Here is a 63,975-nt window from a genome sequence, read left to right as displayed (position 1 = left end):
CATTTAAGCACTTCCCAAATGGCACTGGAACAGATAATCCACAATAAAAACTAAGCAAAATAAGATAAGATGGGATCTTTGCTGGGTGAAGTGCCAAATTACAATAAAATATACATTGACTAATTATTTAAATGTCTGTAGTTAAATAAACTTAGAAATAAATACACAAAGCTTATTTGCTTCAGTTTGTTATGTAGGATCTGTGTGACATTAACTGCAGAGAAATTATTGATGTTTACATGATAATTCAGAATAGCAGATGTTATATCAAAATACGGTAAATACTGTCTGCTCGAACACTTTGTCATGACTGGTTGAAATGACTGCAAGAACATCATACATTTTGTCTAATTCTTGGATTTAAATAATCCAGTGGATGATCTCTGTCATAATTCTCCAATAAGGTGCAAAACTTCTCTCTAAAAATTAGAATACGTAAACAGTTCCTCTTCATCAGGCCTCACCATGTCTGTGTGCGAACGTCCGCCCTAACCCTTAAGCCCTCAATCGCTATTTAGTGCGGGGACTACGGTACATAGTGGACTCGGTTAACTGATACTTTTTGCTCCCCGTTGGTCACGTGACTCCGCCTCCCTGATTGGTGCCTGCACCATCTTTGTAATTTAAGTAGTGATCATCCATGGTCACTAGAAGAGCAGATATATCCCAGAATGCTTTGCAAGGAAGCTCTCCTCGCAAAGCATCATGGGATTTGTTGTCATAGCAACAAATAATAATAGTAACAAAAAATATTTGTTAATTTGTTACTATTATTTGTTGCTATGACAACAAATCCCATATGTAAATATTGTAATTGGGCACTTTTCACTCTCCATAGAATGTTAATGTTTTATTCCATGAAGAATAAGTTTTTGCACTCTGTATTTAAATGTGTAACTATGTTTTTGTGACAATAAACAGTAAAATTTTTTTGAAATTGTGTAAATTATTTTAGAGAAAACAGATTCAAAGTCAGCTTTGCTTACTTACAACTAAGTCCCCAGTAGCTTGTCTAAATACTCAGGATAAAGCTTGATCCACCTTTTCCAACTTTTCTGTCCTAACTAAAGTTAGAGAGGACCACAGCATGATGCTGCAACCTCCTTGCTACATGATAAAAGCCATGTGTTTGGGGTGATGTTAATTTTACAACACACATGTTGCGTGGGTGCCAAAAAAATATTTTGCTTCTAGTTTCTTATGATGAAAACATCAACCTTCTTCCCTCCTTCCCCATTTGTCAAAATCTTTATAATGGTGCATAGTTTGCATGAAAGTAGACTAATGATATTCTGCTTCTGGTCTCATACAAACTTGGACCGGCCTCTTTAAAAACTGCAGAAAGACGCTTTTTGTCATTTCATTTCCTTTTCCATGGACCTTCCCTGGCTTATTATAATCACATATCTGACTGACCTTAGGTGACATTGACCATGTGGGCCCCGAAAGGGTGAACTAGACTACAATAAAGCTGAGTGATTTGGTATTATAATACCCAGAGATTGACTCAATCTAATAAAACTGTCATCACCAATACTTGATTAAGAACTTTATCAAACTGACACAAATACTTGACCTAGTACAGGCATCCCCAAACTCGGTCCTCAAGGCCCACTGTCCTGCAGGTTTTAGAGGTTTCTCTGCTTCAGCACAGCTGGTTATAATGATTGCAGTAGACCAAAAGCCTGTTAATCAGCTTTCAATTAAAATCAGCTGTGCTGGAGCAAGGAAACCTCTAAAACCTGCAGGACAGGGGGCCTTGAGGACTGAGTTTGGGGATGCCTGTAGATTATTTTGTTACTTCTACATGCCTGTGAGATGTGACTTGACACTCCAGGATATGATTTGGGAACTTGGTTTTTTTTTTTTTTCCAACCTTTGTTTTATACACCTTGGGCTGGCAATCACGTTACATGGGAACCCCTGGTAAGGTGATGTTTAAAAACAAAAAAATTGAATAACTGAAAAACATTACAAAAACCCAACCTTTTTATGTCAATAATTTGAACTAACTTTCTATTCTTTCTTCTTTATTTTCTTTGTTGACAGACAAATCTCAGATTTATTTAGTTTCAATAAAATATTCCCTTAGCCACTCCTAAAATGGAAAAGTAAAAAAGGCTGCAACTTACTGCTGCACTCGGGGCAACAATCGGGAGTTTTTAACATGCAAATTGTTTTTTTTTTTGTTAATTTAAGGAAAGGTCTTATCTACCTACATATCTGGAAAGCTGATCATACCCTATGTTTAGCCTGTGAAGCTGTGGGCCTGTTTCTCTATCAAAAAACACAGGAATCTTCTTACAGGGCATGAAATACCAAGACATTTGCGATGAAAGTCTTCCCCAGTAAACTAAAAATAGATTTTCAATGGCTCCTTTAGTTTCTTCATGATCAAAATATATGACCCTGTCAACGAATATTTGATTTACTGAGCACCAAGATCAACCTCCTTCAGTGACTTTCTCTGTCCCCAGACCTAAATCCAATAGAAAGTGGATTGAGTGAGCTGAAAATAGAGTGCAATAGAAAAAAAAAACAAGATACAGTTTGAGCAAGATGGAGCCGTTATATTAGCAAAGACCAGCTGAACATAATGGACTATAGACATGCTAAAACTGCAATTAAAAAATATATATTTTTTAATGAAATGTCCCTCATGAAAAAAAAAAAAACTTTAGGATAATTGAAATGATAATTTTCTCCTTTTCCAGCAGAGGGCAGCGTTGTTTCATCAACAGTGTTTGAACTTTTTTCTCTTGCAGAAAAAAAAAATGTTTTTAACATGTTTGTTTTAAAGCCATCAAGTTTGATAAAATACTATTTTTTTTCCTGGATGACAGTTTTCCAATTTCACCCATTTTGAGAAATGCTATCACAACAAGAACTACGAATTAAGCACTCTTGTCTTGGCTGACGAAGGATAACGCTAAGTAGAAGCCAAATCCCTTTATCAGTAGCGTACATGTTTTTTATTCCTATTCTGTAAAAATTGAACCAATTTCTTGTTTCACACGAAACGCTTCATCTTGTCATAACTTTTAATGGGAAAGGCATTATGGGATTTGTCAGGGAAAAAAATGTCCCTCCTTTTCTTTCCCTTGAACAGTCAGATATAATTTACTTTGAATAAGAAGTCAGAAGACTATTTATAGACCTCTGCAGAAATAACATGTGTCCAAAACACCAGAATAGTCAGTGGTAGCAGGTGTGGTGAAACATGAGTGTAGATTTGTGTTTTTACTGGTGTGGGGGTCTTAATTAAAGTGGAACATGCTGGTGCTGTCATATAATCTGGCAAGACATGTTTCAGACATACAGAAAGGATTCATTCAGGTCTGCATCTGTGTGTAACTGAGGAACAGACGGATGGTTTTTACTTGACAGTGAGGCCATTGTCGGGGATGTCGAATTGCTCTCCGCTGACATGATCCCGTAAGATAATGTGAAATGTAAGCTGACATTTTTAAAGCGAGGAGAAAAAGTATCTAAATGTCGTACTTTTCTTGGAATGTCTGGAATGAAGTTCCACCCTTATTGTTACGAATCATGATGAAGAGTGAGGCCTAAGGAGGGGTGTTGCTTATATCCTGCTAACCTGATGTAGATCTGATTCCTTTCTGATTTTTACAAGCTCTGATTTGACATTAAAGTTACAGAATAGCATAAATTGTACAAAAGAGCACACATTTAAACCATACTTAAAGTTATACCAAATGGGGATAAGTCAAGTTTAAAAGTAGACAGGGTGTCTATCTCAGGGACAAATCACTGGGGGATTGTTTCCCTGCAGATCTGCTTCCCATTCTACTTTTAGAAACTCTAGGAACTGCCAGTAAACCTGCAGTCTATAAGCAAAGGGTTTAGCTTAATATGACATGAAATATAACTTAAATTCCTGTTTGAATAAGAAGCAATGCAAATATGTAAATTGGGGGAATAATCAAATTGTCCTCAGTCTTTCATAGAAATTCCTACGATTCTATATTCAAATGTTAACATTTAATATTTTTAATCATGGAAAATCAGGACATCAGCAGTATTAAAACTGTTTTATCAATGCTCATCTTCAATCTGAGCAAAGTAAAGTAAGCTTTGTTTTAGTTGTTATAGTCATTTCAATGGTCAACGTTTAACTGATTAAATAACATGTAGTTTGTTTCAGCTTCAGTTAATGATTAGGAAGAATGACCTCCAACTGTGGGGAATCTTTACACATCCTGAACCTGCAGTCAGATCTATTAACACCAGCTCTTAATTCTGGCTGCTGTTGCTACTGGAACGGCAAACTTGTGCTGTTTTTAAAGTTTTAAGAGATTTTAAATGATGAAACAAATCAAGAAGATGAGAAAAAAAAAAAAAGTCAAAATTCACCAAATTACCTCGACTTTAAGATGATCGTTTTACTGTTAAATTAAGAATTATTATAGACTTTTAAGCATTGCTTTGCAAATAATGAAATATTCCAGTAGGGCTCCATAGGTTTAATATATTACTTTAGAAATATATGTTCTATATTCAGACATTAACTGGTGCAGTCAAATGTAGCTTGAGAAAACCTAAAAGTAATCATTTTGACAAATGGCGATATCTTAATGTTGATGAGGTAATGTGTTTTTTGCTTTACATACGATGACATCTTTAGTGATGTAAAATGAAAACATAAGGACAACTTTCCAGAACCTCAAAATATCTCATCTTAGGACAATACAGCAAAAACTACTGCTGCAAAATTCAACAATTTACCATTGCATATAGTTATAATAGTTACTAAAGAGCAATTTGGAGGAGAGAAAGGGATAATTTATGGTTTCATTTTGTGTAGATTATCTATTACTTTCTGGATCTAACTCATGTCTTACTATAGCTGCCCATATTACTTGTCAGTTCAACTTAACTAAAACCAGCTCCATGTTTACAGTACAGATTCAGCTGGTTTACTATAAGTGACGTGGAAACAGTGGATGATCTGTTTTCAGTCTCAATCACTGTGACAACAGCTTTTTTGGGGGGCACCTATGTAGAGGACAAAACTTAAATACTTTATGCACATTTCTCCTGAAAGTTGCCACCGATCTGTGCTCTATCCATTTATTGATAAGATGCAGGCTGTTTAACCTTCTCTTCTGTTTCACTCGTCTGACAGGAAAATCCATTTTCTAAGCTTATTGGAGTCTAGACGCTGGACAACAATCCATTTTTTCAAAGGCTTAGGAAATTTCATACTGGGATTTAATGGATGCAGCAATTAGATGGTCGGCTCCTTTAATCTTGTGCTATCCTCTGCAGTAAAGAAACCATTCACCCCTAGACAGACTGAATACCAGAAATGGCACCAACAGCAGGGCTGTCCAGCCTTTATTATAAATGTTTTAGCCAAAAAATTATTTAGCAAACCTCAGGCTGTTCATAAATGAGTGTAATAGCCTCTGCCCAAGATGGTAAGGTGATCAAAAAGTATGAAAAATGGGAAAAAAATTATATTCCATTAAATGCAGTTTATCACTTTATTTTTGAACGTAGGAAATGTTTTCTTTTTTTAGATATCCTAACATACATATGGAAGAAACCCTGTGAGAGACGCTTGAAGTTCCATCTTATTTCCTCTGTTGATTTGACATGCCTTACACATCCTTTATGCCTTAATGGTTTCAGTTTTAGCACTAAAACTTTTTTTCCCCCATATCTCTGAAAAGCAAAGGTTTAGTTCAGCGTAGCAGGAACAGAAGCTGGACACTAAGGGCTGGAATTATCCTAATATGTTATACATTTCTCTGCAAAAGTGTATCCTCCTTAATTTGGATTATAAGACTAAAGCAGATTACAGCATTCAGTTATTTTTCACTAAAAGGGAACATATGTATAGGAGCTGAATGGGGAGAATTTAGACTAGTGATTTTCAGGCACTGAGTTACAAAAATCTAAAGCCAAATAAATAAATGAGAGCCATCTTCACAAATGTGCACAGTTTGGTCACTTTTGGTTTGATCGTCACTTTAGCGGAGCTATATGGTGACAGAAAAAGGAATTTCATGACACCAGTAAAGGTAACGGCGTCCTTTAGAAACCGTTATTGAACGGAATCAAAAACGTCAAAACTGAAACTACAGCAGACGACTAATAAAGCTGTTGGGAAAAACAAGTGAAGTGAAATTACTGTGGACCTTAAAAGCTGAAGGTCGTCTCTGATTCTGCAGTGTCAGCAGAATGGGCAGCTGTCATGATTAATGCTGTGAGACATGCACACTGGAGAGGTGACTGGAATTTCAAGTGAGCACAAAGGGGAGATCTTGGAGCTAAAAGCGACAGTTTAATGATAAAAAGATTATTAGAAAACCCCAGGATGGTTAGCACTGAATTAATTGAGATGGTTTGCTTACACTGAACAGGCTCCATGTCTAATTAGATCAGCTCATTCCCTATGGTAGAACATATTACTTCTCACAAGCAAGTGTTTTTTTTAGCCGTGTCTGTTTGTAGACTGCATTAAAGTAATGGATTCAATTCAGTTTATTAATTTAGAGCAGATACATAACAAATGTCTCCTCAGGATTTTTGACAGGAAACAAATCCTGTATCTATACGGTCAGTGCATTCCATATAAACTGATTCAGAGTCCATTATAACATTACAGTTTGATCCTATTTATAAAACAGCGGTCAGGTTTATTTTATGCGCCTACATTTCCTGTCTAAGAAACCCAGCCCTTTGCATCCAGTGACTGACTTTGCACACTGACACGGGTGCCTATCTATAGAGCTTGATGTTTAGTCACAAATAAATAATGAGAATACAAGAGATCATGTTCCATCTTGCCCTTTAGACTGATGTAGACTTTCTCCAGTGGTAGAAACATCAAAATTTGTTTTGTTTTCCTTTCATTTACGGTAGTAATCATGTAAAATAGTTCTTCAACTCCTGCCTCGTCACAGCTTCAATCTGCAGGTATTAAGCATCTCTGATTAACCCTTGTCAGATCCTTCTGTCAGAAACTGGAACCATGGACCCAGAATTTAGGCAGACAGACTGACATGATTTATAATACCATCTGTTAATTAACTGCTTGACGAATCCGCGACTAAGCAGCTAGAACAAAAAGGCCGGAAACTCTATAGAGCTAGAAACAGGTTTGTCACGGTCTTGGTTCTATTAGGTTTTACTTTGCTCCATGTTTTCTAGTTTTATTGGTTTAATTCCTATTTTGTTGTATTTTTTGATATATTTGAGTTCTAAGGTTTTTATTTGTTGCCCTCTGGTGTTGGTCTCCTTTTCCCTAGCTCCTTCCCAGACTGCTCTGTTCACACCTGCTCCAAATCTGCTCGTTAGTCCTCTCTTTGTTCTGTCTCCCATAAATACACTCCTTGTGCAGTTCCTCAGTGCTGGTTCCTCGTCTAACATCGTCTTACTCTGTCATACTTCATCTTACTCTGGCTCCTTGTGATTGTTTTCCCCTCATGTCTCCATGGTTCTGGTCTGTGTTATATATTAAGTTGGATTTTGGATTCCTGCCTCCGTTAACTGTTACCACATTTGGGTCCTCTCAACCTCAACCAAATCATGATAAGGTTAGTGACCTGGAAACTCTGACAGAGGGCGATTAAGAGCATGTGAGTCACTAACCTGGTTATTAAGTTCACTCAGAGTCCAGAGAAAGGAGAGGAATCCAGCCGGTTGATTTTTCCACAGCAGGCAGTGGATTCCGCACAGAGTTCCAGAAGTCAAAGCCGTAAGACTACTGACGGGAGCTACGGGGATACTAGACGGGGCTACTGACGAGCAGAAGCCTCCAGATGACGGAGAGCAGGTGATTCCAGAAGGAGAAGCCAAAGCTGGTGTCGATGAGGTAGCAGAAGTCCAGACCAGAAGATCTGGGATCGGAAGAGGTAACATAGCGAAATCCAATCCAGGGTAAGAAGACAGAATCCAGCAGGAGTCCGAAAACGGATCAAAACAGGCAGGCAAGCTCAAAGGTCCGGGAACAGAAACAATTCAGGATCAGGTTATCAGAACAAACAAGATGGGTAGCCTAGAGAATTCTCACCTACGGCTCAAATAATCTGGCACTGATGACTGGGACCAAACAGTTTAGTAGAAGCTGGAACAGGTGGATCTAATGAGAGGTAATGAAAACTGGGCACCTTCGTTTCTCAACCAACTTTCATCCTCTTCTCAGATTTAGATTTTAAAATCTCTCACAAAATTTTATTCAGTTGCATTTAGTGAATAGTTTAATTTTTAATAGGAATGTTTAATTTTGTCTCATTTTTGGTTTGGACCATAAGTGCTCATGGTGTGACACAAAACTAACATAAGTTGGTCTTAACTAACTAGTTGATCTTAAACTCTGAGTCACACTTGATTAAAATTGATCTCATTAGCTGAGTTCTGTAGAGCTTGACTGATGCCAGTGAGGCACTCAGCCATTTTACTCGGCTGTGCAGGGAAAGCAACACATCAGGAATAAGTTATAGACCACTGGGATTGGTCCTATCTGCTGAAATAAATGAAGGGGAACCAATTCTATTTCCTTGAGCACGATGGTATCTGAAGGCATCACATGAGGTTACTTTTTATCTTTAGTATATCCATAATATCTTTGTTTCCCCATCTGTATGCCTATGTTTTCAATCAAAGTTCTAAACTATTTATTCGTACTCTGAACAGCTGTGGTGAGATGCTGGGCTGTATTTTTTACCATTATCTTTTACAGTTTTTATTGTTTATTGGCTAACTTCTTGCAAGTTGAGGTGGTACAAAAAAAAAAAAAAACACTATTTATCAAGCTTTTTGATTTGGGTTTAAAAAAAACATTTTTGTCGCCGCTCTCGCAGTGGAAGTTTTTGATGTGTTCTTTGGGGGGCAATTGCTTGTTCTGTGTCTGAAATTCCAATTCTCATCCCCTGTTTACTGCTAGGAATAGGAAAGATACTTGTTTTGATTAAGGACTGCAATGTATTTTATTCTGGCCAAGAGACTTTATTTTATTATTTTAATTTTTTTCATTTTAACTGATTTGGCAATGTCAGAAATAGCAATGACAATTCATGTAAGAAACATTACCACAATAGCTAAAATATGCTGTTAAATGTAAATAAGATCATAGTTTTACAAAAAAAAATCCCTTGATTTATAAGTGATCAAGTCTCAAACACATACTATTACATTACTTACTTTTAACAAATGAGAAACTGAGCTGGAAGAAAAATAAAATAAAATGTAAAGCTTCCCCTTTCTTAGAAATTACAGAACTAAATTTAATACATATACATCGAATTTACAGTGTAAGTTCGAAACAATATCACCCTAGTTATTATTCAGAAGTATAAGAATTTAGATTTTTTATAAGGCGTTTTATTATGATAAATGGTTTATATTTTAGCTAATATAATGTATTCAACAGTTTCATTTCATGTATCAAGATACACCTGTATGGGGGACAGATTCTGACGTTAAAAAATAAATGCTCAAATAAATAAGTGCACAATTAAATGCACAACAAACACTAAATCAATCCATTTAAGCAGTAATTTATTTACGTGAGACAAATGTATATCTCTTTTAATTTGCTTTTTTATTCAGCTTAGTAATAATTATTTAGTTACAATCATTATGGTTTCAAATGTTATTTTATTATATTTTCTGCAAAATCAATCATCCCAGAGTCCCCCACAGGAATTGCAGCCCTTTCATCAGAAGGCAACATTCGACAGGAGGAGCAAATCCAGTTTTTATCTCTTTTCCTAGTGACATGGATCCAGAGATATTTAACTTTTGTTATGAAATGAAAGAAGGGGGCTCTTAGATCATCCCTTATTTGGTGTGCTACAAATAAAAAAAATGATACTTATTGTACTCCTGTGTTATGGTATGTGATAATTTCATCATACCCAGAACATCTGTTGAAATTTGGATTATCGTTGAATCTTCCATTGTCCCAACAAGTAAGCAGCCTTGTGGTTATTTCCAGATGTCTGAAATACGGTGTGTTGAGATTGTTGCACATAAAACAATAAAGCTGCAAACAGCTGTCTGCAGACTTGCATGGATGGAACAGATAAAAAACAGTAAAATAAGAATGGAATAAAGTTGCACCCAAAATTCTTATTGACTTTGGTAGATATTGATTTTAAAGAGATTTTGATTCAATCAAGAATAAGAAACAAGGCAGATATCTTTCAAAATATACCAATGCTTTGTCTTCCAAACCGAGACAAGGGAAGCTGCCAATCCTTATTACTACAGGCACATCCAAAACCAAACTAATTTAGTTGATTTTCTTTCGTTTTGAAAATGTTATAAGCCACAACCTGCAGAGTTAGCTCAGGTTAGGATGTAATAAAACCTGGAAAGCTCAGTGTGATGGAGTCTGTTTCCCTGGTTAAACAGTTGGAAGCCGTGGACTGAGTCTTAAAAGAATTAAAGATCAGGAGTGGAGGAAATGGAGAAAACTGGTTCTGGGAATGTAATTCGAAACAACAAAGTTGTAGTATAACTGATTCTGATGTGAAACAATTATCTAGTTTTTCTAAACTGTTGACATCTGTGTCTGTGTCTGCCACTTAACTGTACCACATGTTCTGTAGGAGCACTCAGCATGACAATTACGACCATCCCCTCCTCAATAGAGATGGAAATATTGTAACATACGCAGAAATTGAATATATAAAATAAACAAATATATGAAGTTATTATTTACCACGGTAATTAAAAAAATAATTATTACTAAAGGGAATTAATTAAAAGCTACTGAAAAGAGATTTGCACATTTATCAGGTACTGTACTTATGCTCTGAGAAGGGTGCAAGTACCTGGTTCGATCCCCATAGCCTTCACTCTGGGTCCCTGAGCAGGCCCCTAACCCCACACTGGTCCCTAGGCACCGCACAGCGACAGCCCACTGCTCCCCAAGGGGATGGGTTAAATACAGATTTCTCCAGTGTGATATCCAGTGGTGGTTCTAGACCAAATGTACCAGGGGGCCAGCACAGAAAAGCATGAATAAAAAACAGGACCCACTTTTCCACCACAGCTTTGCTGCTCCAGCTGCGTGTCAGAACTAAACTGTTACAGGCATCAAAAATGATGAAGCATGCGCATTTTTGCTGCTCTCGCTGCTTGCGGTGTGAACGTAGCATAACAGGGGCCAGGACATGATCTAGAGGGGCACTGGCCTCCGTTGACACCTGCCTAGAACCGCCCATGTTGAAATCAAACTTCAATTATCATTATTATTATTACTAATAATAATACCGCTTATTATTATTACTTTTGTATAAATTTAAATATATATGCTCAATTTATTTTATTTTTTTATGTGTCTAAGTTTGTCTTCCCTACATCTATCTTTTTTTTTTCAGGTGTGCATATATTAACAGAACAACAACCCTAAATAAAATCTATATAATAATAATTTTAAAAAGCGTTTTGCCATATGACCCAATGTTTTTTAAAGCAGCTTGAGTGGACCCGGGTCCATGTAGACTCAACCATTGCGCCACAGCCTTTAATGGCTCCATCATGCCTTGCGCTGCGATCTAATTCACCAGTCAGGTCCCCGTCACTGATGGGCAGAGCAGCAGATGCGTCCAACCCTCCTGTCGGATGTCCGAAGCGGGACGCGCTGGTGCGTTCATCCACATGGCTTCATAGAGGAAGAGGAGGCTGCGGGAGCGCAACGCACGGATTGATCCTAAACTATTAACCTGCTCTTTCCTGCTATAGGAAGCTTTGGATTTCTTTCAGAAGAGGTTGATGCTTCGATCTGAGGGTTTTAAATCCGCCGACAGACGGCGAGCTGCGACTAAATGAGGTATGTGCTTCAGAAAACATAATAACCTCATTGGCTTTTGCGACTAATTATTATAAAACTGATCAGCTGGTGCGCAACTTTAATAGGCTTTTACATCTGTGAGAAATGTTAAATATGTTCTGTTTTCACAAGAAGGAAAGAAAAACCTTGAGTTTGCATTTAGGTCCGAGCATAGCAGATCAATGAGGCTGCAGGAAGTGAGTGTACAGTGGTCAGTGTGTGGGTCTGCAGAGGAATCACAGCTCTAAATCTAAACTTTTTTCTATTGAGTCACTGGGAAAAAGCAGAGTATAAAGGTCCTGGAAGCTCATGTGTGATGAAAGTTAATGCAGTTTTATGTTATTGGTAGAAACACCTTGATCCAAAGCTAGTCTCAAGCAGAAGCCAAGTAAGATTAGAGCAACTGAACCAGCAAAGGGGGGTTTGGTTGGTTAAATGCATTTAACTAGATTAAACCAAACATTGGAGAAGTAACCAAGCTTTTTTTTTTTTTACATTATATACACAGACTAACCAATTACCCAAAGCTTATTGAGCAGGTTGAATGATTATTGCTTGTTCTCAAAGCTTGCAGGGTTTTTTCTTTTTTTCTTTTAAAGTACTGAAAAAAATATCTTGTGCATGTAATTACCATCCTCCTCTCTGGCACCACATACTTCCAAACTGCAGAACACACAACAAAAGTTATCCATAAGCAAAAAATAAAAATAATAGTTAAAATTGACCAGTTTCTACACTAAATCATGTTAGTTGATAGGTTATTTTAAATCAGCCTTAATCTACCAGTATTATTTTTGGTTGATACGTTTAATTAAAAAGCTAGATTATGAACTAATTTAATTTTTTTGTCTTTTTTGTAAATGGTCCTATCAGCTGTTTAATGACCAAATGTTTGGGTGATAAAGGAGGATCTTTAGAGAGTTGTATTAATGGATGCTAGCTTGATCCATGACTCAAAGGGTCAGGGGTGTTTTGGCGGAAAAAGGGGGTACAGCACACTTTTGGACTTGTGGTCACAATGCTATGCCAGATTGGGGTGTATTAAGATAATCTTGCTAGCCATTAAAACTGAAACATTCTGCTTTCCCTGATATAAAATAACCTCCAGACGAATGCCTAGTGTCATGATATGCTGATGATATGATGATGTCCTTTCAAAGTATTGCTTGATTATGTTTGTGCTTTTAGTAGATTTAGAAATTGATATATTAATGAAACAGGGAGTAAAATCTAAAATAGTCAAAGATGTCTAGATTAAGGTAGTGCATAAAATTTTCTTCTAACATCTTCAGTGACAGACTGCTGCACCTTAAATGCACCAGGGAGCGTTATCACAGATCCTTCCTCCCAGCAGCTGTAAGACTTAATAACCACTGCTGTTCCCAACAAACTCGATAAGTTGTTGTCATTTTGCACATCTCTGATTTTGCAACTATTTTCAGATATTCATTCCATAGCTGTATATTTGTTATTTTATTCTTCAGCTTCACAATTTTTAGATTGTACAGTATTTCATCTGTGTATTTTTAACTCTTCTATTATGTTATGTTATTATATTATGTTATTTTTAAACACTTTTTCAAAGGCTCTACAAACTTCTTGCTGCTGTAAACCCAAGAATTTCCCCATTGTGTGACAATGAGGGATATTCTATTCTATTCCAACACTCCAAATTCAATAGGGTCAAGACACACTGAAGGTTATGTATGACTTAAATCTTTAGATAATCTCCAGAAAATAGATGAATCCTAATGCTATGGTCTAATTGCATTATGTTGCACTAATCAATTTAATAGATTAATATCAATATGGATACGCTTAGAAAAAAACAGTCTGATGCTTTTTGTGGTGTTTTTGTGGTATTGATTGTTTACTAGCAGAGTTTGTATAGTAAAATCAGTAGTGTGCGTACTTGCATGCCATTGTTGAGTATTTTGAATGCTTAATAAATGAAATCATTTGTACATTCCTAAAGGAAATGTAGCATATTATGGCAAACTGGATGAACAAACCCGCTGAATGAGTCTATTTATATGTTGGTTTTAGGTTTGAGGAGATTAAGAATAATCTCTTGCCTGCTTAAATACTACAAACCAGCCTCATAAATGATTTTTAGTTGGAAGTCATTTGTCCTGTCCTTGTAGTCATTGCTGCTAAGATTTTAGCTACTGCAACGGAAAAGTCTTAACAGACTTACTGGAGTAAATCTCCGTCTTTCAGCAGACTCCCTCTGTTTTCATCACATGATCAGCTAAGCTGCCAGATTTACGAGCTTATTGTCTCCATCAATCTGATTAGTTTTAACTTTTGAGTTTGCAAGGTGGTGGTGTTTCTGTTTCAGTGTAGCAATCATGACATCTTTCTAGAAACATAACACATAGATATTGCAAAACGCTGCATGTGCCAGCTTGTTTTTCACCATGTTAAAATCATACACATTCTGTCTCAGAATAGCTGACTGACAGTAGCTGAATGCAAAACTTTTCAGGCTTATAAAGTGCTGAAGCTTTTCATTCCTCGCAGGTTTTTGTCCAAACCTGCAGCTATGGTACAGTCTTCATTTGAAGATGAGTTTAGACAAAATCTGAACCAGAGGGAGAAACAGACTGGGTGGAGGTAATTTAACGAGTGCCGTAGACATTACGCTGAGGGGCAGAAGCAGGATACTACAGTAGAGGAAGGCAGCTTGCCAATTCTAAAGCAAAATCATCAGTGTGTTACTGTATTAGAAGTCCACAGGACACTCCATCAAGGAAAGTGACATCTAGTCTTGGGACAAGGGTCGAAATCTAATTTAATTTCCTTGTGAAAGAAACAGTTGCTGACATTAGCGTTTCTGCTTGCCGTTTTCCCATGCGACACCAGCATGCCTTCGAACATGACAACGTCTGTCACTTTGCTGTGTCTTAGCAGCAGGACGCAGCAACCTCAGCTACTTTCTATGTTAGGATTCTTCCCTTCATGTTACTGCAAGGTTAAATGAGGTGTACACAGGATTAGTTTGCTGTCAGATTTAGTTTTAAACGTTTCTGACAGGCTTATTCTCTTTCAAATTGGACAGATTGAGAGTGTAAAGTTGAGTATTCAGACATCAGACTGCAAATTAGGCCTTCTTGACCTTTTGTATATATATTATTTCCAGCTTTTTATTGTCACTGCACTGTCACAACTACAGAGCAACAAAGTCTTTGGGAGTGGGACTCAAACTCAGAACCTCAGGATTCCAAGCTCTATGCCCTAACCACTAGGCTGCCACTCCCTCTATCACCATACCTTATAGTGCAATTTATTGATTGCATTGTGGGTGATTAATATCTTCTTTGGGGAGATTATATAATTACTTCAGGAGTTGCAGAAGGAGACGGAACCTCAGCTATTCCTAAAATGAAGAAACCCAGCTACTGTGCACACCTCCATGCTTTTCCGTACCCACATTGAAGGGAGACAAAAAGGAAGCAACAGGAAAGCGCTGCTTGCTTCTTAATTGTTTCAGATTGTTTGGCCTCTTTTTCCCAGACCGTGCCCTCCAATCAGTCCGGTCGTCTGTGTACAAAGCTTGGACAAAGCCGGAGCCAGGTTGCTATGGTGAGGGATTGTTTGCGTCCAGTCATGCCACTGGCCATGTGGGCTCACGCACACATTGCAGAACACTCTTTTGTTTGAGCGCCACTCGGTTCAGCACACCCACTACCCCCCACCCTCTGGGCTCCCGCAGCCTTCTTAAAAAATGTCTACTGATTGCATCACGCTCATGAACTGCTTACTGAGTTTCAGGTCGCTTTTTGCTATATCAATTGCAGTTATTCTCTTTGTTGCCTTAGTTGGAATGAAAAACCTTAATGATTTAAGTCAGGAATTCAATCACTATCACAGAGTTTGCTTAACTTTAAATAAGCTAAAGCCCAAGAGAGCTATGAGCTGAAAGCAACAGGAAATGGAAGTCTTAGGATTGCATTAAAGCCAGACTTTCACTCTAATTAGCCTTCTTTGTAGGTTCTACATTACCCATCTCATTGCTTGCTGTGTTTGAGGAAAACCTATTAGGAAGCTCAGCCTTGGTGTGCTTCGTCTCCTCCTTGGCTCTGCCTTCCTGTGGCATCCTGAGAATGAAACTTCAGGGGAGTCAGACTGAAGTCACAGCTAAGATTAGCTCTGTGGTTTACAGCCCAGACAGCACAATATTCCTGATGATGGAAACCAAATGGCTGCTCCAAACGCTGCCTGACTGCAGGGGTTTGAATTGATAGCAGCAACCTTTCCTTTTCTCAGCAATTTTTTCTGACATTCAGGGAATAACGGAAAGCTATTACTTAGACTGAACACACCTCATTGTTTTTCTGTCCTCTCTTAATTGCTGAGTTCTGATCTATGGCACATTGTGGTAGTAACAGTGCTTCAATCACCGGCCGCTTCCTTAGGTACGATCTTTCAGTTGATTGAAAGCACAAATGAATGAAAACACCCATAATCAGTTTGTCCTGAACCTTCTAGCTACACGGTCCTCAAAAATTAACTCCCTATATAAGTTCTTCTTATATCCTATGTTTATTCATTGGCCAACTAATGCATTTTTCTAAAGATCCTGTACTACTGTTACGCTATATAAATGCTGGAAGCTCATATTTTACAGCAATAGAGAAAAACTTATTAAAATATGAGACTGGCCTTTTGATTTTAGCATAGGATGAATATTTTTCTAAGTAGATGGTGGTTCACCTTAATTATGGGTGCTGGATATGAATATGAAGGCCTTCAGGGGCGATGCATGGGGTAGCATTAGAGCTGGCACTACATGTTGTCCAAGGTGGTACTGCTGACATCAGGTCCTTCATTTTCACCTCCTAACCTATTTATTTCCCTTTGTCCTGTTTAACTGATGCCAGTAAAGGGAAATAGTGTCAATAATAATCCTGACAAAAATATTTTCTTTTAAATCCTGTATGTTTGATACTCTTACTTTGTTGAATTCTTAAGAGCTACTGCTCAAGTTTTAACAGTCGGCTAACAGAGGTTGAGGGCCTATGAGAAAATCCACTTTTTTTAATTATTTTTTTAAATTCTATTTTATTAAGCAGCATTTGTAGAAGAGAACGAAATGGCGACAGATTGAGAGACAGGGATTTGTTGGAATGACTTAGCTGTTGAAGTTTGAATCTGCTTCAAACCTGTGCTAAGTGAAAGATCTAGTTTTTAATGAGTTTATGCAGCAATTTATCATTTGCAGTTCAAAAATGCAATTTTGCAAATTTAACTTCAATTAGATTATTCAACACTCACATAAATAATAAATAAACAGCATTTTCACTTCATCTATTCGTCTATTCTGCTTTTGCTGGAGGCTAGAAATAGTCTGGAGTTGATCTACACAGCGACAGAGAATTTTACAAGCACATCATCCTTTTTTCCAAACAATACACTAAAGAGAGACTGGTTTGCTTTATAAAAAAATTACATATTATGTAAATATACATACCTTTATGCTGTCAGAATGAATCACTAAAGGCTATGCATAATATACAAACCATTTATATTATGTATTTCGTTATTCAGTAATTGCACAACAAATGCACCAAGATAAGCCAAAAATATAGACTATCTGTACTTTAAGAAAGTTTTTGAATGCAAAAACAAACCAAAAATATTAGGAAGTTTTATACTGATGTTTTATCCCTCTTCCAAATATTTTTGTCTCACTTGTAGAGGTAAGACCAAACCAGCCACCTCTGGAGTTTGCTATGCTTTAGAGTTCACACCATTAGGATTAGGGCTGAAATGATGCCAAAGGTGAAGAAAAGAAACCTTTATTTCTGGTTAATCTTTTTATTTATTATTTTTTAAGACAGAAATAATAAAATAAATCCCCCTTATTTATATCTGTGCATTAATGGAGGAGGTTTAAAGTTTTTTTATGCTCACTCTTTGTATAAATCATGTGAAGTCATACTGAGAGGAATCAAAGCCACGAAGTGAACCAAAGTATATTTTTCTAATATTTAAAGTTGGATTAGAGTTAAATTCCCTGTGCATGGATTGCTCAGTGGGGCTGCCGTGTGCAGAGCAGAGTCTTATACTTTATTAAATGGTCACAGCACCTCTCTCACATCCTATGACAGAACTGTTGAGACTCGGCTCAGTGAGCGGATCTAAATATGACAGTGGGCATTTACAACGACACGATCCAAAAATAGAAACCAATGTCCCCTAATGTTAATTTATGTACACACTCCCCAGTGTGACTTACTCATTTATGTGAAAGGAGAAGGAGCATCAAAGTAAGTGCTGCTAGGGTTGTAAAACAGGAAAAAAATGTAAATGTTATCGTGAAAATTCAGAGCAGCATTGCCAGCAGCTGCAGGGAGCAAGTGGTTTAGGTGGCTGAAGCGTAGCAATAGTCTCCATGGTGACTGGGGTGCTCCAAGTTACCGGCAGGAGAAAGAAAACCGTTTCTCGTGGAAACAGACTTCCTCTGCAATGGAGTTGGAGAAGTTCGGGACCGATTTCAGCGTGACACTGTGACCTTTAGGATTTCCAGGTCAAAGCCTCATTAGCCTGTGGACTTCAATCGTTATGAACTGGTTGGTTTTGGCCTCACCCATTGTAAGTCTCTAAACTGCTCAGACAGCTCAGTCAACCATACACCCAGGAACTAAGCTTATGGAGCTTGTAGCTTTGCTAATTTAGACCATTTTACATTTGAACATCTGCTGCTGCACAGCCACACATAAAGAAAGGCATTTATTTTTTGAAGTGAGGCTGTGGCCCCATTAAATGGGAGTTTGCACCACTAATTTTCTAACATCCTATAGTTGGTAATTATCCTTAACCATCAACTATAACTTATTCAAACAAATAAAAACAAACATTTTCTTTCAGCTGATGGTGATCGTCTGTAATTTAACATTGATGCTGTGTGGTCCTTTGATAAAATAAAACATGTCTTTGCCTTATTTAGCCTTTTATTCATATACAGCACTGGAAGGAATATTAATATAAAGAAGAATTTAAAGGGGCTATAGAACTAAAAATATTTCCAAGTGAGAGAGTCTTTTTATTGTTTTGTTTTTTTAAATTTCATTTCTTTAAGCAGGATGCTGACAGCGCACAGCAACAGGTGTAGATCGGACGGCGTTTTACTCTGTTGAAGAAAAACCTATGTTGCTTTAGCTTTTTCTCTGACATCTATACGCACGTTATGATAGTACAAAGACATTTTCTTTATCCTGATATTGGAAAGGTATTTATGTTTACTTTGTATGCAAGGTTTTATACCTTTACTGTTTCACAGCCTTGCCTCCTACAAACACCAGCAGTCCAAGACCTGCTGCTTGATGAAATATAATTATAGGAGGTGATCGCCAGAAGTGGGTAGATTAATCAAAAGCTGGGCTCAACTAAGAGTACTAGTCCTTTAACATGCTTTTACTCAAATAAAAGTAAATATTGGATTCAAAAAGGATTTAAGGAGAATTGAAAAAAAAAATCTTGTGAAAAGGCAACTCAAGTACTGAAAACATCTGATTTAATATCTTCTACTGCATTTATCTAAAGTTGGGTCATTTTTAAAGAAGGAAATTAGGCTAAAGATACAACTTTCCAAATCCTTTTTTTAAAAACATACTGTAAACCTTAGATAATAAACACAGCAACAATGTCTACTCTTTACTGTCATTTTCACTTTACTGCAATGTTAGGAGCTCAGGAGATGGAAGATAACAGCAAAGCTTGTGTATAAACAAGAATAAAACAAACAGATGCATTTTTGGTTATAAATGTTCATGTTCTTCATTCAGTGAAGCTATTTCCTGTGTGTAAAGCTACCATAAATTGCACTGAAGTAAGCATAGTGTTACTTAATGATAACATTACTCAAGTGAAAATAAGTATAGAGGAAATCTAGAGTTTTCAAAAAACTGAACTAAATCAATGAAACTAAGAAAATGTAAACTAACTACTCCTCACCTCTTAGTCATTAGTCACATTAGTCACCTATAAATAGCATTTCTGTATAATTATCACTCATATTACAAGTAAACAGAACTCACACCAACATTAAGATGATTAAACAGTTACGTAATATCAAAAGTAAAAATAAATCCCTACACTTTAAGACACTTTTTTAGCAGGTTTTTAAAAAAGCCTTTTTTTTTCCCCCCCTTACTGTGCTACAAAGAATATCTACAAACATAATCAGTAAGGGAACAAGAGGAAGCTTATTTTCAGTTTCATTTATCCTCCTCTCTAACGACAGTCTGGATGTAGGTAAACATATCTAAACTACTAATACCAAAATTATAAATATACATATTTGCTAACACCTGTTTTGGTTTAATAACTCTGTATGACAATAGAAAACATTAATATTTAAATGTATCTCTTTCTATTAAAAGGGATTATTTTTCTCTCCAGTGATACACTGCAAAGGAATGTCTACTGTTGCTGCATACTCCTCCTTTAAGGAGCAAAGCCAATGACTCAGTGCAATCAGCTGATTTTCCTAACATAGAAACCTTTAACTAATCTGACTGGATGACGTGATTGAACCTTCTCTGTAAAGTGCCTTGAGATAAGGTGTGAATCAGTGCCATTTAAATAAACTGAAAGGAATTAAATTAATATATATTTATACAAATATATTTTCAATTCAGTTTATCAATTCAGTTTAGTTCTATAGCGCAAATTCACAACACACATCATCTCAAGACACTTTACAGTTCACCAGATCATACAGTCAAATTGATTTATAGTTTTCTATCTAAGGAAAACCAGTTGATTGCATCGACTCATTCAGTCGAATGCAATCCCTCACACTAAGCATGCTTGTAGTGACAGTGGGGAGGAAAAACTCCCTTTTAACAGGCAGAAACCTCCATCAGAACCAGGCTCAGTGTGAGCGGCCATCTGTCGAGGCTGACTGGGGTTCAATTTAATGATTCAATTATTATTTCCATAATAAGCAAAATGTTGTTATAATTGCTAAAACTGAGCACTGCTGACTATATGAATAAAACAAACCGATGCATTTTTGGTTAAAAATGTTAATGTTCTTCATTCAGTGAAGTTGTTTCCTGCATCAATTGTACTGAAATAAGCATAGTGTTACTTAATAATAACATTACTCAAGAGAAAATAAGTATAGAGGAAGTCTATTGTTTTCAAAAAACTGAACTAAATCAATGGATCTGAGAAAATGTAAAGTAACTACTACTCACCTCTTAGTCATTAGTCACATTTGACACCTATAAAAAGCATATGGGTGCACCTGATCATAAAGCTGTGTGCTTTATTGATATATTCTATCTTTTCACATTGTGTTAATAATATTAACTGGGTGCGTCTGTTTATCATTCAACTGTTGATGCAACATAAACAGCATTTCTATGAAAAAAAGAACAAACCATCCACCATTCTTCATGCTGTTAGCACCCGATAAAGTCTGAATTGAACTCTGGATCTTCTATTATTGATACTGTGTTTATTTGGAATTGCCTTTTCTGTTTTGTTTGACCCTTTTTTAATGCAGTTTGTAAACAGAGCAGAGAATCTCTTCACTTTGATTTCTCGCCTTGATGCTCTTGCTAAAACGTCTGCATCCAAATATATAGTTGATCACCCTAACAAGTTGGTGGCAGATGTCTTTTTTTGTTGTTGCTGATTGCGATTTGAAGCTCTGCGATCAGAATTATCAGAATGTTTCAGCGTGTGGGCAGGATCCGTGCAAACTACAAAGTATTCAATTCATAGTATTATATGAATTGTAAGTATTGAATTCATATTGAAAACACCCTGTTAAACAGAGCCATGTCAGAGCTTTGAAAGCCATAACATGTTTAATGTCTCAAACTGAAGCAATCACAGCTTGTTTCCTGGCCTAATTTTTATATGTCAGCCATCTGCTTCGTTTTGTTTATCCGGCTGCCGGTCTAAGCTTTCACCTTGGACAGGTGCCGCTCAGATGGTTGAGCAGGTTGCGCTCTAATTGAAGAGCAGGCGCTTCGATCTCTCAGCTCCTCGACATGCCATTGTCCTTTGAAAAGCCACCCAGTTGAAAGATGCTTCACATCCGGAGCCACAGAGGATAGTTGTTTAGTAAATCAAAATCTGCACCGTTAAATAGCCTTATTTAAAGTTTCTTTCAATTGCATCCAAACAGAGGAAGTTTTTGTCCTAATAAAAATCACAAATTTCTTGTTGTTTTATCTGATTTTATGATTTACCAAAACAAAGTAAAGCACAATCGACATGGAAGGAACATAAAATCCTCTTAACAAAATATATTTTTTGAACTTATGAAAATCTGAAAAGTGCGTATTACATTTGTATTTAGCCCCCCTTTACTTATATACCCCTTATTACATTCCTGCTGTACCAAATTCACTTGTTATTAATTTGCTCTCCATATAAATGCACTTGTTCTACATTCTATGAAGGACTTATGGATTTGTTAGTAAACATTGGGGCGGAAAAAAAACAAGATAAGAGAGGAGTTGAGAGGTTTTGAGCAAAGAGAGTATAAATCAATACCCTCAGCTTCAAATCTGTGAAGACATGACCATTGTTAACATGTCACACATCACTCTGTTCACCAACACATCCCTCTTAATAGCTGTAAAAGCATCCTGCTGCAGTGACGTCTTTAAGTAGGATTAGTGAGTGGAACTAACACCATGAAGTACTCTAAACAAACTATTTTCTTATTCTGATACGGCGGTTGCAGCATCATGCTGTGTGAACTATTTATTTACATGCAAAAAGCTTTGGATAAAGCCTCCCAGTCTGTTTTTCTTAATTGCCAAGTCTCTGCAGATGCATGTAGCCCAGATTTGAGGCTTTTTAGACGAGATATATATATATATATATATATATATATATATATATATATATATCTATGTATATATATATCTATGTATGTATATATGTATATATCTATGTATGTATATGTATGTATATATGTATATATATGTGTATGTATGTGTATATATATATATATATGTGTATGTATATGTGTATGTATATATATATGTGTATATATATATATGTATGTATGTATATATATATATGTGTATATATATGTATGTATATGTATATATATATATATATATATATATATATATATATATATATACCTCTAAGATAAATGTGTGTGCAGCATTAATGTGACCTCCCTGAGTGAAAACATTAAAGGGTTTGAATTGTTTAATTACAGAAAGGGAAGGAGGTTCCATTCCAGCTGTTATGAAGATGGAAGCTGCCTTCAATTCCATGTCAATAATGTGAGCGTCGAACAATCAGAGCTGAACTGATTGGTCGTTGCTGTTGCAAAACTAAACATTAGACTCATGCACTTTAACTGCTCTGCTGCTCTGGCAGCTGTTGAGGCGTTGCCAGCTCCGTAATGACTGCCCCGCTGGTGATGCTTGTCTCAGCACTTTGAAAATGGCTCTCATTTTGCGTCTCCGTGCTCTTTTTCAGCACCGGCAAATGAAAAATATATTGGAACAGTTCTATTACACGACTACAACCGCTGAACCACAGGGTTGCTCTTATGGCTGTTCATCAGCAGCATTAAATGAAACCACTTCCAAAGAACAAGTGTTGACATCACGTTTTTTTAGATGTTTGCATCCTTGCCGCGCTGGGTTCTAGCGTTCTGGAAGTCGTCTGGGAAATAACCCAGGGGAAAAAAAGCAAGATGGAAGAGCTTGTTGATTCGGTTTCTAAAACACTGGCGGGCAAACTGAGCTTTGGCCTAAAATTTCAGCTTAAAAACAAAAGAACAAAGGCGCAATCTCTAAGCATGTCACAAAACTGTTGATTGACTGTTTATTTTTACATTTTCTGAGCTATTTGAGTCATTTGGTTATTCATAGAGCAAAGGGATAAAGTTAATAGTGTTTGTGTTCACAAATAATCAGAGAGCTACATGTTTCCTAAGCAGCTAAATGGATCCAAGTTGTGCTAATGGTTCATGTTCGCCTTTTTATTGTCATTCCATTGGAGACTGAACCCTGTCACTATCTAGGGTTGGATTAATAGAACTGAGAGAGCAAAACAAAGATAAAATATAAATTATGCTTTTTGTGACCCTGAGAAACAAAAACAGCAGCTTGTTTCAGCACATTTTTTAATTATTCATATGTTTGTTTTTTTGTAATTATTTGTTAAAAAAAAGAAGGCAATTATTATCAGTCTTCATGAGAAAAAAAACCCAGAATACTTTTTGTTATAGACATTTACATTTTTTAATCTTTTTATTTTAGCGATCTACTTGTAGACTTGTCTTTCCCATTTAGAAACGTTACTTAGAGATATGAAATTTTGATTATTCGAATCACAGGAAAGTAGAAATTCATTGATTTTTTTTTGAGTAAAAGCTTCTAAACACTCTAGAAAAGGTAAAAAGATACAACAGTATTACTAATTATCACCTCATTACATTTGTATGTATAAGTAGTAATTTTCAAATGGGTCAAAAATAGTGTTTTTCAGTATTTAATGTTTATGGATCACAATCTCATCTAAAGTGTAGACTATTATAGCTTGATTCTCATAGTTTATTGCTGGGAGCTAGTTAAATAGTGTAGAATGATAACTTATAACTTTGCTTTAGAAGCAGCATTATTTTAAGAGTGATAAAGAACAGAAAACAAATCGACCAACTGTGCTTTGACTGACTGGAAAATCTTAAAACAGCCCAAAAAACCTTTAGTAGTGTTCTATTAGCCAGCTGACTAACTACCATCCATCCATCCATCCATCCATCCATCCATCCATCCATTTTCTCCAGCTTATTCCTTGTCGGGGTCATGGTGGGGCCAGTGCCTATCTACGGCAGTTTATGGGCAGGAGGCAGGGTACACCCTGGACAGGTCACCAGTCTGTTGCATGGCAACATAGAGTCAGACAGAGACACAGAACCATGCACACACACTCTCATACTTAAGGACAATTTAGAGAAGCCAATTATGGTAAATGGCCTATACTACTATAACTTTGGGCAAGTCAGAGAACTTGACCAAAGCGATTTACACTACATTCAGTCATCTGTAGCTGAGAGAAAGCGGCTGGATAAGATGATCAGGAAGGCCAGCTCTGTGATTGGATGCCCTCTGGACTCACTGCAGGAGGTGGGAAACAAAGGATCCTAACTAAATTAACATCTCTGTTGGATAATGTGTCCCACCCAATGCATTAAGCTGTTGCAGAACTGGAGAGCTCCTTTAGTGATAGACTGCTGCACCTTAAATGCACCAGGGAGCGTCATCACAGATCCTTCCTCCCAGCAACTGGAAGACTTTATAACCATTGCTGTACCAAACAACCTCAATAAGTTGTTACATTCATGCTGATTTTGTACAGTTTCTACCTTAGCCAGATAAATGTCATTTTTCATTTTGCACATCTCTGATTTTGCAGCTATTTTCAAATATTCATTACTGTAAAAATGTCCATAGCTGTATATTGGTTATTTATTTTCAAGGTGCATAGTTTTATATTGTTAAAACACTTTACAGTATTTCATTGTTTACCTGTTAACTCTTCACTAGTATGTTATTCTTATACATTTTTCTAAGGTCTAAATTTGTGTGACCATTTTTTCTAAACACCAGCATTTCCCCATTATGGGAAAATAAAGGGATTTTCTATTTTTTATTCTATTCTATTCAAACATGCACTTACACACTCACACACTGATGGAGGCAAGCTACATTGTAGCCACAGCTGCCCTGGGGCTCACTGACAGAAGCGAGGCTGCCGTACACTGATGCCACCAGTAATGTTTTTGGACTGTGGGAGGAAGCTGGAGTACCCAGAGAGAACCAATGCATTCACGGGGAGAATATGCAAACTCCATGCAGAAAGACTTGGACCGGGAATCGAACCATAAACCTCCCTGCTGCAAGGCAACAGTGGCAGCACTGCATTTCTGCTATTCTTTAGACCGTGAATGTTTAAGTAACTCTAGAGTTACTTTTTTAAAGTTTTTTTTACATCAACTTTTTTCACCTTGTTCATAGTAACTTAATTATACCTACTGAATACCTAAAATTTATTAGTAAGGAAGCATATTAGTTGTGTTTTTCTTTTTGTTAATCAATGTTTCTTTTTTGCTGTCTTAAAGGGTGCTGGAGTAAAACAGTAACAGCCCCCCCTGGTGGTGTGGAGGAATGAGGGCCTCTGGATGAAGGCCATGGAGCTGAAAGTCTGGGTGGACGGAGTCCAGCGCATCGTATGTGGTGTCAGTGAGTTCACCACCTGCCAGGAAGTGGTCATCGCTTTGGCACAAGCAATTGGTGAGTTAACTGCTCCAAAGTATTCAACAGAATATTTTTGCTGCATACTTTTTTGACAGGAAAACATAGATGGAAATGAGAGTTGTCAGTATGATTTAGATGATATTTTAGAAATGATCAATTTGCATGTGCTCTGTGATGTGGTTGATATTGTGTGGGCATGTTTTCAGACTGACTCCAGTTGATAAACTGGAGGGCACAAAGATTTTCCCCATAAATAAGCCCTTACAAAATGAGATGAGTCATACTGCAGTCGCTGGTTTATTGACAAGTGCTGCGGTGCTGCAGAGAAATAAGTTAGCAAGCTGCCTTTAGTAGACAATATGTGAGCAGTTTGGAGCGGATGCCTTTTTTAAGATAACAGTTTTTAGCCAAGCCTTCGATTAGAGCTGGAACATGCCTGTCAAAGTGGCAGCATAGCTAGATTTGTTGCATTCACTGTCCTTTTTGTCCTCTTTGCCTTTTGTTCAGGCCAGGCCACTTTGATGTAAATGGCTGCAGTGATGAATGCAACTATTCTTTTTTTCTTTTACAAGGATCCTTACTGTGCAGGATGGGGAGTGAGGGTGAAACGGGCAATGCTCTGCTCTTATCTACATGTGTACAGACTAGAATGCAGAGCGCGCACACATGTACACACCAAGGGGGAAACCGTGAAAACCCATTGAACCTCCATCTCCTCACAAACGCCGCTTGTTGAGTTGGATTTTCCCACCGTAAAACTCTTTCACTCTACACGACGGTGAGGTTCTTTGAATGCGCTGGTGGTTCACCTGCGTGGGAGAGCTGTGAAAGAACATGATGAATAAGTTTTGTTCTTTTCATGCCACGAGTCTGACTTTCATGCTTCTGCTTTCCAAGTTTATTTGGATTTTGTTGACAGTATAGCATCTGGTCTGGCCTCATATTTACAGAAAAACATTCATCCCACTTAAAAATTTCGCATTTTACAGCCACAAGCTTCACAGAATGGATCTTTATCGACATTTTCAGTCATATTTTACCTTCCTTTATCATATACTATAGAGCTCTGGATAGTTAAACATTAGCATTGATTTTCAAATGGTGGCTCCATTTCTGTTTCAGATCGAACCTCTGCCCTAGTCTCAGTTTCACAGTGGGGATTGTGTTTATGTTTTTGTGCAGGGTTACTGTGTGCCATAATTACCGTTTATCATGCTGGCAATATAAAAAGCTATTTTTGGGACTATCTAGTCAGATCCTTTCTTTTGCCAAACTGCAAAAACAATATCCTCAGAAGACAAATACAAATGAAATTCTTCTTACTTTTGTGTTAAAGAATGTAAAAACTGCAAATTTGAATTGGAGACCGATGCTTTAATTAGCTTTTTACCCACCAGGACGGACTGGCAGATACACTTTGATTGAGAAATGGCGAGACACAGAGCGCCACCTGGCTCCACATGAAAACCCTGTGGTGTCCCTCAACAAGTGGGGTCAATATGCCAGCGACGTGCAGCTCATCCTCCAGCGAACTGGCCCCTCCATCAGCGAGCGGCCGACCTCAGACGGGTTGGCTCGGGTCCCAGAAAGGGGGCTCTACCGACAGAGCCTCCCGCCTTTGGCCAAGCTCCGGCCTACAGGGACGGAGCGCTCCATCAAACGTAGGGAACCCAAACGCAAGTCTCTGACCTTTACCGGGGGAGCCAGGGGCCTGCGGGAAATATTTGGAAAAAGTAAAGATACTGAAGGTATTGTTATAGCAAGACATATTTTGTGCCATTTTTAAAGAATTTCCTGCAAGGGATTAATAAAGTAATTCTGATTTATAACTTTAATGGCAGTATTTGTATTTTGTACTTTCTCCTTTTAGGCAAACAGCCTCAGCATCGTGGTGTTAGCCTGAACCTGAGCAGAGTTGGCGGCGGTGGAACTGCACCTGTACCTGGGAGCCCAGCCAGGGAGCTCAGCCGGCTGGTGCAGCTGCAGAGAGACAAACTGCAGGCCCTGGAGGGCCGTCTGCTGGGCTGTGAGGCTGAGCTGCGAGACTGGGAGGAAGCCAGTGATGTGAATCAAACCACAGCCAACCAAATATTTCTCTGAAAGGATCAAAACGAATCACAGCAATAACTTCAATTATTTTCCACTTAGCAGGAAGGAAACCTGGAGGATGAACTTCAGCTTCTGGAACAGCAGGCAAGGAGGAACGATGCGGAGATGCAGGAGGAGGAGTTTTGGCAGAACGAGCTCCACATTGAGCAGGAGAGCGAGCGGAAGCTGAGGCAACAGCTCGCCGAGCTGCAGGGCCGCGTGCACGACAGCGAAGCTAAGTTATCAGAGTATTTAGCACGCATTCAGGTGAGCTCCTTATCACAGAGAAGCTGCAGGATTCTGGTGTTTTTACTGGATCTGTGAACGGCATGTCAAACTAACAAGACTTGCAAACAAAAAGCTTTCCAGACAGTTATTTTGCAATAAAGAAGGAAAAAATTTCCACATTTTTGAAGTGCAAAGTCAGTAGAAATGTACACCAGAACACCTACAGCTGTAACGTTAAAAACAATCTATATATTTACTTATAAAACCTTCTGCACTACTTTTGACAAATACAATCCCAGTACAATGCATTGTAAACTGTGAATGCAATATTAAGATATGTAAAAAATGTTTAATGGTCGCAAAATGTGTTGCAAGAAAGAAGATCCTAAATAGATGACAGTTGTTTCCTGCTTTATTTAGAGTATGGAGACAGGCCTGGAGAAGGAGCGACTGCAGCAGGAGGCTGAGCTCAACTTGAAGGTCAAGGAGGAGGAGGTACAAAACATTTTATCCTGCTTTTCCAAACACTTACCAGGCTGGAAAGAGAAAGGAATGTCCTGTGTTTAATCAAGTGACAAATAAGAGGTTTATCTCAAGAAGAGTTTTTTTCTTCTTGATTTAAAAAATGTAATTTTAACTTTGCTTCTTTTCTTTTTCCAGGAGAGCTATATAAGCTTTTACGCCCCTTTCCTCCGTTTTCCTTTACGTTTTTTGATGAGTGTTTTCCTCCCACCCCTGATTGCAGGTGCAGGTCCAGCTGGATAAAGTGAGGGCAGAGCTCGAAGTGCAGAGCCAACAGACGGCACGGCTGGAAAGCAGCTGCAAGGCGTTGGAACGATTGCTCTGCCAGTCGGGTAAAAGACTCCAGGTCGGCTCGCGTTTTCCTTTTTTTATCAGTCTTTTTTGGCACAGCAGCTTTAGAGCTGTCAGGCATTTACAGCATTTTTGGGGGGATTTTGCCTCCAGAAAAAAATGTGTTCCAAATAGGTTAAAAAGTCGAGAAGTTTTTGAAAAGGTTGTGAAAGTTTTTCTAATTTTTTTTTAGTCTAGATAACTTGGCACTGCAGAGAAAAGCCAGTCATCTGCACACAGGTGGAACATAGAAGTCTAAGCTCCTGAAATTGCAACCAGCGATGCTTGCTGGGATGTGCAGTGGATCTGTGCTTCCTCTTATGAAACGAAATTCCCTTTACAGATATCGCCTGCTATGATGTGAGGAGTATGAAGTAATAAGAAGAGGAGGGGAGGGTATTAACAGCATTCTTTGCCTGATTAGAGAGAAATACGCAATCCCTTTCCTGAGGTTGCTTAACCGTCTTGCAACCTGCTTTTGCAACTAGGTTATGGCTTGAGGGATATTGAGCAGATTATACTGCCTTTCCTCTTGCATCTTCTCACATTAAAAACAGATTTTTTAAAATAAAATCTGTAACAGAGCAACTCAAAGTGTTCAAAAAACATGTAGTGGTTGAAAAAATATGCATTAAAGCCTTCCTTTATCTATTTTCCTGTAAAGTAGCACAAGCTTTTATTGAAATGACGCTTCTACCTCGATGCATCATAGTCTTAGTTCTCCTCCACAGTTGTTTAAAGTTTTAATTTCACTTTAAGCTCCATCTGCTCCAGTTATGAACTTCTGTATGTTTGACTGTCATATATACAGTCCAGTACACAGAGGTTTGTGTTTGTAATGTCAGAAAACATGAAAAGCATCACTGTCCTTATTATGAAATAAAGGGATAGAGGTGGGGGAGATTCATTTAGTTACCAGTGTTTTGTTTTTCTGTCTCAGGAGAAAGAGCTGGAGCTTGAGCAGCTAACAAAAGAGCTGCGACAAGTGAATCTGCAGCAGTTCATCCAGCAGACTGGCACCAAGGTCACGGTGCTGCCTGCTCAACCCACAGGAGAGAACAACAATGGTGAGCGCAACTCCAAGAACTGAAAGCAGGCAGAGGCACACGAATGTCTGAGAAAAGAGCCAGTTTCATAAAAAGTTCAATTTCATAGCTCATTACCCTTTTGGCTCGTGCCTTGTTTACACCCTATTGATGTTCTGTCTGTGTGACTTTACTGCCACCTGGTGGTCAAACAGAATAACACAAGCTTGTAACTAAGTTTTATTTTGGGTTATGTCTGCAAAAAAAGAAGATTGAGGGTTCTTAGTTATCTCTTGTATCTACAGATCTGGAGTGCGGCTCTCTGAAGCGACTCGGCTCCTCACGACTATTACCAAGCGATCTTCGCGCCCTGCAGAGCAGGGTCTCCTCCAGCCTAAACCCTGAAGGCATCTACGTCTGACTCCCTACACTCGATGCAGCTGGGTGGCTTGACGCTTCTACAGCTGGGTATAAACACAGGAGTTTGAGAATCCTTTTCAGGAAAAGCAACTTTTACTTCTCCAAACCAGGATTGGGACATAAACTGATGTCATCATCTGTTTGCACACTAACAAACAGTGAGTTTTCCTCCTATGCTGGTGCATAGTGAGGTTAAAAAAATAAAAAAAACAGTTCTGAACCTACAGACTTTTCACTAGCGGACTGTTTCAGACTGTTTGTAAATGAAAAGAGAATTTCAGGAGGTGTATCTTAAATAAGAGTAGATGCATGGACATGCACACATCTGTGCTATAATCATAGCCATATCTGATTGCCTTACTCTGGTTAAAAAATGAAAAATAAACCTGACTTAAAGAAATGTCATGTCAAAGTAAAACTCAAGGTATCTTTCAAAATGCCATAAAAGATTTAAAATGTTAGGTAGCAACCCAGTAGGCTGTTCTTTTTTGATGTCAGAAATTAGATCTGGTATTTTTATTATCCATGGATTTAGAGTTTTATATTAATTCATTAGCTTTAGAATAGCTATTTACTTTTTTTTAAATCTGAAATTTAAAATCTACTGATAATACACAGTATAGGCGGTTTAAAAACCGTGTTAAGGGGTCTATAGAGTAACATGCATGCAAAATTAAGCGAACAAGCGACGTTAAATGAATGGCCACCAGGTGGCGACAAACACACATTATTCAGGTTTGTAAAAGTAATCAAATGGATGCCATCTTTAGGGTTGATGTAGTTCTGAGTTTCTACTCATATTTTCACTGGTCATATTTGAATGTTCAAATTGTTTTATAAAAAAAAAAAAAAGAGCTTTAGCACTTTAGATATGAATGTGTAAAAGTGCCACTATGTATTTTTTTTCTTTTTTTAAACATTTTAACAAAATAAATATGTCTTATTCGAAATTCAAAACCAAAGCTAGTGTAAAAAATGAATAGTTAGATGAATGTAATTTTATATAAAGATATATAGATGCATATATATGTAGCCTGGGTGAAACACTGTTAACATGCAATATCTTTGTGCTCTGAGAAACCATATTTGTTGGGAAGTACAAGAAAATGACACAGAAATGTGCAAAAGCCGAAACTTTCAATCTCCAAATCATCCCATATTCCGCATTAAAGATCTCCATAAAACAGCATCTGCTTAAAAAAAAAAACAGAATTATATCATTCGTTTCGATAAACCCCTGAATATCCATCGTAATGCAAATAATGCCTTTCTCCGTCTTCATCTTTGTCTGAGTCCTTTATTTTGAAGTAAGAAAGGAAGCCATTTCTGTAGTTGGCGAATAAAGGCAGCTCCTCAGGATGGCACACGTTTATTTAGAAAAAAGTATTCAAAAAGCCACAATCACTGTTATACATATTTATAGCATTAGTATTAGGACTCAATAAAAGAAAAGAAAACGTGTTAGTGTGATGGACAAACATTTGTAATATGATAGACTTACTGTTAGCTTTTAAAAACACAGAGTTTAACATTCCCAAAATCAGGATAAGAAAATCAAACAACTCCAAAATCAAGTCTGTAAAACATCTGTAAGCATAAGATAATACAGACACGACTAACCTTTATAAAATTACCAATGCTAACAATGCATTTACTCCACTTGGTGATTAATTAAATGACTTACAGTAATCCTCACTAATTTAAAATATTTCTAATCAGATCTTAAACGGATAAAAATCTACCTTAAATAAACGCTCCTAATAGCATAAAATATATTGAAAACATGTATATAATTCAAACTGCGAATGGATAAAAATCTACTACTTTTTTTTCCCTTGTAATAAAACAATAGCGGATAATTTAATAACAAGGCAAGGCTTTTGGCCAAATCATTATAATCCAGCAACAATATCATAAACTCAGTGTATATATAATGTAATTAAAGATTTAGATATTCTAAGTAAATCAAATCAGCTCTTACAAGTGTATTTAAGAAGAAAAAGCGGTGCTTATTGTCCACTCCTGGTGAATAAATAAAACTACAAATCTAAAATGCCGATTTGGATGCAGAAAAATGCTAAACGATTTTTTTAATTTACTCTAAAATTTCAGTCATGTATCTTTATAATTTCATTATTGGCTCAGGTTGTAATATTTTCAAATGATTTTTTGTTATAGAACAGCAATAAAGTACAAGTCAATGATGTTACTTGTTACATTATCAGCAAGTTATGGTGTGATTGGCTTTATTGCATCTAAAATAACCAAATTATCTTTATTAGTCATTGTTTCTTTACTGTTTTCTGCAATCACTATAAAAATTTATGTTTTTTTACTCTGTCTGCTGATTTATTTGGGTTTTAAGTTGGTGCGTGTGTAAACATCCATGTTTAACACACTTTTCAGCCTCCAATCAGTATTCATCAAAGGCTGCTCTCTTGTTTCAGAGCACTTTTAATTTGTGCAGCTATAAATCTTTTCTTATCCACGAGATTGAAATTTCTTTGCGGTTTCTTTCAGAGTGATAAACAACCTCAGGTGTTTTCTTTTCTCTCTCTCTCTCTCTCTCTCTCTCTCTCTCTCTCTCTCTCTGCAATTACTTCATTTGACAAGCTGGAAATCCAACTTGAGCCTTTTGTAAAGACCCTCATGCTTGTGCTTTGAATAAGTAACGACCAAGTGAGGTTCACCCTGTGCTTGTTTAGCAACTGAAGACATTCATATCCCCACTTTAGTTGAACCTTTCTGTTATGCTGCGTTCACACCGGGGGCAGCTGGCGCGACAGAAGCAGCGAGTTTACATACAAAGTCAATGGTTGACGCGCGTCAAGGCGCAGCAAAAGGTCCCGCGGCGCGTTTTGAGCAGCAGGCGCAGCGCGTCTGAGCAGCTGAAGCAGCGCGTCGGGCGCGTTTTTATCTGACGCGCGTGACGCGCCGCAAACGCGCTGCTGCTCGAGATGGAAAAATTGAATTTTTGCTGCTCGACGCGCCGCGTCAACCAATCAGAGAAGCTGATCTGGGAGCTGGCTGGGAGAGAGACACAGCGCTGATGACACAGACCGCTCTGATTACTCCTCTTAAACAGTTTATTAACGCATAATTAACTTAAAATATATACATCTGCCGGCAGAATATGTTCGCTTTTATTATTCTGGTGCCTGCAGATCGGAATATTTAGATGAAAAACACCTACCAGCCGCCGCGGTAAACCGCGAGGAGGCGACCCGGCCAGAGGCTGCTGAAGAAGGGATTCCTTCTGTCGGCGCACCGCCGGTATGTGAGGGTCTGAGCGGCTCCGACAGAAATAACATTGGGAGGCAGGATTGTAATCTAGATGAACTGACTGCACTGATGAAGTTTTCAGGTGTATTTTCTCACTTAAAAACATATTAAAACTACTTTATTCCCACTGATCACAGCAAATATAGCTGCAAGGCAGAGAAAGGATAGTGAAGCTCCGCCCAACGCGCGTCAGAGCCACTTTTGGACCGCGCAGGCAGAGCAGCAAAGCTGCTTCAGCCGTGCGTCAGAACTAACCGGTACAAGCAGCAAAAATGAAGCAGCAGACGCGATTTTGCTGCTTTTGCAGCGTCCGGTCTGAACGTAGCATTACTGTTCAGTGAGTGAAAATGATGGTTCTATTCGCAGCAGAAATCTCAGCTGGAGACTGCAACAAAAGGAAAGTTTTGAAAAATGACACACTTTAACAAGAACATAACGTCTACATACCATGTCAGGCTATTCTTATACTATTTTGAAGTCTTATATAATCAGATTTCCAAGCAGTAGAGTGTGTATGCTAATTTGTGTGTGCTCCTATTTGGTCTATCAATTAATTGCTACCAAGCATCCCTTTTTCTAACATATATGAGCTCAGAAAAGAAATGGCAAAACCTTCTCATTATTTTTATTCCTTTTTTTTCCCCCATTTGACAACAATAACACTTCTGAACGTAAAAGAGATTTGTGTTGCATTGAAACATAAAGTCAACCATCATTGTGTGGATTTTTTTATTTCTTTTTTTTGCCTCCTTCCGATTCAAGCTTAAAGACATGGCCAATAATTGGCTTCTGTTGTGCCATCGCAGTAAGAGTGCACGCACAAATGAGATGATGGAGCCATTATGGAAACAGCCATCACGAGGTTTTAAAAGCCATTTGAGATCCGCCGTGGCCCAGGGATATTTCAAGGCACACAGAATCACCCAGATGAGAATGGACGGAAAGTAATTACGGATAAATGCTTTTCGCAACGTCTGGGTTCATTTGACACGTTAAATCGAATGTTTGCTCTCATGGGGACTTCAAGAGTTTGACAAGTTGTTGCACTGCTTCACTGACATGATGCAACATGTGATTATTGTGCACCGGTGGATATTTGGAGGAAAAGTGTTTGAGTTTCTCAAAGTTCTTGTTGTGCCTCATGGATAACAACAGATGCATGAGCATATACATTAACGGCACACCTTTGGTTTAAATACTGACTCTGTGGTGTAATCCTGCTCTCTAAACATCCCTCAGATTGTTTATAGAGGTAAATAGGTCACTAGGAGCTCAAAACATAATTTTGTATTTTCTAAATATATTTTTTTATCTTCCAGAATTACCCGATTGTCCTTTTATGTTAAAGACCTGAAATATGTAAATACATTTAAAAAAAAGCATTTAGGAAGATCAACAATCAATAAATCAGCTTCTTCTAAGATGTCTGCTTCTTGTCTGTTTGATTTGTTTGCTTTTATGTAAAACATGTAAAAATGTTTTTCCTTATGGATATAAAATAGCTTGGTGAAAACTTACCCCGATATGAAAACAAATTATTCATAGAGTATTAACCCCACTTAATTGTTTAAAGCATGAGCTTTTAGCACATCCACACTTATGTGGAAGAGAAGCAACTTTATTTGTATATCTTTTATTCTGATTTTTTTTCTTCTTTTTTTTTTATACAAGTAAAGGCTTAATTGGAACATCTGTTTAATGGTCTCATTATCTAAATGTCACAGTTTTGGTTCTTTTGAGTATTTCAGTTTTCCTTTGCACCATGTTTTCTAGTTTTAGTGTTTTAATTCTTATTTTGCTGTGTTTTCTGGTTATTTTCAGTTTTCAGGTTTTTATTTGTTGCCTTCTGCTGCCCTCTTGTGTTCTCCTTTTTCCCTAGCTCCTTTCCTGTCTGCTCTGTTCACACCTGCTCCCAATCTGCTCGTTAGCCCTCTCTTTGTTTCAGTCTCCCATAGATTACTCTCTCTGTGCAGTTCTTCGGTGCTGGTTCCTCGTCTAACTTCCTCCAACTCCGTCTCTCCCAGTCTACCTCCTTGTGATTGTTTTCCCCCAGATGTCTCTTTGGTTACCTGGTTTGTTTGACTTTGTTTTCATGTTTGATTTTTTTTTTTATTCCTGCCTCAGTTGTTTGTTTACTCTTCATTAAATCCACAAGAATCTCACCTCTGCCTCTGCATTTGGGTCCACAAAGATCAACCAGATCCTGACATTAAAGTCCTTTCTTTTTCTCTCACATGCTCTTCTATTTTACCCAGAATGCTTTCATAGGACTTAAGGAGGTCAGTTTTGGACAATTTCAGTCATGATTCGTCAAAATGCTAATCAACATCCAGAGCATCTTCTCCTTCTCGGATGTTTCTTTTTATCTAAGATCTACTGGAAGTTAAATGTGCTTTATGATGTTCACAGTCTTTGAGAGGGAAACCAGCCCACAGCATCACAGAACCTCTGCTATACTTGACAGTGGGCATGAGTTGTTTGGTTTTTAGGGGGGGGTTGTCATACATGCTGTTTGCATTCTTTAGTTCACCTCAAACCTAATTGAAATGTTGTCTCTGAAAAGCTGTAATCTCTTCTGACTAGAGAACAGCATCATTTTAAGTCTTAGCAAACTTCCTCAGATCAGTGATGGTGGGACAGGAAAAGATTTTTTGAGCTTATCCACCAAAGGCCATAGGCCTTGTAGATATGGCCTGTAGATAGCTTCTAATTGATTGTACTGAGACTTGGTAACCGAACATGCCAATCTTTGCTCTCCTGGAAAGTTTTATTTATTAATTTTATGTCAATTAGTACCCCTTTACCTCCTTCACCATTTTCCTGATTTTGCATGTTTTAAGCTTTTTGAGATTTGCTCTGACTGCACATATGTGTAGATTTTATCATGTAGAAATGTTCTTTTGGCTATTTTCTAGCTAGAAAATAGGCAATCAAAATTCAAATCATATTTCAGTCATTTACTTTATTTATTTATTTCCATTAATATTTGCATGTTATCATCCACAGAGTATTTAAGTACAAAATCAAACAAGGTCTTCTTAATAAATGTTTATAATCCCAATTTCTACCCTCCTAAATTGTAGCCTTAGACTCAAAAGATTTATCCCCTGTATCAATACAGATAAAATTAGGCATACCCAGAATAACAAATCAAATTATATCCTAGGACTTTAGCATAAGTTCCTGTGAAATTTATATTGTTTTAAATGCATATAGGCTGCTATGGTATGTTTTTTTTTCCCTTTATGCCATCATTATATTTCTTATTAAAATGACAGATATTGCCATGAGATTTCATCAGTGTAGAAATTAAATAAAGGTTGTCATGCATTGTGTAACGTATAGCCCAATCCCTTGAAGTTAATACCTTTTCTTTGCCAAGCCTGCATGAATCCTCTGAAGCTTCCTTTAAAGGAGACGGACCATCGAAGATAAAAATACATTCATATGAAAAATGCAGTTACAAAAGATGGAAAAATGTGAATCTATTTGAAGTAACATCCCCAATGTAAGAAAATAAACCTTTTAAGATTAATTTATCTTTAAGTGGTCGACTGAGCTGGTCAGAGCAGAGGAAGGGATTTAGCTGCTGGACAATTAACCAAACCCATAGAATAAACCTGGGACTTACAAGGGCCCCACCAGATCTGAGGCCCTAGGGCAGTTGGCCACATTGACTTAGTCATAATGGAATTACAGAAGAAATGAGACAGATTCCAATCTGTGTGGGCTGCTCTCCAATGATTTGTTCCAAATGAAAAAAAAGTCTTTATCCAATCTTGTTGGAAAATAACTTTGAAAAGAAAAAGTCTTTACATGTTTTCTGTTCTTGGGTCTACTACAAAGAAGAGCTGCTGAATGAGCTGTGGGTCCAAAAAAAAAAAATAAAAAAAAAAATATATATATATCAGATAAAAGCAAGAATGACCCTCTCTGAATCTGACAGGCATGTAAACAGCTTAATTTTTAATATGCTTCTGAACCTCAGGAAGCAGAGCCACAGCATCCTCTTTACCTGCCTCTCAGAAGTCCAGCCGCTGTCAGAATGGCATCCTGTTCTATAAACATACAGTAAAGGGGGGGGACGCAAGAAGTTTTGAAGAAAAAGATCCAATTTCAGATTCATTTCAAGTTTTAAGTGAAATACTTTATAATACTTTATAAAGTTTAAAAAAAAAGTTCTCTTTTGTGTGTGTGTGAAAACCCATTTGTCTCTGTATCTCCCCTGTGTATTCCAGCTTTAATGCTTTAAATCGAGCTCAGTGGTTGGGTCACAGGGGCTCTGATTACATCTGTGACCCTCTAACACCAGATGATACTTGAAGATTTAAGGTCATAAATGTTAACTACAGATTTGATTTGACCACAGCAGTCTTTTTCCCAAATTCCATCGCTTAGTTTATTAATTAGTCAATTACGACAGGTGTACCTAAAATACATGCTATTGTGTAGTTTAAGAGTAATCCCTGCTCTATCATGTCCTCCTAGTAAGGGCAGAAGATATTGGCAGAATGACTGTGGTGTTGAGTGCATCCATTATTGTTCTTTTGTGTCATGATAAAATGATTTAGACTTAGACTAGTTTTATTGTCGTTTGTACACAAATTTCATTTAGTACAGCTTTTGAGACAATAAATGAAAATTTCCATTCCATAAATTGCAGCAGTGATCAAATGTAAACAGTGTGGTAGAAAAAACATGGTGCAAAAAACGCATTTATATGGGAGATTAGAGCATATATGGTGCAAATATTCTGTATTTTTCGTTTGGTGTTATCACGGTGTGATGTAAAGTCTGTGGCATGATTTAGAGGTTCTTTTTTTCTGCAGGAATCTGCAGGAACTGCATCGGATGCTGCAAAGCCTCTGCCCAGAGGGCAGCAGGGAGAACAGTCCATGGTGGGGTTGTAAGGGGCCATTGATAATGTTATGAGCTTGGGACACAAGGCACTGGGACGAAATGTCTTTTATGGAGGGAAGAGGAGTCCCTATGATCTTCTCTGCTGTTCTCACCACTCTCCTCACCTTCTCCCAGTCTGAGGCGCTGCTGCCTCCACACCACACAGTGAGACAGCTGGTCAGAATGCTCTCTATGGTGCTTTTGTAGCAGTGATCTAAACTGTAAAATGTAAATTAGTTAGGTTACTGGTTTTAATGACTTCAAGGATAAAATTAGAAATATTTATTTCCAGTATTTGAAAATAACATTGGAAATGTTAACCAACTTGGCTAGCTAGGAAAAATCTATATTTTATAGTGACTAAAACAGACTGTCTAGAAATCTCCAGATATTTGAAAGGAATGCAGTGAAGGAGGCAACATTTTAACAAACAATCAACTTTTAATTATGATCTTTTTTATTTATCTATTATGCAAGGTGTTTTTTTCGCCACTACTCTACATGTAGAATAATGAGCGTTCCTGAGCCTCTTAAGCAGTCTAGCAGATAATGTTAAGCTGGTTAGCTTTTAGTTCATAACTTTCACTCTTCAGGGCGGTCTGGTTTTATAAAGCATAGTTTTAGAAGTGTCTGTTTGTACTAAGGGGGTTAGCAAAAATAGTAATGGAAGCAATTCATCTTCTACTTAATACATCAATTTAAGAGACCGTTTCCTTCAGACCTTTCCCTGAAAACATTTCCAACACTATAAATTCAGCTTTTGCACAGATCTATACCTGCCTGAATTGATCTAATAAGAATTATTGCTGTATTTCCATTAGGTCTGGAAAGCAATTTTCATAGATTTTCATAGTAAAACTCCTACAGTAAGTATTACCATTTAAAGGCTAATAAGCAAAGCCATTTTCAGTTAGAGTGCTGAATTTAAGGTTCTTTGATTGTTGATCAAACAAAGACACTCAACAGCTTTGCAGAGGAGGCTATGGAAGTAAAAAAAAAAAAAAAAGTATAACATTGTACAAAAAGCACTAAGTGTTAAGTGTAGCATATTTTGCATCCTTAGATGCACGAGGAAAGGCTTTTATGAGGATGTTTTTGTCTTCATTTCTTGCAGAAGTAAACAACACAGTAGACCTTAGTCTCCAGCAGCTTCGTGCTACCAGTCTGTTTGCAATCTTCCACTTGTTCTTGTTTCCCTGTCTTAGTTTTCAGATTTTTTTTGGACAAGCACAAGATCCAGTTTTTATTTTTTGTTATTCTTTGCAGGAAAGCCTCCAGTAAGCATCTACTTTTTTCTGTGTAAACATCATCCTACATAGAATTTGGAGTGTGCCTATCTTTATCTTAGCAAATCACTGTAGCTGTCTTAAAAAATATGTTGACCTTAAAGATTTTTTGATTATTTTCATCAATATATCCGTTTAAGACACAGGAACTCATTTTCACTCGCTCACAATGACACTCGCACCAGCATCATCACCAAACAAAATGTATTTATATACAGTATGAAGACAATATAATAAGAGTTTTTATATATCTGATTAAAGTATTTCATATATCTATTTCAGGAGTATATTCAATTGCATGGCTGCAGGAAATGACACAGGTGAAGACGGACACCACATCAGTCTGAAGATGGACATCTAAGATTTCATGTGAGGGTCCTCTAAAGGCTTGACACAATAAATATCACCTCACACCTACTAAACATAATTGCTTCACCACTGTGTGTAAATTATGAAGCAAATACCGCATCGGAGATAGATTAAACAAGTAGGTTTAAAATGAATTATGGTATACCTGAGAAGATGTATTAGACTTCACTATATGTGTGTGTGCTGGATGCTACCTCTGTTGTGTGTGTGTGTGAGCCATGCTGTCATTAAATAGCCCCCTGGCCCCTCTCCTGAGTTTGTTTATGCTGCACTGGGCATAGGAGTAGGTGGCAAACAGATGGGCATCCATGAATTATGGAAATTATGGGCTTTGATTAACCACCACACACTCTGCTGGATAAAAGTAACTCCAGGGTTGCCAAGTTATGTGGTGCAGTGGGCTGCGCCGTCAGTCAGTCCGTCAGCAGCATGGTGGACCTGCTGGTCCATTGAAGTTGCTTACTGTTCAGTTTTTAAATGCGCTGAGCAAAAACTGCAGCGTTTTGTCAGTCAGATCTTCTAACCAACTTTAATCCATCAAAAGAACTATCTAGGATCTTTTGTTGTTGTTTTTAGTGATGGCATTGTGTTAAAATCTAAAAACTCCTATCTTACTTTAACATTAGGAGATAAAAACATGTTTTCTTAAAACAGTTTATGTCACAGTCTTGGTTCTGTTATGTTTTCTTTTGAGTACTCTGTTTTGCTTTGGTCCATGTTTTCTAGTTTTATTGATTTATTTCTTATTTTGTTGTGTTTTCTGGTTTTATTTTAGGTTTTCATGTTTTAATTTATTTGTCCTCTGTTGCCCTCTAGTGTTCTCCTTTCTCCCTAGCTCCTTTCCAGTCTGCTCTGTTCACACCTGCTCCCAATCTGCTCGTTAGTTCAGTCTCTCATAAATATACTCCTTGTGCAGTTCCTCAGTGCTGGTTTCTCGTCTCAACGTCTCACTGTGTCTAACTCGTTGCGATTGTTTCCCCCTGATGTCTCTATGGTTTCTGGTTTGTTTGACTTTTTTCATGTTTGATTTTTTGGCTATTTGGATTCCTGCCTCAGCTGTCTGTTTACCTTTAATTAAATCCACAAGAAACTCACCTCTGCCTCCTTGCCTCTGCATTTGGGTCCTCAAACCCCAACCAAACCGTGACAGTTTATCATTGTACAGTAACAAACATCATCCATAGTGAACTCCACATCGTTGGTCTCAGTGGACCTGCACTATTCCGAATAGGATTTTCCCTTGGTAAGGACTCTTAAGCTATAGTGGAAGTGCGTAAGCAGTTACCATGAAAATGTTTAGGTCTGGCAGTATGGAGGAAGCAGGATGCTTCCTATATAAAGCATAAAGACCTGCTGTACTCCTACAATAATTTGCATGATGGAACGTAAGGCACAGACCTCTCAAAGTTTAGCAAGAATATGTTATTACTTCACGTGTACTCTGTGTGTTTGTTTGCAATGTCATATGGTTCGAGTTCTTTCAATGGAGAGCTTCAGCCCTTTGTGACATCATTCTATTTTAAAATGTCATGGTTCTGATTTGACAAGCATCATTCATGTGTCTTCACCACACAATGACGTCCAGAATGCGGAAGGCTGTCTGGATACAGCACAGCGGTCTGGAGCTCCTTTCCTACCTTTGATAGCGTTTTTATTGTGAACCCCACTAAAGGTGATGGTATAGAAGCTAGGAACAGCAGGTAGGAACTACAATTTGCTTTATTCAGATTGTGGGTGTGTTTATTACTCCCCTGCCTTCAGTCTCCTTTGTTTACTCTTCTACACAGCATCTCCAATGTTCTGATCAAGCTCACCTTGATGCAATGTGACTCTCCTTCACCTCAGGATAAAAACTTGCTAGTTTTGAATGTTTTCTGCTGCCTCTTTCTGCTCCTGACCCCAAGCTCCACATCCTTACTCAATAAACCTTGCATAATATGCTATATTAATGCTATTGTTTGAATTCCGCCCATCAGACAATAAATTAAATATTGTGCATTTAAAATGTGCTGTTTTATAATTGGCCATGTCAATTTTTAGCACTGTAACAGCAAATATTTCCTTTTAAGATTTAACACCATAGATCCACATAAGGATGTTGATAACATTAATGGTGCCATTAATCAAGTTTGGAGCTCTGAATCCCATCCAGGTAGGATCCAAGGTAAGGTCCATCTGTTTGTTTTTTTTATTCACATTAGTTTGGAAAAAGGGCAGTCACCCTCAGCTTGGAGCTTTTTCTGTAAAATGGATCACATGCTGTTGTGAAAACAAACCACAAGCTGCTGGAATATGATTTTAGTTTGCATAAGGCAACAAAAACCTGTTTTCTCGTTGTTCCCTGTTATTCATGCTGATATTACAGCCATTTGTTTACCACAGAGTACTGTAATCCTAACAGTACTGCGCTGACCTGAAAGCTACTAACCATTGGGAGGAAATCAGAAAAGCATAGCTTGAAAATGATAATGAAAGTTGCAATCACTTTTATTTCCGTGATTGATATGTCAGGATCCATTGATGTTTGTTAGAATTAAATGCACAAGTTAATATAATCAAACCATTAATTGGTACAGAGAATAGAAAACATGAAGCATTTTGTGTTATTGTTCTCTTAAACACTTTGATTTCATGGATTAATATTCATTTAGAAGCATGCTGCCAAATAATTAATCAAACAGTCTGTATATAATCATTTAAGTCTTCAATCATTTGATCAAATAAAACGAGATTTGTAGTATAAAAAAAAGAAGCTTTTTTAAAGTATTTGATTTGTTTGACTCTTCCAATAATTATCGCAGCCATTTCTTCAACACAGCCCCTTTAGCATTCGATACGTCTGATACATCTAACACCTCCACCCCCAACTCTCCATCAGCTGTCCATGCACGCACACAGTCTTGGACTATCCCCATCTCGCCATTCTCATAAATGAAGAGAGACGGCCTTATCCCGGAACCAACGCGGAAAAGCAATTAAAAAGGAATTAAGGGTGTGCAGGGAGAAATTGGATATGATACCCAACGCCTATTGTAAATGTCAACGTTATTACTGTGTTGTTGTTTCCCATTCCTTTAGCTGCCTTGGCCCTACGCAGGAGTGACAGTCCATAGTCTGGTGGACTTAATGAAGCCGTCTCAGCAGCCAAGGTCTTGGTATGTAAGGTGAAGAGTGCCGCTTATCCACTTCTGCATGCATTTCTCATTAAGATCGGGTTTGCTAGTGAATACTCCACCCACCCACTCCTTCTTTCTTCTCTGTTTCTGTCCTTAAGCAAACGCCTGTTAAACTTATTCAACAATGCTGCCCTGCAGCTATAAGGAATGTAGTAAACCATTGCTTTTTTTTTTTTTCAGGTTTTGTTTTTGGCTAAGATAAGATTGCCCCTGCAAATGGGGTTTTGGTCCAACAACAGCAAAACAAGCAACCACATAACTGCATTTTCACACCTGTCACTGACATTACTGTGGTCTGCTTTCTAAAATGCCAGAGAATGTAGGCACAGAAATTGATTATGAACTCCAATTAGGTTTCAGCGTTCGAGTAATGGGTAGAATCACTGCAGATATTCAGATGGGATTTTGAATCCTTTAAAGTAGTACATTCTTTCTTTATCCTGTTTTTTACACTTAGAAACTACAGCCTTTGCCAAAATCCTTTTTTGCGGCTGTTTTGTTCCATATTTAATATTCTGATCCTACCTTTTAGCCTCTTAAAAAGGTAGGAAAAATTTGTAGTTTTTTTAAAACTATGTGAAAAGAAGTGAAAACCTAAAATAAGAACCAATAGATGATGCGCAGAACTTGCTTAAGCTATATGAAGCAAGTTTTTTTTGATTAGCATCCATATTGATGTATTTTGCTGATTAAAAATGGCCAAAATCTTTTGGTGTCAATGATGGAGAACACTGTTTCGTATTGACTAATACTGATAAATGATTTTACATAGTATGATTTTTCTAAAACTAATTTTTGAGGCCTGCAAAGCAGAAAGAACCATGTTTTTTATTAAATGAAGGAATCTTAATCAAAAACAAATATGTGCTTAAATATTGTGACGATGGTGAAAAGCTGTTTTGGTGAATATAGTCTAATAATCTAATAGTATCTGACATAACTGAAAACATAAGAAATTATTTTAATAGGAAAGGAAAAGGGAATTACACCCAAACCAAATATTTCCAATATAAACATCCCTGACTGTTCAGCTTATATAAGAATGTCCTGTTTTATCAAACCTGAATATCCCTAAGGGACTTTTATTCTCCATCTTGTGGCTTTGCCATGAATTGCCATTTGTCTGGGTAATGCGTGCATTGGGAGTTTCTTTGAAATTATCCCAGAGGGATTTTGTGCTGCTGCTTTATTTTATTTTATTTTTTTACCATCCTGCTTTAAATTCTTGCAGACATTCACTCAGTGCAGCTACAGTCTGCAGCTTTGGCCACTGAGCAGCTCCAGTGGAGCAAGCTGGGCTTTAAGTGGCATCCTCGAGGGCACCGCAGCGTTGTTTGCAGAGGGAGCCGAGAGAGCAGCTCATTCGCTTTCCAAACCCATACATTTACGGGATTGTCTCTCCTGAAATATTGCGAAGAAAGTTCAAATAACAAAAGTAATTCCTCCTGTAATTATGACTCCCCTTACCTGTCCAGCATGGTGTGTGTCTGTGTGTGTATGTATGCACGTTTCACAGCCTCCTTTGTTCTCACCCTCCTGTCTTGTGTGTCCCACTTCATCCCACTTTATAATGGAAGGGGATGACAGCCACATCTAAAGTCGAGAGATGAAAGACATCATTTACAAGTCAGTTTCTGCTGTGCATCTGTGTGCAATCTTCAGAAACTCCCTCACACACGCTCACACATCTTATAACAGTCCACAAAACACAGGACCAAAGCCTTACTGGTACAGAACACTGCAAAAGTTTTCCTACCCCTTAATTTTATTTTTTCATATTGCATAATGTTCTAGGAATCTCCATAGACCAGCACAGTTAAAAGATTAGCAGTGAGGCAGAATAATAATCATTGAACAACTAGCTTTAAGAAAGTCGGTTAAAAGATTCTGGATGAGGCTTAAATTGGGATTAGGATAAAAAGAAATATATAGATGAACTATTGTAAAAAAAATAAATAAAAAAATAAAAAAAACACTTTATATTAGAGGGATTCTGCAAACATAAGGTTGAAAGTGCCGCTAATTAATGTTACCAAGAGTTAACTTTCTGACCTGCATGCAAATCTTTATATCGGATGGAAAACTAACACACAGTCTCACCTATGAAACACAGTGGTGGCAGCATCATGTCGCAGGAATGCTTTTTTTTTTTAAAGCAGGCACAGGAGAAGATAAATGAACATAAACACTGAAAAACCAGCTGCAGAAACAATTTCAGTATCTAGGCGCTGATCCTATTATAGTTTACCTGAAGGACTTACTCGCTCTACAAATTACTGAGTAAGGTAGCCTGAAAACAAATCCAACCCAGCCTTTTTGAAATGTATATAAAAAAAAATACATTACTTTCTGACTACTTAACATTGTGCACCCCTTTGTTGATCTGTTGCATTAAACCCCAATAAAATGCATTGAAATCTCTGAATAAAACATTGCAAAAAACTGCAAACCCACTTAAACTAATTAATTTGACCCAATTTTTACATGCAAGTGATTTTAATTAAATAAGCATACAACATATCAGGATAATGTCATGATAATATCATACTAAATTAAATATGATACTTCAAAAAGCTAATAAAAAATAAAACAAATGAAAACTGATAGAGTATTCACTGAATTCTATATAATATATAATAATGTGAACATATTAACGTAGTGAACAGTTTCTGCTTATCTCAGTTGTAAAGCATATAAAAATAAATAGAAAATAAAGTTTTCTTTAATACTATAAATTCTGCAATCATTTAAAAAGGTGTTAAATATAAAACTTTATGTTCATATAATGTCATACTAACCGGCCCATAGGCTAAGTGTATATAATGATGCTGTGCGACCTTGCTGCATCTGCGTCACCAGTGAATATGTAAGGACGGCTCATGCTGAGTTACTTTTAAAACCATACTGAAAACATGCCTCTACAGCTGAGTGTTTCTATATATATATATTTCTCTGAGGAACCATTCAACTGCACACCTAAATTAGCTTTGAAATTATATTAAAACTTTAATTTAATCCTATATATCGGTGAGCTACATATAAAAAAGATGGTGTTTCTTTGTTTTTGTTTCCAGCTTTGTATCTTCCATACATTTGATGTTGAAAGTGAAAGTGTAATGTTAAATATAACTTTTTAATAACTAGATTTATGTAAAATAGGGTGTAAGTCATGTCAAAAAACTAGTTTATTCTATCTGTATATGTCTTTTTTTATACTGCACGGCAGGGATCTGAAGCTGAGGCAAAAACCTGGCCTGGTCTTTCTTCAAAGAGGAACTTGGCTGATTTCAGAGTCTGTTTATTGGTTTTGGGGAGTCGGGCTTCAAATAAAGCCCACCGCTGCTTTGCTGGGAAACCTCACAGACCAATACAAGCAGCAGAGACTAAGTTTGCTTATCTTATGACCAGCCTTTTACTCTCTCAGGCTTCAGGTTCAGAAATCATCCTCTGCTATTTAACAACAAATTTAAAATGGGTTTCATAGGGGATTATCTAAGCACTTCATTTTTTTAAGTACTTGCTTACAATGCACACTTTACTGCAAGAACTGCAATTTTATAGAAGTGATCATCGCAGGAAGGACAGAGGAAAGACAATATATTTCTTTTCACTCATGGTTTCCTTTTAGGGAATCAAGAGTTTATGACCTTGTGAAGCATTACTGAAGACTTAAGTATACATATAAAAAATAGACTTGTCTTTTTTATAAAAGAATCCTAATGAAAGTAACGTTTTATGTTGCTGAATTGATTATACAGACTTATCTTTCACCTTTTGCTGTTCCTTTTGGTTCTGCAGCCCGATAGTGATCGCCTTCTTCACCCAATTATCAGGAACGGAACCTGCCAAGCCTCGTGTTGCCGTTTTATCTGCTGTTCCTCTTCCTCCGCGTCCTACAGTACTGTACCCTCTGGCTTCGACGAACACCATTAGGGGTTGGAGTACAACCTGCACCGGCGTCAACACTCCACGCCTTGTCTTGATGCCCTTGAGCGGTAATTGGTCGAATCCCTACAGAATCTGACTTGAGGGCACAGAAATCCACAGCTCCCCAATCAGCCAGCTGTCAGTCATTCTGCCAACTAAACTAAAGCCGGGGATAACTAACGGGCTGAGATTGGAATTTAGAGTTAGTGAGACATAAATCTTTCAGACAAGTTTGTGCTTGGAGAGGAAACACTCTTTTAGGTTGGGCTATCACCAAATTGGATGACAGGGATTCTGCCAACATGGTGGTTATGGGGAAGCCCAACAACTAATTTGTCTTTCACAGAAGGAGAGGATGGGAAATTTTCCTGTATGTGTAACAGAGGCAAAAGCAGGTAAGTATCAAAAACCTCATCAGATTCAGATGAAAATATATTTCCTGGTGTATTTTCATGTATATAAAGTGTGCAGTTCCTTTTCTTCTTTGTGTCAAAAGTTTTCCTCGAGGACAATACCACCAGAAAAGCCTTGTGGAAAAGAATTGGTCCTCTGTGACTCCACACTGGATCCCCATAACCCTCAGCCTCCTCCCTGAAGTTTCATTTTAATCACAGCTCTAAATCTGCTCCAGGTCCAGGGGCGGCTGACCCGGCTTCCCGACCTTCCTGCTGGGGGGGAGGGCAGACCGTATCACAGCTGCTGGGGGAAATCGATAGAGAATTAGATGATTCACACGTCATGCCGCTGCCGCTCGTCGATCACACTGGTAGGAAGGCGGCTGACTGTAATCCCATTCAGTGGTGATTAATGCTGTAAAACGATGATCTGTAACAACCCAATCCGTCACCCTCCTCTGGGGTGAATTCGCCGCTTCTTCAAAATAATACAATTGTATTTACAGAATAAACTGTAGGGTTTACAGCAGTTATGTCCTAGAAACAAGCAGCATCAAATGGAGGACCACAAACTCTGAAAGTCAGAGAAAATCATTAAATAATGGAAAAAATATTGTTTTAATGCCTCTTTTTCTTACACTCTTCCAAACCATCTAAATAAAATCTATTCTAACCACACACAAAAAAAACTGTAATAAAATGAAAAATAAATTATCTGTAGCCTTTTAATAAATTGACAATTTTTGTATTTCATTAACTTACATTTTTTGAATTTTGAAATGTGACATGTTTGAATTTTGAACTTTGAATTTTATGAATTTTTATTTGCATTTTTTTATGCTATTTCCCTATTTCATTTCTTTGTTTTATTCAAATTTTTTGGTTGTTGAGAGGGGAGTTTACAAGTTAACAAAATGGAATGTTAAAAGAACATGTTTGTTTGCATAACAAAGGTCCCCATTCTTTTCACCTGATTTCCATTGTACAATAAAAGTATTGAAAATATATATTTGTTTCTACTTATATTGTACCTCCAAAGATTTTTATGTTCAGATATATGAAAAAATGATGAGAAGTCAATTTATGGGTTGATTTTTCCAGAAGAGGAATGGCTGATTCCAAATAGTGCAAACCATGATTCCTACTTCCTGTTCCTAGCTCCTAGTAGGTTCAACACTGAGAGCACTATCCAAGGTGCTAAATCTGAACCGCCTTTAGTTTTCCAGCTGTCATTACAGAACATAGACACATTTGAATGCTGCTTCTCAAAAAGGGACTACACCCTTCAGGAAAACTACAAAAAACAAAAGTTACACGAATATACCAAATGGCCGAAGTTATCACCTAAAAGATATAAAGATGCATGGTGAATACATGGCATGAAATTGTGTATCTTTGTTAGACATCATGAGGGGGACTGTGCCCTTTATATGTCCTGTAATTGTGGGAAACCATATATCTCCTATGTAGTAAAGGAATATCGGGAGGTCTCTAAGCTAAATAAATTAGCAGTACCTGCTTCCTTTCTTGCGGCAGCACTTATGCCCAGAGGTGTCCAGTAACAAAGTACAAATACTTTGTTACTCTACTTAAGTACACTTTTTAGGTATCTAAAAGGTTTTTAGGTATCTATACTTTGCTCCACTACTACTTATTTTTTTTCAGATGGCCGCTCACAATGAACCTGGTTCTGCTGGACGTTTCTTTCTGTTAAAAGGGAGTTTTACCTCTCCACTGTCGCTACAAGCATGCTTAGTGTGAGGGATTGCATTAAAGTCAATGAGTCGATGAAATCAACTGGTTTTCCTTCGATAGAAAACTTTCAGTTTGACTGGATGATCTGGTGAACTGTAAAGTGCCTTGAGATGACATATGTTGTGAATTGGCGCTATATAAATAAACTGAATTGAAATGTCTGAAAAGTCGGACACAGGCGAGAGCGTATCGGGAGATGGAGACCAACAAGACCTCCCTCATCCTTGGACCTATCTGAAATTTTTTTTAGAAATAGTCGAACAATTGAGCTTTTAATTCATATTGTGGCATCTGGCTGTTTTTTTTAAAGGTTACTTTATACTTTTATAATTTAAGTAGTTTTTGGAGCACATACTTTTTCACTTTTACTTGAGTAAAGAGGTCAAGTTGGTACTTCAACTTTACCAGGGTGTTTTTAAACTTCAGTATATTTACTTCTACTTAAGTAACAAATGTGTGTACTTTTGACACCACTGCTTATGCCAGATGCTTACTGGTTCAGTTGTCCTTACAGATACAAATTTGCCACTGTTTGTTGTAGCTGAGCTCTAATGGTGCTGAAATTTCCTAAAGCCGCAAACGCACCACTTTAAACGGTACAGATTCTGCCTTGATTAGACTAGCGAGCATCACCTATGGCAGCCGTTGCTAGCCAACCGCCATTAAACAGAAGAAGAAGAAGACGGCCTGTGGATGGGGAGAACCAAGAACTGAGACGTTGAAATGAAAAATATGAAGGGAAAAAATAACGAAATAAAAGTAATGGGCTACTTTGAGTATTACGCATTGTTTTTTAAGCAAACTAAACTGAAAATGGACTTTGGGTGAAGCTGTTTCGGACAACCAGCTGACAAGCTGCTTCCAGGATTCCTCACTAAGTAGAAGGCTAGGTGAGTTAACCATACCATTCTCTCTTTCCTGACGAAACTGGTCCTAATAACCACTTTTAAACATAGTTTGCTAACTTTAAAGATTAGCTTCATGACCTTAAGGCCTAAACATAGCTACTCCATACAAATAGAAAGTGCTGTAGCAAGAAAAGTAACTTCATTCTTTGTTGTTCGCTTGTTCAATGTGCTCTTTTATTTTTGCACTGCACATACAGTAAACAATATTTACTGTAATGTTTACTGTGAGACGAGGCCTCATGAGGCATTGAACCGTTTGGCCATTTGCTTCAACGACCCCCACAGTTCATGAAGCTCAATGTGAACAGTTAGTAATAAAATCTGTGATTTATTTATTTTTTTTTCTCAGAATCTTTTTGAAAGATAATTTGGTATAAGTGCAGCAGATGTATTGAGGTAGATTATTCCAAAGATGCAAATAACTATATATTAAAGCATTGGCTTTCGGACCCGGTAAAACAAGCTGCCCATTACTGGAACCTCTAGTGTTAAATGGCATAAGTATTTTAAAAAGCAGCCTATTCTCAACCACAAGCCAGGAAAGGCAGCCATGCATCTGCATCTGGCAGCCATGCAGCCTAGTAGCAACCGTGCTGCCTTGTTCTGAGCAACATTGTAACAAATTACATGTTTAATGTGGTAAGATCAAGTGTGGTCGGAAAATTTAGATTTCTCTTATTTGATTTATTAATTTATCCTATTTACTTACTATAAAAGTTTTCACTCAGTCTCTTTCACCTTCAAGGCCACACAATTCTCATGTGTAAGGGTGTTTGTAGACCAGACATGGCTTCTTCCCAAAACAAGCCAGATTCTTTCTCAAGGATTATTCATAACAAGTTTAACCAAAGTTTCCGTAATTTGTTTTGACCCTGACTACCTCTGTTGTTGTAAGTAAGGGGAACATTCTCTGTCCAGGCAGAACAGGGCTGAATACAGAGCAGTAAGGGCTGCATGATAACCTGTTCTCTCTTTGCAAAGATATGAAAATAAAGCGCCGACTGAGGGAAGTCCATTGATCTCCATTTATTTAACTGGGGTGAATAGTTGAATGCTTTTTTTTCCACTGAAACAGTCTACCATCGCTCCAAAGAGTTGGAGACTTTCAAGTTGTTGAACCATCAAGTCACAAATATTCTCATCTGAACATCCTGGACTGCCAGATGTTGGCCAGCTCTTTAAAATCTGGTTATTAAAATAATAAAGGATCAAATTGATATTCAGTTATTCACGAGGGATTACATCTTCCAGCATATTTTAAGTTTATACAGTAAGTGTTGGACTTGGTGAAGCTTAATATTCTATTTCTCTTCTTTTTCTCACTTTTCGGTTGCCTGACAACAAGTTTAATATTTTATTAATGTGGGATGTTAAACAGAATGGGCAGTGTTCCCTGTAGATGGCGATAAAAGCTATTAAAACTGTATGGGGATTTGCTCACCTTTTTAAAGCCCACTATTATTTTTTAACACATACTCTGGTTATCCCTATTCTTACTCTGAACAGTTGAATATATCAGGGTTGTGCTTTGATTCACCTTTATACACCCTAGCAGTCTGTGGTCCTTATCATCGTTGTTTCTTTCCACTGAATGACTGAGTTACAGGAAAAGTTGGTGGCTCAAAGTTGGTTAGATTAATGATGGCGTTATGAATTTGGAAAACATTTATTAAACATCCGTCAAAAAGACTGATGGGCTGAGGAGCTGAAAGGACCACACTGCATAGTGATGCCGATGGCTTATTTAAAACGCTAAAGGAGAATAGTTTCTGATGCCCCCTAAATGTTGCGCATAATGTTATATCGGCATTTGATGCATCGTGTTAGAAGCTCATGCTGAGCATCACTTGCATTAAAATTCAGTTTGATCAACTCTGATAATTCATTTCTACTCTGGTGGGACCATTGCCACAAAGCACAAGTGGCCATCCAGTTATTTGATGAGCACCATAATTATTTTAGCCATATGCCAAGGCTTTCCACAGCACCTGATCCGATTCAGACACCAGCCAGGGATGAATCTGAGCCGAGGGCACTGTTTGCTGCTGACAAACCATCCTTATTGACATTTTCTCTGGTTTGCTGTTTGCTTCTTTTTCTCTCCCTGTTTTCTTTAATCCTCCTCAACTTGGCTATTCCACTCGCGCCCACCCCACAGACCCCCACCCTAACTCACAATTTTCTCTTACCCTCAACCCCCACCCAGTTCACTTGATTATGTCGAGCCAGTCGGGGAAAGTGTCACTATGGAAACAGGGGCAGAGGCAGTGTCTGTGGAAGACGGGGAGAAAGAGATGAAGGAGAAAGAATGGGAGCTGGTCGGTGCAGAGGAATCCAGGGGTGGTCATCTGCTGCAGAGCTCATTTTTTTTAATTTAAGGAAAATAATAAAGGTAACAAATCTGCTATTCAGGAGTAAGTGGAAACTGTAGGAGCACCACTGGGTGGTGTATTCTGATCCAATGAACCTTACTGTGCTTTAAGTGCTCCTTTGTTTCTGTAGGTAATACTGTACTCTCCACAGCAGATTTCTGTCCAATTTGCATGCTGTCCTCTGGATTTTTAAAAATTCACCACATGGTGAAAGTCTTTTAATATAAATGCACTCTATTTTAGCTCCTTTAAAACAGAATTTTTGAATTAATATCAAGCTGATGTATGCCTAGCTTCAGTTCATTTAGGCACTTGATCTAAAGTAATGAAAATTGGTAAATAAAATATTTATTTGAGCAAAACATTAAACTCTTCCAGTTTCTGCCTTTTGATGGTAGTTCAGATTCAAGCCTGTTAACCTTGAGTTAAAATCCGTTTTTACATAGAAAATTAAAGCAAATGTATAGTGTTATCAAACAGCTTTCTTCACACAACAGAAAGATAATACTTATTAATCAGTTATTATGCTCATTACGTAGAAATGTAGCTTATTCCATTTGGTTTGTGAAACTCTAACACATTTTAAAATTTAATTTGGTTTCATAGATTTTTCTTTTTAATAGAAAGACGTTTTAATAGGCATTATGGCCATTTTTTACACATTTATTAATGTTAACATCTTAGTGATTATATCATGCATTATGTGTACCCCTAAAATGCACAACTTTGCATGATATTCTTTTAAATACCATCTCAAACAAATTTAAACCTTATAAATTTCTGCGGTACAACAATTGCTCCCTGACTAAAGGGGGATGGGAGGCACATTAGGTAGTTTCTCAACTGTTAACAGTTTGGCGACATCGTTTTTAGTGTAGATCATTTAGTTTTAACATAGACTGCATAGAGAAACACTTCCAAAATAAATCAGTTTTTCTTTTACCGTAAGTTGGCCAGGGCGTGAGGCATGGAAATAGGTGGATGAGGGGCTAAGTTTCTTTGTAGATCTAGAGAAAACTCACTTCAGCTTCACTTCTCTAGCATCTCATTAAAAGTACTTTAACCTGTAGGGATGGTCTAATTTGCCAGGCTTTGGCCATCATCTCATACATTTCCTGCCAGTGGGCTTAATTTCTGCTGTGTAGGGCAGTCTGTTAATGCCTTCAATATCATCCTGCCCTTATCTTACCTGCGAATCAGTCTTGCACTGTAGTTCATGACATGCATGAAATAAACGTACTCGCTGAACGGCAGTGTGTAGCTGCAGATTACAGGAGGTTGGTTATCTCTTTAAACTCTAAGAGCATTTTGCTGATTTTTTTTAAAGGTTTTAGTTTGAATCCCTCCAAAAATAAAAATGACTATTTTAGCTTAAAGGACCCAGAGTGAGGAAACCGGTATATCATATATTTTGCTGTCTAACACCACAGTTTAAAAATTGCTCACATTTTAGCAACCCTAGACGACTCGTTTACAGGATGAGTGGTAATGTAATTAAAGCAATTTTAACACTAAGTTTTTTTTGGTGCAGGAGAGGGAGGAGATGATGAAGGGAGCAGGTTAGAAAAGAGAGGAGGAGTCTAAGAGGAGGGTGAAAGAGGGGGGAGGGAGTGGGGTATGATAGTGAGATGGGCTGAGACAGAAGCAGAACGATCCAGAGCCAGAGAAGGAGCAACTTCTCCTCCCAAGTCTTCACTCTGGGGAAGACGCAGAGAGAAGGTGGCGGTTCCGCTTCAGCTGTCCTGAACTTAAAACCATCCGCTGCGAGGTACGTTACCTCTTCCCTTTTGTTCCCCCCAATCTTTACGAAGACTTTGTGAATGTCAGATTTGTTTTGCAAAGAACCTGCCGAGTTTAAGCCTTTTCCAGTAGCAGTGTCTCTCCCTGTGTGTGTTCATGTGTAGATGGATAAAAATGGGGTCTTGTTTGTCAAGATGTCAGTAGCTGCTCTGCTGAGACACATTTTTCTGTGACATTTAAGGCTGGATAACATTTCCTGCAATCATAGCGCTTTTCGTCACACTGTGACCTGTTGTAAGAGTTTATCTGTTCACAAACTTGAGTTAGAGGGTTTTTTTTTTTGGTAAGAAAAAAAATAACTGACCTTAAAGTCCAGCAATACTAAAGCTAAATTATCTTTCACCTTATTTGAGTTATTGATCTTGTTACTTTTATATCATAGTTTTCCTGAATCAAGACTGCTGCTTTATGTGACCAGAAAAAACACACTTTATCTAATGAACTGCTTGCTAACAAGCTGGTTCTCTGACCCTGGCTTTACAGAGTATCTGTCAGTAGTTCTCCTCATTAGTGCCATTAAAGGAGGTTTAATGTTATAACACACACTGGATGTATTGATCCGCAAACCTGCTCCCAAGGGGGTTATAGGAGACAAACTCCCATTCTTCAGTTCTGTTTTACTCACAGTAGATCTAATTTCAGAGGGAGATCTTCCCAGCGTTCAGGTGCAGGGATTGCCTTTGTTTAGATGTCATGATGTCATACTAACTGGACTGTTTTTCTAGCTGCAGTGCAGAAAGCATTTAACAATGCACAGCAGAAGTCTCCTCTATTACCCTGGTGTTATAAATTTCTTAGGAGCTGCACAGCATGTTAAACCACAGTAATAGACAATATTAAGCTGTGCAGAATATTGCTTCTATGCAAAATGTATTTGTTGATTATTTTGCAAATGTGATGAATTCATATGAAGATAAATTTAGGTTTTACCAGTTGCATGCTGTTTTACGCCCTCGATGCCTACAGCATGGTATAAATCTGGGACCAAAAAGTGCTGGAAGGGAGTTTATTTTCTTTGAAATGTGGTATGTACCAAAACAACATTAATGCAATATTCCATACTGATTTTGCCATTGCTTGTTTTCCTAACAATATTCAGTTCCTTTTTGTCTAAATCTGATTCATGGACAGTTTTAGTAGAAACCTGTCCAACTATTAAAAATGGTTCTAATTTCAGCTTTGGTCATACTTTCTGCATAACTTTCTGACAATCATTGCCACCTGTTCAAAAATGGGTTTCATCAGTAAATATCAAATATACATGTTTGAAGGTATAAAAAATTCACTTTTTTCTTTTTATGGTCTCATAAATCTTGAACAAAAAAGTCTATTAGTGGATTTGATGAGACTAAGTTACTGATAGAATTTAAACTGAGAGAATGAATGTGTCCAAATTGCATGCAAAAAAAAAAACCCAGTCAAGTATCCCTTTAGCACTACTGCCTACTTGTGAAAGCAAAACAACAAAAATGCAGTGAGAGCACAACTTAAATACTGTCCTATTCTGTTAAACCTTTCAAGGCATCTTGAACAGCGGGCCGTATTACTTGCTTTACAGTAAAAACAATTTAAAAACAATAAAAATAAGATGTTTTTCTGTTTTGAACCAATCTAATAAATTCCTCCCTGTAGACTGTTAATGGCATTAGATTCCATACACTGTCTTTGCGACAACCCAGGCTGAAGCAAAGTATTGTACAGTAAATGCATGTATTCATGTGCCTGTGGGCTACAGCTGTGTATGTGTGGATGGAACGGCAAAGAAAGTATATGGAGATCAATGCAAGCAGATGTTCTCTCTGCACTTCAAACGCTCGCTCTGTTGTTGGCGCCGCAACGCTCCGACAGGCCTTGCGCAAGGGGGATCAAAGGCTAATGAGACAGCCATCGCACAAACGCACCCGGCAGACCCATGAATATTGATACAGCTCTGGAAAGGGAGAGATGGAGGCGAGAGGGTTTCTTCGCTCACTCGGCATCAGATTAAAGATGGCAAGGATGCGGGGGGTTGGGGGAGCGGCGGTGCACTGCATGTAAGGGTGGCATTAGAGTTTAAAGAGCAGCAGATATATGGTGAAGAAGTGCATAGGATCATGACAACTCCGTTACATGGATAAAAATGACATAAAATGTCAACTTGACTCCATTTTAGTTTATTTATCCATAAGCCAGAGATCAGAATCTGACAATTGTCACTTTTTTTCTTTTTCTGTTGAGTAAGTAACTATTGAGTCAACTAGAAATCTTATTTTATTTTCTCAAAATGCATTAAAATCTAAACCAACTTTTACTGTTGGGCATTAAGGGAGACACCATGATGGTTCCTGCTGCCTCACACTGTCGGGACAGATTTTTTATTTTTTTTTAAATTGTCAGGAAAACAATTTTTCTTTGTAGTTATTTGCAGCTACCCCTTCCCTCCCCCCAAAAAAGAGGCAGCTTAAAGTAAACAAAAGAACATCAATTTCTTATTTCAAATATCTAAAAAAAAAAAAAAAATGTATAAAATAAATCAGACCTGCCTTGGTCTTTTTCTTATGCATGAAAAAATATGTCACAAATGCATCCAGGATGTTCTGATTCCTTAGCAATCAGAATTAATACATTCATTTGTCTTTTAAACAGTATTGTAACATTATTTTTAATTTGACCTGTTCCTCGGCAAAACACTGCTTTTTGTAATCCTGCAGGTTGTTTTGTCTTGCAGTGCAGTTGACCTCCTCAGAGTCCTACACTATGATTGTCTTAGTGGGCTGCAACAACATGAAATGTCAAGTTTATCATCATCCCTAGCATTAAATCTGTCAGACAATGACAAGCTGATTCCCCCTCTGGCTAAGGTTGCAAAAAGGAAACTAAAAAAAGCCAAAGTTGACATCCAGGTTTCAGCATGCACAGAACTAAAGGTAAAGGAATAAAGGAATTGTTTTTCAAGGGCTGGGTGTCATTTCAGCCCTTTCTCACTTGTCAGCATGCAGGCAAAGAGACATTGGAACAAGTGAGCCAGGCAGACCGATGGGGTGAGAGAGACTGATTTTTCTAGAGGCTGTCTAAAGCTTGTGGGCGATGCTGCTTCCATCTCGACTTGGGGTTGTAAATCAAGCCTCCCCTCGGGGGCCTATCTTCCATTCTCAGACCTTCACAACAGCTTGTTCTCCAGCCTGTGACGAGAGGGGCTGTTGTCACAGCAGCCATCGATCGTGTGGGATGAGTTTGTTGGACCGGGGGATTTTACCATCCGACCGTGGTCACTGAAGTGTCCCATCTTGTCTCTGTGTCTGTCTGTGGGCTGCCCACTCTGTCGAATGCCAAGTCACCACAAGCTATTGTCAGCGGTGTCTCACCTCACTTTAGACAAGAAAAAGATCCACTAAATAAAAGGAAACAAAAAAAATGGCAGATGTTGGTTTAACTCGGATTTTGAAAGCAAAGAACATTCATACTGAGTACATAGTTTATAGTTGGTAATAAATAAGGGTAAAATTCAAGGTTTGGGTGGTTGGATAGAAGCTTGTACAAAATTGTAACCTTTAAATGAATGGACAAGATAATCAAATGAAGCAGCTGCTAGTCACTAATTGGCAAACCTGCAAAGGAGCAACTTTAGAGTATAGGAAGCCTCACCTAAAGAGGCATCTATCCATCTAGTATAAAACAATTATAAGCTCAGTTGATTCATTCAGGGAAAACTAGACACTTTTAAATAAGCCAAGAAAGATTACCTGACAATCAAGCATCTGAAATATGTAGTAAATAGACCCAAATGAATGCACACTTAATACATTAAAAAGTTAATAAGAACCCAACAGCTAGTAATAACCTCCATCCCTTCAAAGGTGGACATGGACCTTGTGCAATTAAGAAGATGGTGCAACACAACACCTATAACCATGCTAAACATAACAACAGAAAAAAAATATATATTTTCAAAATACTTAAATGAGTGAACACATTTTCTTTTGTTAATAGCTTTCCACTGTCTAATGCAAGCATTAAGGGATGAGGTGCCGCCCCTCCTGGACCTGTACTTCCAGTGTAGCAGGGTCTCGCACTACTTTTCCTGCTCTTTCAACACATCCAGTCCTAATCCAGTCAATTGCTGGAAACAACAAAATGATCCTTTCCTCTTTGGGGGATTATTGGCTGCTTGTTGCTCATTTGGATTAGTAATATCATCTGAACTAATGCTAACAGGATCATAAATATTTAAGGCCTTTTTTTATCTTCACTTGTACTTGAAAGTTACCCAGGATTAAAGCAAACCAGGTTTTTAACTGTCAAATAGTTATTTTCTTGTGCATTCAAACATCTCAGACAAGTCTTGTCAAGGATGATAGTACATTGCAATTGCTACCCCCCCAAACACCAGACTTCATTTTGTTGTTTTTTAGGCAAAATTTTTTACTTCATAGTCTTGATATATTTCACAAGTAGTTGTTAAAAATTGGGCTTTATTTGGTCAGTCTGAATTTGTCCCACTTGAGTCCAATAATAGACACTGAAAAAAAATAGCAAATCAAGTTTTCAACGTCTTTTCAAGAATTAAAAAATAACTCTCTTCACTTTTCAACCAAATGTAGGCGTTGTTTGGATGTAAATCATGTCGTATATTCAATGTTTTTTCAACCTATTTTTGCATGGTGGGTAATAACTATTATTACAACCAAATAGTGCATTACAGTCATTCTCTGCATAGATATCAGCTGACTGTCCCCTGAAAATAGAGAGGACTAGATCCGGACACACTTGATTCTATGTCCAAAATTTGAGAATCGTTGCCATTCACTGGTACATCAATATTTCAAAATATATAATGATGTGATCCATCAATATTTCTCACTGCAAAATCTTTTCAGGCATCTTCATTAGTCAGATGACAAGATGCAGCTTGGTCAAGTTGTCTCTCCATCAGTCTTTTTGTAAATATTTTTCGTTGTAAAATACAGTTTCTTGATAGCTTGCTGTGATTTCTTACAAAGTGAAACTTAATTACAACACTACATTTTTTTGACAACCCCCTTTAACAGGCCGTCGATTCATTTCAATCTGTAAGACTAACTTAGTAAAATTTCTCTCAATATATTTTTGAGATATTTATGAAATCAAATTGAAGTTCCTCCATTAAAGACTTTCACTCGCATGAATTATCATGGCATTTTAAACAACTAAAGGTCAATATGTTCTAATTTATGCTTCTTGGAGCTTTTATTTAAAACATTTGATATGTATTTAAAGGCAATACCAATCACTTACTTTCTTTTTTTTATTATTTTTAGATGTCCTTTGGTTTATTAAAAACAAAAACTTAGCCGTATGGACCATTTATGCATTATTAGGTGAATAGATTGAACCCTGCAACCTAAGATCATCTCAACTTTAAGTCGGTGCAAGTATCACGTGTTGCTGCCAGGAACGACTGGTACACTTAATAAAATGAATTTCATCTCTTTAAAGGAAAAGTATGGAAATACTGAAGAAGTACTTTAAGACATCAGGCAATATGTTTTGAAGTTTAAACCCTCACGGCTCCTTCAGATGCAAAATGATGGCGTGTCAAAGGATACCCAAATTATTTCATCATACAGATTCAAGTTTGTTCGACCAATTATTAAAAACTATAAACTGATGAATTTTAGAAACTTTTCTAACATTTGGAAAACTAATTCTGATAATCCTGACCCAGGACTAATTTAATGTCAATAAAGGCTTGAAGTTCATATTTTTATGCTGTCAATTTATGTGATTTTTAACAGTCGGTTATTTGGTTTAAAGAATTCAACATTTCACTTAATTTCCTTCCACATAGAAATGCCTTCACATTAATCCATTTGTCACAGCTTCCATTAATGGTTATAATGTAGTATAATATTGCCAGCTTATATCCCCAAAACATTCCATCACAAAGCAAAACTTATTTCATTTTGCAGCACATAATAAAACTAGTGGATTGAACCAAGAGTTTTATCAAAGTAGAGATAATTCACAGAATTAAAAGATGTGACCTTTTTGCAAATTAAAATAAGCTTCAAGAAAATCTTAAAAGCCAGTCAGGTGATGAAAACTTCAGAGCAGATTGTTACGACAACGTATTTTAATGACCATCGGGGACAGAAAATGTATTTAAATAAACTGGGAAGCAAATTAAATTTGAGTACTGGAACAAAAAGTTTTTTCCCTATGCTTTGATGGAGTCTTTCTAATTCTAACTACTTTAAATCCAAGGAGATGAATTATTGCATTTTAAAAAGCCAATTAGCTGACACTTTCATGGAAATCAGCAAGTATTTGATTTTCCGATGTCAGTTTGAATTAAAAACGGAATAAATTACACAAATTTGACAGTACTAAAACCAAAGACACTGAATCCTTTTGGCATTTCTGTCAGGTGAATACTTAACAGGCAACTGTAGAATCTGCACATAAATTATCTCCTTTCATTATTCAATCGTGTATTTGCCAAAGTTGGTTAAAAATAAAAATTGGATTCTTATCTGTTTGGCATAAAAATATATAATGTAAATGTAAAATATTGGTTTTAAAGTTTACAGAAAATATCAAAAAACAAAGACATTTTAAAGCCTATTTAAATTCATTGGGCATTATATAAGAATTTATCTAAACTGATGAACAGAGTGATATTGCACCACAATGTCACCAGCATTTTTTTTCCTCCTCTGGCAATTTCAAAGCATTTCTTCATCTTGTTTCCTTGCCCTGAAACCCATAAGAACACACCCACTCAACCTCCCGGCCTGCTGAGAGCACTTGAAAGCAATTTTCTTTTAATCAAGTTTACTATAAAGGGTCCTCTGATGCCAGCTTCAGCAACACCTCCATTTGTTCCCCCCCCAACTCCATCGTCCTGAATTATATTGATTTCTTTGAGCAGTGTAAAGTACTGTTTACTGAGAATTTGCTGTATTTATTGCTTGCCGTCTCCAGTGAGGGCATCACTTTTTTCAAATGCTTAAATTCAGGAATTAAATTATTTTTCAAATATATTAATTTTATCAAAACATCTGTAAATAGTTTCTAAAAAATTGCCTCATAATATGCAAATTTACCTTTGCTGGGTAGAGATATGATTTAAATAATTAATCAGCATCTGTCAATTACATTTCACTTAAACCAACAGTTTATGATATTAACCTTTCATTTCTTAACTTTAGTGACTGAATTTGTGAAAAATATGATATTTGGGGTAAAAAATGATACCAACATACAAAAAAAAATGGTTTAATAAATGACAACTGACCTTATTAAGGGAAACACTTTTATCTACAGTACTGACCACCATAATGTGTCCCCATTAGTTAACAATTGTTAAAGTGACTGATTATAATAAAATGTCACATTAAGATAAGACTAAATGCACAGATTTTCTATCCTTAATAAGAACACACTAAGATCTGAAAGTAGGTATAACTGCCTAATCTTATGGAGGACTAATCCTGCCAGAGATAGATGGATGGAAACGACTTAAAGGTAATCATTTTGATTACATGTCTTGAAAATATTTGAAAAAAATCAGATTATTGTTTGAAGTTCATGAAAGAATAAACAGACTGACCTCAAAACTTCTCCATTTACAACTTACTCAAAATGTGTAGGAACAGGCTGTATGTAATAAATCTTAGAAGACAGTGGAAAGATGAAAAGACTCTGGAAAAAGAAAAACTCTAGGATGGACTGAATAATCTTGAAATGTTGTGCTTTTTACAGATCAAAAGAACAGAATGTACCAAAAGTGTTTCCTGTGACCGAACCTGAAGAGACCGGCTGTCCAGAACAGACAGGTGAGTCTCACTGTTCTACATTTCCTCTGAGATTCACTGACAACAATGCAAGAGAAAATGGAGTAGATAGTTATGTGTCAAAATGACCAGTAATGTTATCCTTTAAGGTTCTACATGCTTTTAACACTGCCTGTACATCATGTGTGGCTGGAAATGTAAAAAAAAAAAAAGTATTAAAATTGGACTCCAAGTTCCTGACTCCCATAAACCTCTTGGTTCATAATACTTTGATATTAATACAAGTAAACTATTTAGAAGTTAGAGGACTCTGGTTTCTGTACATTTTGAGTTTTTTTGTTCTCCCCACAAAAAAGACAGGAAAGCAAGCTCCACAGATTCTGCTTCAGAAACAGTCCCCTGGGTTACAAAGAGCGGGAACCATTTTCTGCACCATATCACAAAGTATATAATTTTATGAAATGCATAAACAAAATGAGCGCAATTTTTCATATGGAATCATTAAACAAAACCTCAGCTTTTATAATGAAAAATAGATTTGATTAGATCTGCAAAAGCTTATTAAAAGAAAATAAGCCCCTTTCCAAGCAACAATGAAAAACAGTCAGCAGAACCTTTATCTGGAGTAGATAAACTATTAAAATTGCAACCTACACAGCTGCTTGCCTAATTCATTTTAATGAAACTCCCCCTCAAAATAAAAAATGCTCAGCAGCTTAAAAAACGTTTTGAATCACTGAAATGTCAGAAATGAGAAAGCGGTATAGCCTTATATCTCCATGTGCATTATAAAAGTGCCCTGCCTGTGCAGAGCATTTTAATAAGTGCAAAAAGTATAAAAGCTTAGATTTTATTTATCAGTACGCCTTTTCTATTTTCAACTCCTAACCTGTATTTTGGTTTCTCTTTTCTCTGCGGCCTGATTTATTTTCGGAGGAAAAATGGTTTTCAGCAAAGCCAAGAGATGTACTGATAAACTGAGCCCTCTTTTTAGGTATAATTCAGACTTGAGCTAAAGGGCTGTGTTGCATTGGAACACACAGGTCAAGGGAAAATGAAACATAAATACCAATAGCATGAAGTAAAAAGTCTACATTTCAATAGCCTGTAAAAGGGTGTGCAAACTAAGGAAGGCTGTTTGAGTTCAGTGAATGATGATAATTTTTATTAATATGTTGCACAGAACTGTTCTACTCTATTACTAAACCAAATCCTATATTAGTTAGGCGACCACCCACGTGGTGTCAAAATGTATATATATATATATATATATACAGCCGACCAGTTAAACCACGGTATAAAACGGTATTATGAATTTCAAGAAACCCTCCTGACTTCTAAGAGGGGGGTTACTTGGTCGGTTACTTCTAAGACA

General features: G+C 37.3%; 1 protein-coding gene across 3 annotated transcripts; it reads left to right on the top strand.

Annotated features, from left to right (window-relative positions):
• The first annotated feature begins 11,510 nt into the window (after positions 1-11,510).
• On the top strand, positions 11,511-30,928 carry rassf8b (Ras association domain family member 8b). Of its 3 annotated transcripts, XM_038285711.1 has the most exons (10): positions 11,511-11,623; positions 11,722-11,809; positions 25,929-26,100; positions 27,462-27,812; positions 27,935-28,128; positions 28,213-28,419; positions 28,801-28,875; positions 29,126-29,248; positions 30,173-30,299; positions 30,563-30,928. In XM_038285711.1, exons 3-10 carry the CDS (start codon positions 25,989-25,991, stop codon positions 30,676-30,678), a joined length of 1,305 nt encoding a protein of 434 aa, XP_038141639.1. In that variant the 5' UTR covers positions 11,511-11,623; positions 11,722-11,809; positions 25,929-25,988; the 3' UTR covers positions 30,679-30,928. The 3 variants fall into 3 exon arrangements, with proteins under 3 accessions (XP_038141639.1, XP_038141647.1, XP_038141631.1); XM_038285719.1 differs by having other exon boundaries at positions 11,558-11,809; positions 28,216-28,419; XM_038285703.1 differs by having other exon boundaries at positions 11,558-11,809.
• The last annotated feature ends 33,047 nt before the right edge of the window (positions 30,929-63,975 follow it).

The sequence above is a fragment of the Cyprinodon tularosa genome, unplaced genomic scaffold, assembly GCF_016077235.1.
Source record: "Cyprinodon tularosa strain WSP-4 unplaced genomic scaffold, ASM1607723v1 ctg1057, whole genome shotgun sequence".
Taxonomy (NCBI): Eukaryota; Metazoa; Chordata; class Actinopteri; order Cyprinodontiformes; family Cyprinodontidae; genus Cyprinodon; species Cyprinodon tularosa.
The sequence above is the reverse complement of the archived record's forward strand: the minus strand, read 5'-3'. Positions and strand labels throughout refer to the sequence as shown.

What these genes read in the sequence shown, in the direction of transcription:
- rassf8b (XM_038285711.1), top strand. Translation starts at nt 25,989, where the DNA reads ATGAAGGCCATGGAGCTGAAAGTCTGGGTGGACGGAGTCCAGCGCATC. An exon ending in ACTGGGAGGAAGCCAGTGAT is followed by an intron (nt 28,129 to 28,212) that starts GTGAATCAAACC and finishes TTTTCCACTTAG; the next exon opens with CAGGAAGGAAACCTGGAGGA. An exon ending in AGTCGGGTAAAAGACTCCAG is followed by an intron (nt 29,249 to 30,172) that starts GTCGGCTCGCGT and finishes TTTCTGTCTCAG; the next exon opens with GAGAAAGAGCTGGAGCTTGA.